Here is a 72,089-nt window from a genome sequence, read left to right as displayed (position 1 = left end):
ATTCCTGGATGCTTTTGTTGATCTATAAAATTCATTAGATATCTCTGGAATGGAAAAGCTGACTACTTTGCACGCCTGTCTTACAAATCAATAAAGTAGCATATGCAACAGCAAAGAAGTCTCAATGAACTCAATTCAGGAGCTGGATTAAGTACCAAAATTCAGTTTTCTATGACTGTTATTTTTTAGTCTCTTTAAGTATCTGTTAGTCGGAGTCATGATTATGAACCTGACAGCTGTCAATCACAAGCTAATTGAACTGTGACTGTGCAAAGAAATTGGTTTCCATTCTATGTTGAAGAGAATGTGTTAGAACTAACCTTGACTTCTGGAATCTTAAAGTCAAAATTGGGAAGTGTTTAATGATTTTGATTGGGTTCTGATTTGTGGTTGGGGTTTTTTTTGTTTGTTTTTTGTGTTTTTTTGGAGGGGGGTTTGTTGGTTTGGGTTTTTTTTATCTTCTAGAAAAGTAGAAATAGAAACTCACTCGAATACAGATTTTCCTTTTATAACTAAATTTTAGGAATAGAAATAACTACTTTAAGGTTTCTTGCTCTATGAGATTGCTGGAGTAGGTGTGGGTTAACAAAATTTTCCAGGCCGTTTATGATAATCGCTTTGTGATAGCAAGATAATCTGGCAGCGTGAAGCAACAAGTGAGCTTAGATCACTTAAATCTATTTATGACAAGGGCTATAGCACTTTCATTATTATGGGGATTCAGGAGAGACTTATGTTGTATTTCAGAATGGCAAGGGCCTGCTGGGGAGGGAAATTAATTTTATAGAAAGGTTATATGCAATCCGTGTCAAATATTTGGATGATTGTTCCAGCACAGCTGAAAAGTGAGCCTCCGGTCTGTTGTCTTACCATCTTATAGTGTCTGAAGATCAAGGAAAAGGCAATAATGTGGGTGGGGAAAGAACCTAAGATACACATTTTATATTCTGAGTATGATGGAGATACAGCATTGTATATAGGAGACACTGGGCAAGACTCAGAAGATCTGCTTCTCTTTCTCATCTGCTCTCTTCTTATCTATGTGATTCTCTTTCCAATCTTTCTTTCCTTTGCTTTGCCTAATGGTAGTTTACTGAAGAAATCTCATTTGCATACTGCCTGTTTCAACTAAGTCACAATATTGTCTGGGGCTCCGAACTATCTATTGTGCTGACTGAAATGCCTGTTTTGCCCAATGTGGACCAAATAAGCATTTATATCTAAATAGCACTTACAAATATCTCTTTTAACTGGAATTAACTTTTCATCAATCAAGATGATGCACAATTATGACACCCAGACCAGTCTGCTTGTATGCTTCTCAGCAGTCTGCAGACTGAACAAGAATTAGCCCTTTGGGGTTTTACACTTTCATGCAGCAGGTTTTAGCGATGAAGCAGATAAATTTCCTCCACTTTGGATTAGAAATGTGGCTTTTCTGACGAACAGTAATTCTATTTTTTTGAAAATGTCCCAATAGGCAAATTAACTTAAATTTGCTGCATAATATTAATTGGTCTTGTTGGCTTGCCTGATTAGTGCTTTAGAATGAAACAGGTAATATATCACTTTGTGTTTAGCTGTCTAAACTGCTGCACAGTGTGACTTGTTCTTGCCACACATTTTAATCTTTTCTAATAGAGATGTTCTTTTATATTTTATCTTACAATATTTAAAAACTAATTCTGATGAGTATTAAATAATGTGATTTACATTTACTTACACTACTCAGTCACTGCTGGTAACCTCTTCTCATCTGTTGTCTCAATTTTCTCGTTCAGAGATGAACAGGATTTCTGTATTTACATCCTAGGGCTGTAGGTGAGAACAAAATAAACCCTACCACCAGTTCTTTCTTATTTATATTCCACTTCTGTCTCTTTGGAGCTTTGATTCTGATTTTCATTTTCCTCCTTCATGACAGCAGTGCATTGGAGTGAAGTTTGCAAATTTTCAGCAGTAGCTCCCAAATCCCTACCCTGGTCAGTATGCAACAGTATAAGCCCAGGTCTCACGTCAGTAATTTTCTTGCTCACTTTTCTGTTTTATTTTTCCAGTTTGTGCTTGTAGATTTTCCTTTTATTGCTAAATAAAAGGGTCTTACCTGTAGCAGCATTCATCTGCTATTTCTATCATCTAAACCCAGGAAGTAAAATGATACTATAATCCACTTCAAATCATATTATAACAATCCTCATTAACTGAGGCTTTGTCTTTAATAATCTAAGATTATGAATATAGTTTTTTGCCTAAAAGCTGGCAGCCAAGTTATGAATAGGGCCACTGAATATCTCTGAAATCCTCTATTTCTCTTCAGTTGAAAATGTTACTTCACTAAAAACCTTTCACTTGTATCCAAGCCTGATTCCAACATGCACTTTTTTCACACATGACTCAGGATAAAACTCACAACCTGCAAATTATCGAATTATTCAAATCTCTGCTCACTGCTGAGGTGCAGAAAGCTCACAGCTATGAGCCACATAATTTCCAACTGTGAATGCAGGACGTTGGATGGTTCAAAATTATTTTCTTAATTACAGTTGCAGTTTCTTCTCAGATCTTTTGGTCAGGTAGCAGATGAGAGGAGCATTTACCTTGATTAAGGTGCAGGAATGTTTTCCTTCTTTCCAGATGTCTTTCCTCCAAATAAATCAGCAATTAAATCTAATTTGAATTATATGTATTTTGGCTCACTTACTAAAATAACAAAAGTTTTGTCATGAGCTGGAGAGGGGCCTGACTTAGGTGAAATCACAATTAGATCTTGGTCACAAAACATGAATCAAAAAGGAAGACGTACAAATACAGCTACGTAGTGAAGTCCTGGATTGTACATGAACATCCTCAAATTTCTTTATTGGGGGATGAGAGTTTTGTCCCTCTTTCTTTCTGCTGCAGCCTTTTTGAGTCTTGCTTTTCTTGCACATAGGGCTTTCTTCATTGCTTCATACTTCCCTTTGCAGCCAAATCTCTGAAATCCAATACTGTGCTGCCTTTTTTTTTTTTTTTTTTAACCCACTGGCAGACCTCACTTGCTCATCTTTTTGTCTTCTGTACATAATATACTTCTTATACTGTTCAGTATAAAGCGCAAGACAGGCTGCAGATGTGAGAAATTGTTCTATATAGCAGAGTATGCCTGACATTTATAAGAAATTTTATTATCTCATGGAAGTTGAGCAGAGTTATTTTTTTCAGTCAGCTACTTATTTCCTATGAATTGCTTGGTACCACATTAATAATATTACTACGTTATCAACCTTTCATTTTAGCCATCATATTTAAATTTCCACACTTCCTTTTTGTGGCATCTTATATCCTCTATTCACTTTGAAATAAAATTACTGCAATTTCTCAGCACAGTTCTTTTAGAGCAAGAATGTATTACTTAAATAAAGTACATCTGTATCTTTTAAAATCTACAAGAAAAAAAAACCCTTATGAGCAAAACCAGTGAAATTATGTCTCAGTATTTAACAAGCTATTTTAGTACCAATAGCTCAAGAGTCTTGCATATCATACAGTGCAATTATACTTGGTTTAGACTAGAGCAATGGTAGAGGGTTATTTCTAATTCAGGTTTCTCAAACTGTACATTATTGACTCATAAAGATTTGGACTCCAAGAACCTTGATGTTCAAAGTACCTGTTCATTAAGTATGATCTAATAAATGTAAATTCTAGTCTTTGTTCAACATTCATTAGGGGCAGACTCATTTCATGCACTAGGAAGAAAGCAGTCTAAAAGATCTAGTTAGAAATATCTGTTATCCTTTGTTATAATACTAAATAGCTTACCATTTCAAGACCTTGAACAGCACCAACAATTACTAACCATAAGCAGTGAGAGGTATACAATTACTGCTTTCTTTACTGTAAGGGATGTTAGCATTGCTAGATCTCAAATGACACACAAATAAACGTTGGTTCTTCTGAAAGATTTCAGTCAGTGAAACTGAAAGTACACTTATCTCCCTCACCATTTCTTCTCTTTGCAAATTACTGCTTCCCTTTCTGGATGCTTGTAGAGGGAATGGTAACACAGGGGTGATTATAAATTGTTAAACCAGGGGTAATTTCCCAGTTTAGTCAAAGCAGAAGCCATGATCTTCCTCTACCTTATCTTCCCTTTCTTGAGTCCAGGTAACATCCACTGTATAGAGAAAAACTGTATGAAAAAAAGAGGTGTGTGTGTGGAAATCAGTGGGAGGATGCTCATGGTACTCATGCCAAAGATCCAGTTCAGGATAAAGGTGCTCAGAATGGGCAGGAGGGCAGCAGACACTTAGTTATTCCTTTATGTTTTACTGTCTCCTTTGACTAGATCAGAGATGACTAAATGGTTGGAGGGGGCTGGGGGGGTTGTCATTTAGACCATATACAGTTGTTACAAGTCACAGCTCTGAGGCACTGCTGTCCCAGGACTATTGCTCTCGATCCTGACGTAGGTTGCCTGCAGCTACTAAATCTTTCTCCAAGCTTTTTGTATTTTGTTTTTCTTTAATCCCACGATCCCTTGTGGCACAAAACAATGTCATCTCAGTTTTGTCCTTAGTCTATTCCTTATATCAAGCCCTAACAAGTCTTGGCAAAAACAAGAGTGAAACAAAAGCAGGTAGTTGAAAGTTTAGCAAAATAGAGGGAATCTGCAAGGAAATTCTATTTCAAATATTTTGTTAATGTTGCAGAGAAATGTACTTACATAACTTATTATTTTTAACAAGATATGTCAAGAGTGAAAAATCAATACATTTCAGCCTACATGGTCTAAGACCTGAACTCATTTAGAGGCTCACATTCCAGGGGTTACTCACAGTTAAGGAAGAGACAACTGGCCATCACGTGCCCTGTCATCATATTTGGCCACCTTAATTTTCCTAGTTCACATGATGACTCTGTCTAGGTAAGTACAGCTTGAAACCTTGTCTTGTAGAAAAGTCCAACAAATACGTTAACCCAAATATGCACATATAATAATACAGTTACTTTGTGGAGGAAGGAGGAAGAAAAAATGGCAAATCAGTGTAATGAAGCAGAATAAAGACCTCTGCACATATCACAAGTCAAAATATCCATTTAGAATCAGGCTTCCAGGTTAGGTATGTAATTGCCATTCACACATTTGAATAGTTCGTCATTTATCTCCATAGGAAATTGGAACAAAGTTTTGGGGGTTACTGAAATGTGTATCACTCATGGAGTGCTCACTCTGGCTTGTTTAAAATTGTGATTATATCTCCAGCCACAGATACAGAGATTGATTCATCCCAACTGTGCTGAAGCTCACAGCTTGCTATCAGCTAAAGGCATTCACAGCAAATCAGAGGTGTACTCCAGCTGGGTAGATGAAATAGGGTTGGCAGGTACACTGATGACAGCAGTTGTCATGCCTAGGTCTCAGTGGCACTGAGCAGCAATACTCAAGCATGCTGTTTTCAGGGACTGAAGATGTTAAAACATGCTAGTCAAGTTTAAACATTGCATCAGAAAAAGAACTTTCAAAGGGTCTTGTACTTTGTTATCAAAATGCTAATCATCACAGGGAGGAAAATAAGGGAATTTTTCAGATGATGAGTCTACGAAAGTCTACAAAAAGAAATTCATAAACTTAAACTAAATTTAGAAAATGAAAACTCATCATCTTAGCAGATGGTGCAGCCATTGAGTAGTGGGATGTTGTACCTGAGCTTCTAACACATTTCACCCTTTTAGAAAAAAGTAAAATTTGAAGTGGGTGTCAAACCCCAACCTTTGCATTGATTTCCACAAAGTTTAGGAGGAATTGTGGCAATGTTCACACTTCTCAGGAAATTATGTAATATGGCATTCTCTACATGAATCCTGTTATTATTTGACTAGACAGCAAGGTTTAAGTACAAATAAACAATGAAGCTATGGCAGAAAGAGCCACCATGTGAAGTTGGAAAGAAAAGTCATAATATATGTGTATATAAATTTATCTACATTAAAAAATACCTATTAACAGAATTCTAATAATTTGATTACAGATTTAGAACTGTTTCATTAGGGCTGAGAGATCTTCTTTAATTATCCCACAATTTAAGCTCTAAATATATCTATTTAATACATAACTATTTTTCCCCAAGGACATTCTGCCCTTGGCAGAATCACCGGAGCTGATGCAAATTTGTCTAAGGGTCAACAGGTTTTGCACCCTTTCTGTAATGTTAGCCAAGGCAATATTTTAACGTATTTTTTTCAGACATATACTCTCCTATTTCCCCCCAAGCAAATAGTAATTAGAAGCAATGGAAAAAAAAAAAATCTCATTCATTCTGACTTGCCATAGGACCTGATTTTATGTTTACTGAAGATCAGTCTCACAGTGTCCTCCTTGGAAGATTCAAAGTGCCACAAGGCAACTGGTTGTATTTAGCAATCTTCCACATCAGTACTTTTGCCTTTTGGGCTCCAGAATTGATTCTTCTCTTCTTGGCATATCTTTACGACTATGCCACTTGACCTAGTGCACTGCACTGGCCAGCAGTGGCATGAGTGGCAGAAGAAATGTTAGTCAGACTGGTGATTTCTGGGACATCAGAAGTGACAGCTTCATGAGTAAAGGGAGTTGGGACAGGTATTTTAAAATATATTACAGCTGGGAGTCAGTCACCACAGAGGTTATTCAGACTTATTAAACTTTCTTCTTTATGAAGAAATTGCCTGCAAGACAGGAAGTATGTCTACCTTGTAAGTACACAACCCAGAGTTGTTTTTAACACATTGTAGACTTCTGCTAAGATTTTCTTACACTGTGTGAGAACTGTTTATCTCAAAATTCTTAGATTTATTTTAAATTTAGGAACATGCTGGATGAAAAAAGCTTCCATAAAATGTGTTCTTGCTTTATTTAAAATTCTCTTTTAAAACTGCCTTAGATATTCTTGTAAATATCTTAGATAAAACTGCCACAGTATTCTTGTACATTGTTGTCTAGGATGGGCTAGACTTTTGGCTATCAATAGCACATTCCACTGCTGAGACTTCTAATGTACATGAATGTAACCATTACTGTGGTGAGATTTACACATTTTCCCTCTTTTTTTCTAATTATCTGCCTGTTACCTCTTTGTACAACAGTCACTGCTGAGAAGTCCCAGTCACTGACTGAGGATTCTAGTTGCAGTTATAGCTGATAGCAACAATACCTAGCTGATAGATGTAATTTTTTTTTTCTCAGCAGAACCTAATGGTAGTACAAGAAGTCTTTGAGAGCACAGTGGATCCTTGCATGATTTCTTTAAATCTAGTGAACTGCAAGATAATTCTTCCTCTTAACCTTCATTTGTTCAAAGAGGGAAGTAAGAATTCCAAGTGTTATCTGCATTCACTCAGGAAAACACTCAGTAGTTTAGGTCTTCGGAGAGTTAAACCATACCTAAACCACTGGATTATATCGCCTGAGTTGTGGTGGTGTGACTACGGTAAATATTTTTCTTTTAATAGTATGGAAGTGGACAGAAAGTTCTGTTTAGATGAGCAGTTTCTTAAATCCCAGACATCAATGGGATGCAGTTACTGTTAGCAGCAGGTTGTGGTCTGGTCTGCCCTTTTTCTCAAATGTGGAAGTCTGTTGAGTTTCTTGGACAGAGAAGTGATCTCTGCATACATCCAATGTTAATGGTTTCTTGGCCTTTCTGAAGCACATTAGTTTAACTGTGGAAATTATCAAATTAATACAGCGCACTTTTAATAAGAATTTTTCACTCAGAGAGAATAATGATTTTGGTGAGGACCGCTGGTCCTCCTTTGCAGCAGAGTGGATGAGGACAACCTTCTGCAGCCCTTTTCAGCCTTATTGCTCAATGGTGCCACGATGTCCACTCTAGGGGGACCACAAAGACAACCCCACACTAAGGCTTTGGATTTTCCCCAGAAACCTGTTCAGGTTCCTTCTCAGTGTCAGGTCACTCAAGCAGGGAGATCTGTTTGAGCTGTGACCAGGCCTGGTCAAGGGAAGCCAGGCAGTTCAGTGTGAAGGGGAATGCAACCCAGGATGCTGGAACACAGAGACACTGGCTCGTGCCAAAGCCTGGCCTGACCAGGAGTGGCAGCTGTGGCATTACCTTCTCCCCCATGATACAAATGCACATATTCACTGCTTGCTATCCTCCCCTAGCCTTCTCTTAAGCTGCTTCACCTCTGACTTCACAGCCTTCTTGCCTTCAATTCCTTCTATTGTGCCATAGGCAAAGTTTCTTTGTGTCTGTACTTTTCCTCCATGTGTGCTGATGAGAACAGCGCATCCATTCTAACTAAGCCACGTGCTGGCGCTCTTCGCGTAATGCCCCAAGTAGTAGAACTGAAATCTTCAGCAGTTCTCTGCTACTATACAGAAACTAAAAATAGTAGATATGTTTTTAATCTGGGATTGGGGTTGTGCTGTGTTACAACTCAGTTTCCACTGTGTTGATTTCTGTTCAAGGCCCTTCATTGCGCTGACCTTAAAGCAAGTTTTCTTCAATGATGCACACTATCCAGCCACAGTTATGATGACAAGAGAAATGGGTGATTACTTGCAATTTGCACTGACCATAGCTTCCGATATCATCAGTCTTTTTATCTTTGAAACGTGCATTCACAGCCATTAAGTACTAGATATAATAAAACAAAATAATAGCTAATAATCTGTATAGCTTGCTTGCAATACAGAGGTGTAATAGCTTGTCTGAGATGTTTTAGAGCTAATATTTACCTTTATCAGTGGTAAGTGCCTCCTGAGACTCATTATTCATGTAATTCCCATTAAGAGGCAGTAGTAAAACAGCCTGTTGTCTTACAACTCTTGTTGTTAAGTACACTAGTAATAAATACGTCAGCTTGTGCTACACCAGAGAATTATTATTTATCTCTAGACATTTATAAAGAAATGAATCATGTTTATTTATAGACTTCTTTCCATTTAATTCTTGCAGTAGCCAGATAAAACTGCTTTTCTTTACATGTATGGACATATTTTTTGAATCTTGATGTTCCCTTTGAACCTAAGGCTGTATCAAAATTAATATTCTTGCTTTTTATATCTTTGCAATTAACCAAGAATGATACTTAGGAGTAAAAGTTTTATCGAAAGATAAATTAGTCCATTCTAGAATAATGTGATAGAAATACTTCACAGAATTGAGTTACTTGAACTTCTATTATTTCCCCTGCTATTACTAAGGCCTGGTATGGGAAGGTAATAATTAACTTGCTTGATCAATGGCTCCATACAGATCTATGACAAACCTCAATATAAATTTCAAGCTCTGTTATATAATTTAGAAAATCTTTTATGATTATAACTGGGAATGCTTTTTCTCTTTTAAATACTTAAAAGTAATTCTAAACATGGCTAGAAATTTTGGGTGAGCTTTTCAAACGCATCAAGGACTCGTTTAATTCTGCTCAAAGGTTTTTTTGTTGTTTTATTAACTCATTTGCTAGGAAAAGGCCATACTGTCTGGGGTGGGGGACTGGATGATGGATGGTTAATCATCAGAACTAAAGCGATGAACCAGTTCTCTATGTTATCCATAATGTTTTTTTCTCTTCTGTCTGTGTACCTAAAATTCATCTTCTCGATTGTTATACTTTTTGGAGTAGCAAGCAAAAAATCTTTCATTCAAAACCTATTAAATGGAAACAGACATTTTCATCCCTGCCACATTTTTTGGAGAAGACGACTTAGGTTAGAGTCATTTACAAATGATCATAACCATTGAGATCCAGTAACCCAATGACCAGAACACAACTCCTATACATTCTTAGACAGCTCCTACTGAAGTAATGGCTGGGATCCTACTTAACTGCAGAAAGGTTTGCCTTCTCTGGAAATCTGGCTGTCTTTTAGGGGAGGAGAGTACATATGAAAGTAAGAGAAGTACATTCAGGTGTGAAAATTTTGGCTTTGCAGCCAGTTAAACATTCTATCATACATATATTACTCTCATAATACACACTGTGTGTCCTTTTAAGCTGTTGAAGTGGGATATTGTGCTATTGCTTTGTTTCTTTGTCTTCACATAGATAAATAAGGAGAGAATAGTCATTAATAAGGTGGGAAAGGCCCTAATGAGCCCAAGGCTCCATTTTTCTTGGTCTAAATTAGCCCAGTTCCTTATAAATCAAGTGCTAGTAAGAAAATCAGCAGGCTGATTGACAGTAAGGATTGTCTTTTGAATAGCTGTAAGCAGCAGTTGTCTTTTGAAAAAGAAATTTGATTTAGCTGTCTCACATAAATGAAGAAATGAAATCCTATCAGGCCCACAAAGTTTTACGTTAATCTGCATATTATTTTGTTGTGTCTTTGAGACTTAGCTGATCATTACGTGTCATTATGAAAATATTTCACATTGTCATATTAAAACTCATGTTTGATCTGAGACTCCCACACTGTTATTTCCTGTGATATGCACCATTACCTTTGAGAACTATCCCCCTCGCCTCTTCATGTCTGCTGTAGCCACTCAGGCAAGAAAAAGATGAAAACTTACACTGGATTTCATGGGGTTTTTTTGTAGAAAAACAAAATCAGAGCAAAAAACCCCGCATCTAAAACACCTCCTGAAGGTATTAAAATTAACAATTTTCTCCAAAAGGCAGATGGCCTCTTAGTTTATTATGGTTAACTGAAAAATGTTATTCTTCTTTCTTAAAATCATGTCTCTATAACAGGTCTTAACAACATTTTCAGAGATTTTTACTGTGGCCTCTGTTGGCTTTTCTCTTATTCCCAAGTATATTAATTTAAAAGATTCTTGGCTGAAATCCACTTTTCTGTTTTTTTGTACAGTATTTCATTAAAAAGAAAAAAAATCTTTCTTTTGTAGCTTTGTCAGGTTTTTTGTTGGTTTTTTTTGTATTTTAAATGATCATAAAAGATTTTCTTTCGGTTTTTTTCTGGAATTTTTCATACTCTTGTAGTAAATTTGTTGCTACACTACAATGCAGAGCAAACCTAGAAGCTTACAAACCACTTGTTTAGAAGTGTGGTTCTGCTGCTACAGACAGCAGTGGAATAGGACCTCTAAGTGTGGAGTTTTTAAAGAAATTTGCATGAATCCTATAGCAGCTAAATTATTCTTTTTCCCAGGAGGCACTCAAGTCACCCAGTATTAAGCAGATGATTCATATATGTAGAATTACAGCATAGCAAAGATTGTGCATTCTGGGCAGCCATTAAAAAACCACTTCTAAAGAAATTTAGTATCCATGCCTGGGTCAGATCCTTAGACTTATACAACTTAAGGTTAATTAAATACTTCATATGTAAGAACACTTGCAAACACAAATGATGAATTTCTTTGCATTTAATTGTCCTTGATTGTAGAGAGTTCAGCAAACGCATCTTTCCTCCCTTGACAGCACAGTCAGAAAAGCAGTGCCCTTTGTTGGTCGGTCTGTCTGTCTGCAGGTTTTTGAAGGGAAATGTCTCTAGTCTTCGGGTGAAATCCATGTAACAGCTGTGCTGGAAGTGCAAAATCCACTCAAAGCATCTTCAAATGCCCTGAAGCAGTTTAATCAAAGTTTATCAGCAGCTGTGAAGTCATCCTGCCTGTTTGGATGGGCCTATAGCCTGAGTGGAGGAGCCTATGGAAACTTATCGTTTCAAGGCTTTTAACTCTGTTGTTGTATCTGACGTAGTTTGTAATCAGATGTAACATGACAGCAACAGCTTGACAAGCTGATAATACACTTCACTTGCAAAATTCATGTGCTAAGACTACAAACACATTTTTATTTAGGCTATGCCATGTTTATGTATAGTAGGAGGATTTATTTTTTCTTCTGTGCATCTGCTATGGAAAGTCTGAGGAGATCTTGAGGTTTTTATCTCTTAAAATATGACTGATATTTTTACAGCCCCTAAGAAAAAGTTTGACTTTCCCCAGTCACACTAATTTATTCGGACAGTCATTCAGATACAAAGCATGTATCTACAAAGCTGAAAGATGTTCTCTTATTATTTGCTTCCTGAAGCATGTGTGCCCCATTTTCTAACCATTAGGGTGTTTCATAAGCTTTTATTATTTACCATATTGGTGAAAAATAGGAGATAGAAAAGAAAATCAGAGAATTCTTTTTTTTTTTTTTTTTCTTCCCACATGGTCAGTCCGAGAGAAATAATATAATCCAGAAAGTCATTGGTGGGCTTAAACCTCGACAGTGGTGTATAAGAAGTTCTTGGTCATGAAGAAAGTCCTGCAGTAGCTTCTAGGGGTGATCCAAGTGAAACTGAAGGAGTTTCTCCTACTGATGTAGTATCAGAGAAAACACAGCAGTGCCATGTTAGGGTGTCATGCTGGACTGCCTGGTATCTGTGAATGTGTCATCTGACAAGGCTGTTCTTCAACTCTGTGAAGCTGAATAGTGCTGTATGTTTTTTTCCGAGTCAAATCCTGTTGCATTTGGCCTATTTTACTTGAGTGAAATTCTGCCTAAAACCATCTGAGCAGTGACAAGGGTGATTTGAGAATCCCCATGTATGCGCTGTATCTGGCATGTGAACATAGGATGTGGGTGTTCAGATGGTGTCACTCACCAGTTTCTTTACCATACTCCTCCAGAAAATCCTGTGTGGGTTTCCATAGGGACTCATCTATGTGTATTTAGTAGTAGGAGGCAAGGAACAGGGATTCAAACTGCATTATTTTCACCCAAAATAGAGGAAAGCATAATAAGTTAATAGAATCTGAGTTTGTATTAAGACATTCTTTCCTTCTGTTTTGAAGAATATGTCTGTAGGAGTCATGCTTGAGAACACTATGAATATTGTTATATACTTATATACACTTAAACCAGATTTTCCTGCTTTGGAAGCAGGAACTGTGCCTGCAGTCAGTTGTCTCCCACTACATAAAAGCACAATACTTGCTTTTCAAGAAGTTTTCCAAGAAAATTTGAGGGCTGAATGCACTGGAGTGACTTCTCCTATCTCTATATTTTTCTGTGTGGGAAAGAAGGAAGAGCTGAGATTTCAACATACATGTGTGCTTGTTTGAATGCTACCCCAAAACTCTATAAATAAGTGAAATAATATTACTTTACGTAGCCTGAGGTACTCTTCTAACAGTCTTTCTTAGATATATGCATTTATTTAAACAGTGAAATCTGTAAAATAAATAGCCACATTTTTACTCTTGCTCTCTACCATTTTACCTCGGAGACAAAACATTTCTATTCTGACCCTATATTGTATTCACTGTTGTGGTACTAGACCTTAACAGTTATTCATCTGATTCAGTTGTTTTATGGGATACACATTGTGCAGACTGAATTATCTTTTTTGAATGTCAAATCAGATTTTGGAAACATTCCTGTTATATTTGTTCCTGGAAAACACTGGAAAAAAATTTGGATTTATTAAAACTGCATTCATTACCAAATCCACAGAAACTAAGGTATTGGATGAATAGCAGTTTATCTAGCAGCGTGTCATAAAAGGCAGTAACTAAACAAAACCAAAGTAAAACATTCACTTTCATTATTGAACATTTTTAGCTTTATTATTATAATAGAATTACAATCTGACATAAAATAAAGAGCTTTTGCTAAACTCTGTAAAGCAATACATGCTTCTGCCATAAACAACCTCTGTTAGATTTAGGTTTTATTGCCACATCACTGCACTGAGGTGCAATAAACATTCAATGTCATCTTTTTAAAATTATCCCAGGAGTAAACAGAAACTGTCCTCTATAAGAGTGTATCATTATTTTCAAGGAAGACTTACTATTATTACATGGTTTAGCAAAGCACTGTAAAAAAGCTACATAGAGAATACCTTGTCTTTGATAAACTGTGCAATCAAGTTTATACAGTATAATACTATTGGCATAGACTAACTAAGAGGTGATATAATGCAATCATTGCATAGCAAAAAGCAGACTAGGTAAGTAATATTCACATCTAATGTGCAAAATGCAGACCAAAAGGTAGCTATGAATTGCTGGAAAGTTAAAATGCCCTAAATGAACACACTAGTTTAACGCCAAAAATAACAAGATAAACAAATACACAGAAGTTAAAGAGCCATCGTTTATTTTTTTCTATACATGTATCTACACATGATACCAGAAGATGAAACATCCCCTTTAAATAAGGTCCAATCAGATAACTTATCAAGTTTAGACAGGACTAAATGTTAGACAATGAAGCATTATTAAAGAAAAAAAAAATCTTCCCTAAATAAAACATTAACTATTTCCTTTTGTAGGTAGAGAATGTCAACTTTTTATTGATAGAGTTTAGAAAACATTGCCTATGAAATTTGACTCACAGTAGCTGTTTCTCTGGTGGCTCATGTAGCATTGTTTTAAAATTCATTCAATACCATATATTACTTTTTTTTTAATTGATGTTTGCAATTATCTACAATTCTTCCCATCTCTTTGAACAATCTTTATCTGCAATTTTATTTCCAAGAATCAGCAGTAAAGATACTGACTAGAATTTTTTTAAAGGGGGCACGATACCTGCAAAATGGACATCTTGTATTTAAAGCCCTTACATATTGTTCCTACAAATATATTGCTACAGTAAAAATGAAATGTAGTAAGTTTACTCAATAAAATCTATTTTCCTGTACATTCTTTTATGTATGACTTCTTTGTATTTAATGCTACATATATTACATCACTTATTGTAACAGTTATGTATCAGCAAATATAGCAGTAATATACAGATGAACTTCTGTCTTAACAAATATTTCACCATTTTTACCTACCAAATATAATCCCATACTTTAGTATTTATGCATGACCTGAGCAGACCAATCCTTAATCTAATAGTATACATTGGATGACATTGTCAAATTGCAAGCTACTGTACACTTAACTACTTTACAAATGGAATTAATTCCAAGCACTTTCTGCGTATTTATTTTTTAGGCTTTCCAGGACTGCTGATTTATTTATTTATAATTTATTTTTCTTCAGGCTCTAAATATGTTTTATTGAGCATTTAGCAACATATTAAGAGCTAAGAGGTGAATCCTACATGATGTTTTAAGAACACAACTTTAAAAAAGTAAAAAAATGTACAATCTCATGCTGCGTATTTACATATATTATTTAAATATTATATTTTCTTTCTGCTATCCATAAATCTCAGTCTAAAGCTTCTTTTTAATGTATTGTTTTATAAAAGAATACATTCAACATATCTAGAGCTTGCAAAAATTTTGTTTTAACTTTCTAAAATATAGTGATGAGTAAAAGCTATCTGTAAAAGCATCCAGGAGTTGTTTGGATTACACAGGTGATAGAGGGAACTTGGGATCTGCACTTGGTTGTGCAACTGACTTGAAATCTAGTCTAGTGACAACTTAATGCTTAGAACAAGGCTGCAATAAGACAGCAGATTAAAGCATTTGTTACCATTAGATCTTACGTGTTATACAGTGATAAACTGTACCTACAGTGAGTAGATTTCCTTTTTCTTTAAAGACCATTTAATGTTATAATTCAGGTGTTTTGAATATAGAAGGGAAAAGGGATTAGGAAAATAACATCTCTTATTTGATTCAGCGAATGGAAAGCTTTGCATCCTTGAAAAGATTATAAACAGTGGTTGAAGAAATGGTACAATATAGAATGTGCATCGGGAATATCATATTTTCCCACTCCCTACTATCCTTTGAATAAAAATATCCTTTTCACGTACATATACAATACCTCTTGGGGATGTTCAGTACTAAGCTACCTACAAATAGTTCCTTTCTTTTTTTTTTTTACCTTTTTTTTCATTACTCTACAACTCTCTCCCACTTTCAGAATCACTTTTCCAAAGTATATAGCTTATATTGTTCTCTCCCTCACCCACAGGTTTTTAAAATATACCGCTATATTTTACCTTTTGTTAAATAAAGAAACCTTTATTTTCTTTAAGACAGAGGCAATGAAGCAGATGGGAATTACTGTACGTGAAAACGGAAAGCAATTCCCAGAGCAAATGACAAAACAGAACTGTACAAATAAGTGAGGTTATTGGTGTGGAGTTGGAGCTTTTAACTGCGGCTCCCGGTTTAAATAGGTAGCCCAATAGACTAAGTTGAAGATTCCAAAAAGCAATGGGAAGGCTATTCTTGATAGTCGATCAATTTTACTGACACTGTTAAAAGTTTTCTTGGGTTCTGCAGGTTTTGTTTCTGGCTTAACTTCTTTGGGCTCAATCGTTGCACTTTTAGCTATGGTTGCCAGCCCAGGGTCCCTTGCAATATTAGGGGTGTAGCTTGTAGCTGCAGCTGTGTATGTGTTATTTTTCTTAATGAGAGGATCCTTCACTTTCTTTGGCTGAAGAAGAAAGAAAATGTTTTATTCTCGCTGTCTTCTCAACAGATACGATTATGAAAAAGTATACTAAAATTTTCCAATTAAATTCATACCAAATATTGTAATAATCTGTAAGAAAGAAGTTAGGGTCTGGATACATGACTTACACAAAATATTTAGGTGAAGACAAAATAAAAATCATTAGTCTGCATTATTTGCATTAGTTAAACCAAATTAGATGATGGATAAACTGTAATGAGGGCTTTTACTGATAGCTAGGCTCACTGATCGACAAAATTACCGTTAATATTAATCAGCAGTGACTCATAATTCAATATTCCTTTAATCAACAGGACTGACACTTTAAAAGACACTGAATTTCTTATTGTAGCTTTTCAATATTAAGACAAATAATGTGTTACGAAGCATTCTAACATAGTTTTTATACATTAAAATACAAAATTATGTGACCATGCACTAAAAGAATGAATCATTTAATAAACTGCAACGCTACCAGTAGTCTATTCATGAACAGCTTTCACCAAGCACACATGCGTTATGGAATAGAAACTTAATTTTCTTGTTTGAATGTTACAATTGGATCATAGTGGCTGAAATGTCATTCCATATACAAGGACTTAAATAGCTGTATCATTTGTTGCATCCACCTAACTATCCTGCTAAAGTAAGAGTGTATTGAAAGTCTTTTAGTGAAGAACTTATTGATCAGAAAGAAAATCTAGATTTTTCCCCCATGTCGTTATGTTTTCTAGTCTTCTAGGATCTACTTGTACAAAAAAAAAAGTAATAATAGCTGTTGTATTACTTTTTCATAAGTTGAAACTGACATGATCCTCATCTGACAGGAACACTAGCTGGAATTCAACTGTCCTTGTTGCAGACAGTCCAAACCCTTCCTCTAGCACTGCACCATGATAAACATGAGAGATGTACTAGATCTCTAAGGTGATGTAAAGGAAAGCATCACTTTGCTCCTAGTGCCTTTGTTTATGAGGAGAAAAACAAAAAAAAAACAACCCCAAAAATAACCAAAAAGTCCCAAGAGCTTAGAAAATCTTTAGGCAGTTCTTGGCACAAAAAGAGCAGCCACGTGTCATCCATTCTATCGTCTTCTAAGGAGAAAAGGATTTAAAAAAAAAAAAAAAGATACGTATAAATAGAAAATATCAGCAGAATATACTCCATTATATTGTTTCCCAACATAGTAAATATAGTTCTCTCTTTTCAAGAAGCAGATGAATAACAGAGGCAACATTTTTTTACAGTCACAGTACTTTTTATGATAGATCAACTACAGACTAATAGTTACATAAACCACCCAGTGGGGGGAGTTGACAAAGAGTTCTTGTTCAAGAGATGAAAGTTTCAGGGAGCAGAAATACTATATTATTTAGAATACTTCCTAGTACAAGCAACTGCCTCAGCATTAGGACTCTTCTCAAGTATAACCAGTCTCCTGCAGAGCACTTGGGAAATTGAAGGGAAGCTGCAAAAGATCAAGTGGGCAGAGGCTTTTCAAAGCATGGCTTGGAGCCCCTTGGGGCTGAAATGTTAACTTTCTGCTACTTAGGAAGAAAAGAGATTCACATGATGACTGACGTAGATGCTCTTTATTTCATGACAATGACATTTGGCTTAGCTTGAGGCTCAGATAAGGCTATAAACTGTCTTAGAATATTTCTGCTGAACAGGAGGAACAAACAGGTTGAAATAAAAAATAGAAAAGAAAAAGGGCAATGTCAGGAAGAAGATTTAGTTATATGTCCATTCCTCTCCTCCTGAGCAGGAAGGCTGTTAACACACTTGCTTAATATGAAGCTGGTCCTGTTTCCTTAGCTAGATACTCTAGTGAGCAGCAATACATTGAGCAGCCAAAGTTTCACTGATGTTTCAGGAGGATCTTTCCATAGATTTAAATGTCATGAGAAACCTGATCTGCAGACAGCCCTGACACCAGTCAGGGTCTTAATATTTCATGTCAGATTCAACTTATGAAAAGGTAATACAACAGCTAATTACAGCTCTAAATTTCATTAAGGTGCAATGCTCTGTTCATTGTTAGTTTGCCTTCCTTGCCTTTCCTTACATCTGCAGATAATGCATGTTTTTGACTTATATCAAATGACACATAAAGACCCTTACCTGCTGAGGAATGCAAAGCCATAAATCTGCCAATGTTTTAAACAGTGTTTGAATATTGTGTGTATATGGTGGGGTGGTTTGTTTGGTTTTTTTTTTTCTGAAAATGTAATTTTCTTTGAAACAAATGAAATGGCTGATAGTAGTAATATGTTACAAGGTAGGTTATATTAGCAAGGCAATATTTAACATATAAGGATTTTTTTTTCTTTTAATGCAGCCTGGTTTTTACAATGGATATGATGAAGATAGGAGACAACAAAGAATCAAACAAATTATTAAAAAAAAAAATAATTCTCTTTCATCCCCTTCAAGTTGGTTTACAGACCATGTCTGATCCCAGACAAAAGGGAGTCAGTGTGATGTCTCTCTGCTGCATTCATGCATTCAGCATTGCATAGTCCCAGCAAAACTGTCAATGCTTTCCCCAAAACAAATCAGTTTTTCTGATAGAGTAAGATGTAAAAATACTATTTCTAGTTATAAAAAATAAGGAAACAATAGGAGGCAAAAGAAAGAAAAGTCCTACAGTGATTTATTTGATCTGATCACACAGCAGTCCTCCTGATGGTCATGTTGGGGAGCAATGTACTTAGGAAACTGTCAAATATAGTAGCCACAGGATTTTTTTTCCTATGTTTATACTTGAGGCATCCACTTTTTCTCTTACTTGCACACTAATTTAAAAAAAGATACTCAATTATCTTTTCTGCTTAGTAGCACAAGTCAAAATCTTAATAAAATTTTAAATTACTAATAGCATTAAATATCATCCAGTATGTCAAAAGCAGTATTTAAGTACTCAATGTCTAAATAATTATTGTTTAGGTGTAGAAATGCGCTGTGAGAATACATGAGGAAACTCTCTGGAATAATTACTTCCTATTCTAAATAATAAGAATTTCTAACAGAGTAAAAAACCCCATGTAATGACCAAAGATGAGGCAGGATGACCTGTTGTAATAGATATTAAGTGGTGTTACCTTTTCAGGAACGACGCTTTTGCCATCCCATGCATAGCCTCTCTTTGTGAAGTAATTCACAGTTGCAAACTCAATGAGTGCAGAAAACACAAAGGCATAGCACACGGCTATAAACCAATCCATGGCAGTGGCATAGGCCACCTTGGGGAGTGAATTCCTTGCACTGATGCTCAGAGTAGTCATTGTCAGGACAGTTGTCACTCCTGCAAAGCAAAACAGTTTAGTGTGTTTAGATCAGTGTCTATGTTAACTGCCACAACAGATAGGAAAGCCTTATCTTCACCCCTAACTCTTATAAACTTCCCCACTTAAGTCCAGTTGTTAATTGAAGAGATCAGAGTTCAAGTTCTGTGGGAATTGCAGGATCTGCAAAACATCTTTTATACCTTTATTCTTTGACATTGTTGTAGTAGAATAATGTTTTTAAAGTTGTCCTGGAAATTATATTTTGAGATGTGGACTGGATATTACTTTCTGCTTCCTGCTATTCGGAGAATCACTGTCTCTGTACCATATTCGTGCCCTGTGAATCATCCTGCAGATGTAACAATTCAACATTTTTCATTCTTTTTTGGAACAGTTCTAAGGTATTTAGATACAAAACTAAAAAGGTTGTTTGCATTCAGCTTATTTGGTATATACTCCTTCAAATACATACTCAAATGTACTAAACTTGATGTGATACTGCATTTGTTTGTATTGATGGGTTTACAGATTTCTGACCCTTTATTCACTGCTGTCCTGAAAACAGCAAATAATTTATGTAAGAACAATAATAATATAATTTACATTTCCGATACCAGAGCTTATCACTGCTGATGAACCTTTTCCCTTAACTAGCCATGGAGAGCAAGCAGGACTCCATTGAACTGACTGTGCTTGCAGCTGCTTGAAAAAGATTCTGCAAGTGCAGGCTGGGCGTTTACATCAAATCATATGTGCAGGAGTTACCTTGACAACTGCAATGTCATGTATTGGATATGTCTTGTGAGCTTGTCTTTGCTACACTGTTAGTGAAAATATGCAGTGGTCTAAAACAGGCAAAATAATAATGAGCAGTGTATTTTTGTGCTGGTGTAAGAAGCTTGAAAGAGGAAGCAGTTTCTCTTCCCTGACAGATAACCTAATTTTGTCTTTGACCCATTACTGGAGATCTTACGTTTCACTTACATAGTAGCAAACCAGGATTTATAATTTATATAAACTGTTGTACCAAGTAGACTAAGAGGCGTAAGTTGTGTTTCTGTATGCAAAACTGTCTGCAATACTGTTTCACTGCCATTAAGAAATGAACAAGCTATCTTGATACATAACCATGGAGTAAACACAAGACTATTTACTAAGTATTTGTCTTCTAAAAGGAAAGCTTTCAGAAATATGTGGGTTCTTGAGCCTGTGAAAATAGCATCTTGAACACTGTGCTTGGAGTATGTGTGAGGAAGAACGACTGAGGGACTTGGGGGGTTTATTCTGGAGAAGAGAAGGCTCAGGGGAGACCTTATTGCTCCCAACTGCCTGACAGGAGGATGGAGCCAGGAGAAGGCTGGTCTTTGCTCGCAAGGAACAAGTGACAGGACAAGAGGAAACAGCCTCAAGCTGCACCAGGGCAGGTTTAGATGGAGCTGAGGAACAATTCCTTTTCCAAAGGGTGCTCAGGCATTGGAACAGGCTGCCCAGGGCAGTGCTGGAGTCACCGTCCCTGCAAGTGTCCACACACCATAGATGAGGCCCTCAGTGCCATGTGTTAGTGGTGGCCTTGGCAGTGCTGGGGTAAGGGCCGGACTGGGTGATCTTCAAGGTCTTTTCCAACCTGGTTGATTCTATGATTCTGTATTATTTATTGTGAGCTTAGGAAATCTTAGAAATTGTTCTCCATCTAGGACCAATGAAGTACAGCATTTCAAACTAATAATCTGACATTTCTTTTTAAATGGCATAAGCAAAAAGAGGTAAAATAGTTACAATTTCAGTAGCTTTGACTACAGAGGCCCATAAAAATCCCAGGTTAATTATCAGTGAAGTTGATGATAAAGACTCAGGGCTAATTTTAGATGTTAATCTAAACAGTATTATGCAAATCAAATTTAATTTTACTGTGGTCTAAACCATTCTTCTGTAAACACACATCTATATATCAACAGAAAGCCTCTACTTGGTTCATGAGATCTAAAGCTATGCAAGTTGTGATTGATTTCCAGAGGCACTGGGAAACTAAAGCACAGCTGTAAAGACTGCTAGAAAAGGTCAGTAAAAATAGTTCTTGAACAAGAGTTTCAGAGTCTGCATTTTTCAACATCAGTCCTTGTGACTCTCTGACCAATGTAAATGGCAAGTGCTCTTTGGCAAAGCAGAAAGGTGCATGGGTTCCTGTTCCAGCAGTGCCTTGAAGCAGGAAAACCAGTGTAAAAGCCAACTTGGTTGTGTGTTCTTCCACCTCCTCCTGTCAAAGGTGTTTTGGTGTCCCATCTGAACATCACAAAAAAGACTAGGTCACGGCAGAAATCCCAGGTTCTGTTTTCCTTAATTGAAGATTTTTTTACTTTTTTTTAATTATGTACTTGACTTGGATTAATATCTCTGAAGTCTATGCTAGTTGTTTGTTTCTGATTTTAAGATGTTTGCAAGAGGTGGTTAAAGCACTAGGGACCAACTGTGTAAACTTTAAGATTGCCTTTTTACTGCATGTGTCGAGTGCATCTGTTCACTGCTGTAAGCACAATAAGCTGTCACTGATGTCAAGAGCAGACCTTTAGCAGCAGCCTGCAGAAGGGATTGATGGATTAGATATTTTAAGAATTTTCAAAGGGCCTAAGGATGTCAAATGACCAACACCCATTGATTAAAACCTTTCTGACAGTCCCCACTATGAACGTCATTGCTGTTGTCAGAAATGATTTATTAATACATTTCTTGTTTTGGAAAAATCAAACTGTAGTGGGTTGCTCAAGGTATTTTCAGGTCTTTTCACAATCAGTTTAAAAGCTTTGGTCCTTAAATCAGTTTCTGTTACATCTTTGCAATGAGATGTTTTAGCTACTGTGTACTGCACTATGCCCAGGCTCGTGCTGTTCTTCAATATCATGTTATGCATAAGCATAAAATTTCCTAAGCCTATTTGGCTGATGATTGCCAAGCAGGTTATATGTCTTGCTTACCAAATACAGTTCTTGCTGGAACAGATTCTCTATTAAGCCAGAAGGACACCTGCGAGAGTATCACTGTCATGATGCATGGCAGATAAGTTTGGATGACAAAATAACCAATCTTCCTCTTCAAATGAAAATGTGTAGTCATAACAACATATTCCCCTACAACCAAGAAAAACAGGAACATTAAAGCTTTTATAAATATCCAAATTAGAAGGCTTTATAGGAAATACTTTTTTCATTATATCCATCCCTATTATAAAAAAAGAAAAAATGTACTCACATCAAATTGGGTCAGCTTTGAAGAAAACATTTAATAAAGAAGGTTCTGAAGTTCCACTAATAATACAAAACTAGACAGTTCTAAGAAATGCTAATTAAACTTACATATTTTAATCTCTTTGAGTAGTGAATGGAAGTCTGCATTAGAGGCTGTTTAGGCCTCTTGTGAAAGGTCTTATTCCATTAGAAGATAGAAAACCACCATAATATACACATGTAGACATCAAATAAAGACTAAATCAAGACAGGTTCTCAGAAGTGTTTCAGGGCCAGGCTTAAGATGTGCTTGTTGATGTGATTGGGTCTGCATTCTCACTGTCTGTGCTTTATGTATTCTGAAAATTTTGTCCCTGTTCTGCTAACTCAGTACTTTACTAAATGAGTATTCTCTCCTAAAGTAAACGGGCAATGAAAGACTATTTTTATTGCCACTAACTTCTTGGGTGCTATGAAAACATACGAGCTGAGTATTCTAACTGCAACTGAAAGAAATCATAAGTATTTATATAACTCTATAAATCTTTTGTGCCAGAGTACAGCAAATAATGCTGGATTTTTACAAACAGTATATTCTCAAAAGATTGGGAAACCTATTGTTGTGGCCTTTTTTTTTAGTTGATTGTTTCTTCTTATTATGCAATAAATATTACCTTAGGAAAGGAAAAAGTGGACATGTAACTGAATGGAAACCGCTGTCTAGATTAGAGATGACATGTGAAATTACTGTTACTCTATTTTAAAATGTAGGCAGCTGGAAAAAGAAAGTTGCTCTCATACAGGAAAAACTTAAATTGGATTGAAAAACTGTGTCTAGACAGTGACTGCTTATGCACCAAGCATGTCAAATGCCCTTTTCTTTAATCCAGAGTCTAGAAGAACATTCATTTGAACAATCTTGCTCAATGTATAACCCTCAGGAAAGTTTATAAATAAGATGTGACAATACTCCTGATACGATTCAATATAAAAGACAGTAGCAAAGGGGGAAAAGAGAATCAATTATAAATTGAAAGATATATGCAAGAAAAATTTTCTTTTAAAAATAGGACTGGCAGAAGTAGCATAGCAGGCATTATTACTTGAATTTTGCCCACCTTTCTTTAACTTTCAGTGTAACAACCTTCTTTTCTACTGTACCAGAGATTATGATCTCATGAAAAGTGCCAGTCTTGGCTAGAAGAGTTAATAATTTAATTTTATCTACAAAAATATGACGTGGGAAGCTATTTTAATGCAGTCAGATATAGAATGCTCACAACGATATGTCAGCATTAATTCAGTGATTGTAGATGGCAAGTTAAGAATACAGAGTGAACACACCACTGTACTCTGAAGCTTTATTTAGCTACTTAAATTATCAAAGTATTTTTAACCTCTGGAAAATGGGAATAAGATTCAAAGCATAAAGGCAGTTAAAAAGACGAATTACTTTAATCTGTTAAGTATTGCAGCAGATCTGAGCTAGAAGTCAGATAAAGGTAGTGCCACAAGGAATGCAGGCAAAGCACAAGTCTAGAGTAATGCCTACAGTTCAGTTGGGAGGCAAAACCATGTTTTCCAGAATCCAAAATACCAATGGACTGCAGTTATTTATTAGCAAATAATAGATCTTTGAGATTATTTAAATAACTATTTAAATAACTGCAGGACGTGAAAGTACTCAGTTTTTTACTGAATCTTTAGCTTCTCACATTTTACGGCTTTCTCTAACAGAAAATCTTTCTGCTGACTACTATCTAACTTCCCAAGAATTCCTCCGTAATTCTCTTCAAAGGCCATAAAATTCCATAAAGCTAAAATTTCAAATAGTTCTTGAGCAAAATATTTCCTGTATTCACATCATCTGATTACTAGGCTTTCATAAGTTGTAGTGCAAGGTGTAGTTTATGCATCTTAGGTTCTCTTATCTCCTGTTGTCAAAGAAGTTAGAACAAAGGTATCTCTTTTTAGGTTTCCTGGAATTCCTGAATTCTTCTATAAATGTGTTGATGAAATAAATTTGGTTTTAATTTTATTTGTTCCTTGAAGTTTAAATTAGTTTCTATGTATTTCAGAATACGAAGCATTTAAAATTATGAAACAACTCCATCTACATTAACTTAATGTTTTGAATGATTCTGTGATTTCCACATTTAAATACTTCCAGTGCTCTGGCTGCAGTTTTTAACTAGCCCTTAATTCTATAGTGTATTCCAGTGCTCAGGTGGTATAAACTAACCTATGTCCTTGGAAGAAAATAGTTGATAATTCAGTAACGTGGCATCAAACCTATTACTCAGTGATCCGTAAACTATTTCTAACAAACCCAGTTTATCAGGTGAACACCTAAAATTGATGTTCATCACATCAGACATAAGGTTTGAGCTGGCGACTGAGTGTTACCTATAATAATACTTTTCCTGTCACTGCAGGTATGACGTAAGGCTTTCCTTGTCACTAATTTAAAACATAGCATTTCTCATTTATTACTTTTGCCATGTAACCGAATAGAGAAACTCTTAACAGCATCCTGTCAGAAGATTTACAGAATAACAGAAAAAAATAAACCATTGTGAACATAAATCCTGATAATTCTCAGAGCAAAGCAATGTTTTCAAGGTTCAAAAATAATTCTATGTAAATAGGAACTTGCACAAGCCCTTTAAACATCTGTTAAGGTGCTTACAAAAAAGATCACTTTAACCTCTTTCTGAGTCAGTGGCTGGAGACGGACAGGTGTTTCACAAACATAATAAATAAATAAATCAGCATTTGTAGTTACCTTGTTCTAGATCCAGAAATAAGAATAGCAGATGGCCTTTAGCAAAGGAAGGAATTAAAGGCGGGGGGAAGGGGACAGGGAAAGGACTTTATGGATTTATCAAGTCACTTAATAGTTTTGAGAATGTTTAGAGTAACCCAGTTACACCCAGTATCTTGGAAAATATGTGTCTGGAATTTCAGGCAATTGCAAATATTATCTTAAAATTGCCCAAGATGATGTAGATTCCTTTAATGATCCACAGAATCAGAGCTTCATTTTCTTGCCTAATAAAGGTGCTGAGATTCTTTAAGTGAAGATTGTTTTCAGTTCCTTTTCTCTGTCAGGTGAGTCATCATCCACAACTCTGAAAGCAGGGAGGGATTTCATAATTTTTATTACATATATCATATCTTAAAGCAGAGATGATCAGAGGACAAATTTTTGCTGGAGGATTTTGTTGAGACTAGCTGCTCACTTACCTGAATGAGTAGAAAAGTAATTATTAACCACTTCCAATCCCCAACACTATTTTGAGGAAAGCAAAGCATTTTCCTTTCCAAAGCAAATCAAGAAGAATTTTTTGTTGAGACACTGAATTTGGAAACAATAAATATGTTTGTTGTATATTTTTATCAGGTAGCAACTAAAGAGGATTGCAAGTTTGGCAATAAAAAATTCTTTAATGATTTTCTGGTATTTTGTTTTGTTTTGGGTTTTTTTTGTGATAACCATTGTAGTTATTTCTTTGTAATGTTATTCTGCACCTAGTCAACAGCATCTTTATTTCAGCAACTATTAATTATAGTGTATTTTACTTTATGGATAGGCATGGTAAAGAGTTTCATGGGTAGAAGAAGGAGGCAGATTTCAAACCTAGGAAATACTGTCAATAAAACTATTTATTTCTTCATAGAAATACAGGAAGAATTTTTACATTTATGTTTGCCTTCAGTTCTGTTTAAAAATTTATCATCTGCCTTTCTTAACAATTTATAAGGTGCTTCTCATGTTACTATCCAATTACCTTGAGCTATACCTGGTACTGCCTATTTAGGTATGTTCCCACGCTTACAAGTCTCTTCTGATCATCCTGCTGCCCTTATAATGGATACAGCCAGCAGAGAATTCTCAAATGAGTGCAGAAGCGCAGGCACACAAGCTGCCAAGGTCTCCCTGAAGGAGTAGCTTCAGAAAAGAAAGAGCAAAGAGCTCGAGATCCTTGCTGTTCCTCACAAATCCCATTGACTTTACAGCAAAGGGCAGCTGGGGTGAATTATTGGCTCCACAAAAGTCAATGGCAACATTTCTAGCTGTGGCCAGGCCAAGAGATGTCCCCTTTTCCTTTTGCTTGTCTGATCCACGCCTCTGTGCTCCGTAGTGGAAGCAGTGAATCTGCAGGAGCAGTTGTGTTGATACTGCCTTTGTACCCCTAGTACTGCTATTCCACTTCTTTTATGATTACATTAACTGAACAGAAGCTTCCAAGTAGTAAGCTGAATATTGGTCCACTAGAAACTTTTGTCTGTGAGAAATTCTGTTGGCTTAATAGAGCATATGAATATACTTTGGCAAACGAAATATAAAATTCAGATGTGAATTAGGATTCAGCTTGAAATTACTCACTTTTCCTTAAATGTTCATTGACTGTATGAATGACACATTAGAAGGTTTTATTTATGCAGGTGTAAGTGTACTTCTCAAAGTTGGGTGCATTCAAAGCAATACAACTACTTCTAATGCAGCGCTTCTTTTGGTCCACTGAACAGTCAGTCTAGTCAACACTTTGAGCTCTTGTTCATGCGTTACGCTCAGTTTCTTACTGTATTTGGGTCTTCATGCCACTTCCAACTTAATAGGAAAACAAACCCCAAACAAAACATCTTAAACACTACAAAGTGAAAAGCAATGTGTTTTAGCCAGTTTTAAGGTTACAGATGTTGGCTATATTTCTGTATCTCATTACTAGTTTTGGGGGTAAAGCTGGTGCTAGCATTAAGACATCTAAATCCTGTTTGAATGTTCCAGATGGTTTTTGTTTGACGACATATTTTTTTCAACTCTCTAAATGCCTCCCTGAGAAACTATATGCTGGCTTTTAGCAACTTCACTGCCTCCAGGAATGTGATCCTTGAGGATTCATATTTTTATACAATTATTTTTCTTTAAGCTTATATAGTAAGCAGACAATATAACAAAGATATGAGGATTGCTTCTTTATAATGTAAATTACTGTTTTTCTGGCTAGATCTGTCACTATGGGAAGCTTTTTAATTGGTCAAATATTTTAACCACTAGTAGAAAAAGGAGAATCCCATGATGTGTTGTCTTTTCAAACTCATGGTTTCCTAATCTGAAGCACATATATTGCAATTTACCTCTCTAATTCTTTGGTCTTTGCATTTTTTCTCCTGCTTTAAATTATGTTTTGGCAGTTAAATAGGACCCTTAAAAAACAAAAACAAAACCAAACCCACAGCATTTTCACAGACCTGTACTGGACTGAACAATTCCAGAGTCCACAGTTTGTCCAAGGAGATCATATTGGTTCAATCGAGAGCCATCTTCAGCCACAACCACTGACCTTGCTGGTTCCCGTGTCCATTCATACACAACCTCTGCTCTTGTATAAGCATCTAATTTAAAAAAAAATACACTGCATTTCAGCTTTGCACCTTCTGTTGCCACATGGCTTTATCAGAACAATGTTTTGAGCAGCTGTTTTGATATTAAATCCTCTTTAATTACCTGTAGAAACCCACAGGTAGCTTACTGGAACTTTTTATCTAAGGGGAAATAAAACTGATTTTACAGGTCATATGATGATTAGCTAAATAACTGCTGTAGGGGTGGATTAAGGTTTGTCCTCAATGGCATCAAAATCTTTCTCTTCCTTACATCATCTCTCCATTTGGTTATCTCTCCCTCACACTGACCCTGCTGAGTAACAGACATAGAGACATTTCTGAGGCTGCCTAGGCTCAAGTGAGGTTAAAGCACATTAATCTAATGTTTTTGCTTTGGTTATTTCTGAGAAATGCTCACACTCAGGTTCACATTTACCTGAGACTAGAACAAAGCAACAGAGAACCACTGTGGATTCTGAAAACCTGAGTAGTCTAGTATGTTACATAGGTGACTCAGTAGCATCCTACATATGCTATCCAGGTTGTTTTGTGCTGTTATTTGTATGTTATTTATTTTATTTCAACAATCAAACTATATATCAATATTTTTAATCTTGGTCCCATTGTAAAATTCTGCTGTCATTTTGCATAATCTGGGGTCTGACTCTTGCTATGAGCAGTTAGGGTGGGAGTTAGTTGTCTGTGTAGAGGCATCTAGTGTCATTCTTCACACCTAAGGGCATCCAAGACCATGTATGGGGTAGACTGTGTGATTACAGCCTGCACAGAGCTTGCACCCACTAAAGTCAGCTGGAAACTGGGTGGGACATCTTAGGGTATCTAAAATGATACTAGACTACTACCTAGAGGGTGAGATTTGTCCCTTTTTTCGGTACTGGCAAGCAGGAAAGGAAAGGGAGGAATCTGATTCACTTGACTTCATTTGTGAGTTAGTAATTTTATCTTATCGATGTAAGAGATAACAGTAATTGAAGAGATGGTGTTGAATGGAGTGTGCTGGTAAATTAATTACATGGCATTTGATCCTGCATTATTGAAATGGAAGGGTGCTTTTACCCTCAGACTTCATATTCCCCAAGCACTGTAACATATACATAGCTTTTTAGAATCAGTGGTAAATGCAAGTCTATGTCTTAAAAATAATGGCCACACCAATACAAGAATTGGTTTGCTAACCTAATCACATAAAGAGCGGCAATAATATTAATTTTGAAGCCTTTCACTTGTTCTGGAGCATGAGAGCAGTTTGGAAAAAAAAGTGACTGATTACCTAAGCTGCTGAGAGCCAGTGGATTGAGAGGGAAGGGGGTACACTCATCAGTGCTGGAAATGAGTTTGCCCTGCCCTGTACTTCCCGATTCAGTGCTCTGTTCAGCTTCCATCGTCGGCTTTCAACTCTGATATTGCATAAGTGGCAGCATAGTCTTTTGCTCCTACAACTGCTGCTTTCCAGAGTGGCCTTAGTTTTAAACTGACAATCAGATTTTTGTGCTAAGTGTTGAGGAGAGCATCTGCCTTTCTGATTTTGTTTTGCCAACATGTGGCTTTTTGTTGTTCCAGAATCTCTTTAGCATTTGTCACATTGAATTTATACTGGAATAACCTCTAGCTTAAGCTGCTATTTTGGCAAATCACTTTAGCCTTGGAGCTGGGTCAAACATTTATCGGCCTCTACAGTATGGGCAGAGACCATAGGAGACGTGCAGTTCCTTCAGTATGAGGCTTTTCTGAATCCAGCTCCAATGTGATGAGTAACAGTGGAGGACATGGAAAACTCATATCCAGTTTAATCCAAAACAAACACAGCTGGGCAAACAGTACCCTGGGGAGCTACTAAGTGTAATATTGCAGTCTGCACTTACAGCATGGCTTTCATGACAATTAAGTGTCTTTTTCAGTACTTTTTTCAGTACATTGAGATGATTATATTGAACTTTAGTTGTTTTACAAAAATGTCCCAAATGTATTTAATATGATTCCCACTGAAAAGTGGCATTTAAATATAGAACTGTTCTTTTTTCTATGTACAACTGCAAGTCCCATTTTCATATCATTCTTGAGTCCAGCCATTTGTCCCATGGAAGATATTTCTATTTAAATCAGTAGCTAATTATTGAAACAACTATTCTATAATCTGATAGTTACAGCATATAACCTGATGAGAAGGAGGGGAAGGTCCAGCTTTAAGGTTCTGTTTTGGACAGTTAATTCCCATGCAGTGTTTTCAGTAAAGCCACGTTACAGAAGGAATTTCTCTCCATGAGGATCCCAGATTAGAAACTCACTTGAATTTAGTAGGGGAATGCAGTTTTGCTGAAAACTCCTTGATTTTGTCTCATGGCCCTTCCCAGCACTTGGAATTACTTGCCTGGCGTAGGCTTGTTTAGGACAGCTGACAACGATAGTCAGCTAGTGATCAAAACAGAAAAATAACGAAGATAGCCTGTAAAATGTGATAGATTATGCCTTCACTCTGACTTTAGAATGCTAGTTTTTACCTTGGACTTTAGTGTAAGAAATGGTCTTTCTGTGAGAAATATCACTGATTTTTTTGTTAATGTTCATTTAAGAAAACTATATATAATATAATAATAAAAAATATTTTGCAGGATAAAGAGGAAGACAATTTGGGTACAAAAGGCATGCAGATATACTTGCAAGTCTCTGCTATCTTGTTTTTATCTTATGGTGTGGTTCTGGAGTTGTATTCAAATCCATATTATCCAGCCCTTTTCATTTATAATTTCTGCATCTCTTAATCATTTAATGGAAGCAAGATCCTAGTAATCTGGAAAACCATGCACTTTGTGAGCCAAGAGTACACTAATCTGAGACACAATGGGCCAGAAAGAAATAAAGGTAGGAAAAACATGGGCACTGTTGTGTGGACTAGGGAGTGTCTGGTGTTTAGGCTGTGGCTCAATGATGCACAGATGTGGTAGGTTTTATATCCAGTCTACAGAACTTCAATCTAATATTTCACATTTGTTCAAAAACTGCTGATGGTTTAACTTTGCATTAGCAGGGTTTATGCAGGATTAGCCATCTTCCCACCTCCCCCATCCAGCATGTGCTCCCCATAAACACTGTCATGGGCATTTCAAAAGAAATTCGATCCTGTGACCGCTCCAGATCTAACTGGGATCTCCCATTATTAAAGAAGAACCCACTGCAGCTATTTGCCCTATTATTAGCCTGAGTAAGGCTTCCCCTCCACCCTCTTCTGTTTCATTTGAGATTTCTAAAGATTTGTTTTAAGTGCTGTAAGAAAGCTTAAGGTTCTGGAGTAAACTATTCTTGTCAGTGATACTCCAAGTGCCTATGAGCTTTTGTTCTCTACATCTTATCTAGGAGGCCAGTAGCTCTTTAAAGACCTAACATCAGTCCTTTCTCATGGTAAGCATAGAGCCGTTCAGCTCATAGTAAATTATCACCCTGTCTAGTACCATGTGAAGACTGAATTGGGTGTTCTGTTTGTTGCCTTCTGAAATTGATCAAGCCACTAAGTACCCATTATGAGTGTTATGACCCATTTCTACTAGAAAAAAATAGCCATTGAGGAAACAATTTGTACACTATCCCATCTTCCACACATTTTGTCTTCCTTGTTTGTGTAGAACCAACTACAGTGAAAGAGCTTTTCACGGGTTTTTTTTTTGTTTTTATTTAGAGTTGGAGAGGGCTATATTTAATTTTTTTAAACATTATGTTTAGCTGAATTTGGCTGCATCAGTGTCAGGTTGGTTGCTGTTCAAATTAAAGTTCTGGGGGAAATTCTCAACTTACAGACAGCTTTGTCAATTATTACAATGATTTCAAATACATTATATTTTGTCCAGTATGTTCTCTGATCATAGGTTACAAATGTAACTAAATGCTGCAAGTGTAGGACTCAGTTTGGAGATTTGTGAAATTTTTCACTTCCAGAAATGTTGCATGATTGTAATATGAGCATTTTATAATCTCAGGCAAAATTTTATTTTCAATACACCAATAAGGCAATTGTTTTCAATTAAACCAAATCAGTTATCCATGGTCTGTATTTAACTTTAACACTGTCTTAACAAAATAAACTAACTATAAGATTACCAATAAGCACCAAACTACTTTTCTAGATGTTTAGATCACTGCCGATTTTCTCTTTTGTGAATGTCCAGGCATGACTTTGGAGGATATTAAAGACATAGAAAAGGTTAATTATATTAACTATAACTATATACAAGAATAAAAATACACAAGATTAAAACCTTGAGGTTTTCTCAGTTGCAAAATACTTTTGTAAACTGGCCTAAAAAGGGAGAAACCTCAATTTAAAATAAACTTACAGCTTCCAAATTTCAAGGGGCAAGCATGTACATCCATAGGAAAGTCTTCTAAATGCATTGGACATTCTGCTCTCACAGTCAATCTATAACGGATTAATGAGCAAAAGGACACATTTATTCTAGTTTCATAGAAATAGCAAATAGACTTCTATTAAGACACATAGAATAAGTATAGCATAATATCTGTTATGTGATTAATTATCAACTAGAACAGGACACAAATTGTCTGGCTGGGGGTGCCAGTAGGCATGTGTGGACACAACAGTGCAGCTGGCTCTGGCCCTCTACCACATTCACTGTACAGCAAAGACATGCTCAGACTTCTAACTTGGCATGAGGATTAGAATCTATTAGCAACTGAACTTGGTTCCTTGCTGTCATCATTAAATTGGCGCACCGTGGATGCTCAGACATTTACTGCAATCATTGCATTGTTATCAGCTTGGGTGCAAATGTGTTTCTCAATAAAAGAGATTAAATAAACTATAAACAGTCACATACCACACATCAGCAAGGAACGAACAATAGTACTTGAATACTGGGCAGAAGATTGCTTCAAGGCACTTGCAAAGGTGAGCAAATAGAAATGGTTATGATCAAAAAAGAGACATATATGAACGGTGTGCTGCTAAGATAGTGTTCCTGTGAATTAAATCCTTATCAGTCAAGCATTTAGGAAGACAAGAAAAATTGACCTGGACTTGTGTAACTACCAGCCAAGCAGATTCTGCCCTATCCTAGGCAGTCTTTAAAGATGTTGTAGAATAAATTGAACATATTTGACAGACTCCCAAAAGCTTGGAGACTTTGTTTTCTCCAAATACTTGTACTGCTTTTAAAAACATCTTTAAAATTGTTAAAAGAAAACTCAGTGTTCACCTATGTACTAAGCTATTTATCTTGACCTTAGTCAACAGAATCACTTTATGCCTTGTTTGATTCCATGGAGACATAAATGAGGGATGTGTAGCTCTGTAGAGACAGCATACCATTTTTTTTCATTGTTTAATTTGCAGTCTTTTAATCCAGAATGCTTCCATGACTGTGTATCATTGTTATTTCAAAAGGATTTAACTTCTCTGCTGAAAACTGAGTGGCTAAAGTTCAGCTATCCATGAAAAGAAACATACATTTCCAGTAAAACTGGTGCCAGCACAGAAATAATTTTGTCTCCTAACCTTCCAAAAGCTTTAGTGAATTGTTTTTCCTGTTATGAACGGAATAAGAAATGTCTATTTTTAGATTATCATGCTCTGTATTCCCCAGCACAAGAAATACGAAGAATGGGCAATGAATTCTCTGTGCATCTGCTAGTTCTTAGAATCCGCTTTCTATAGGATCTAAAGATTAATACCCCTTGCATGCCATCTAGTATTCTAGATTTATATTAAATTTTCAGGCTTCATAATACTTTGCTAATGGAATCCTTGAAAGCAACTCCAAAGTAAGGTTCTTTGCAAACTGATGGATTCGCAATACTATAGGTACCTTTTCAAAATCATGCATTAAGACACATCCAGGCAGTGTAAAGGTAGCACAGCAGGAGGGAAAAAAAGCCATACCAGCCTAAATGCCTCAGTTTGTCCATCATTCCATGGCCTATTGTGAAAATAATTATGAAGCAGGAATCAAATAATGATCAAAAAGGAAACCTGTTACCTGTTTGGAAAATATGATGCTTTAACAAGTTAAATTATGAAACTAAACGAAGGATATAATGTTTTAGGACTCACCTCATTGTATATAGCAATGTCCCATCCTCTGTAATTCGTAATAGTTTATTTGGCATTGTCATGTTATGAGCCACTGACTTCTTTCCATTGTGGAAAAAGGTATCAGGTGTCCATATTTTGCTGGCCATTAAATTATTTAGCCGGAGAACAGTCATAGGTCCTTTGAATTTTAGTCTTTCATCTTTCCAGCTTTGACGGAAAAATACATCTATAGTGTATTCCTACATCAATTCAGAATAAAGGGAAACACTTGTGACGCCATATGTTGCAATATGAGAACTTGAAAAGTATATTTTTCCTGTTCCCTAGAAGCAAGATGACTATTAAGGAAATCAGTAATTATCAGAACATTTCTTCTCTATATTACAATGTACCTGAAGCAGTTATTAAACAGTTACAATATCATTACTGTGTTCAACAGAATAAAGGTTAGGGAGAACAGTATATCAAGTTAGACAAGAATGTGAGATGTAGTGGAAACAAAATAATTCACCCTTTTCTCACTTTTTCTTCACTTTCTAAAAAACTGTAATTTGAAGCTGTAGATATGCAGCCAGTATGCATAGCCCAGGAAGAATATGTCTCTCGGAATAAAACAAGCTTTGTGAGACAGGGTCTTCCTAGAGTCTTTTGTTTTGTTTCATTAGCATAAACATGTAGTCAACATGCAAAGTTCACAGTTCACTTAGAATTATGTGGTCCAATTTATGAGATGTTGAATGGCTCATTGGTCCAAATCACTGGACTACAGCTAGCAGAAGCTGATGACAGCTTTGGACCAAGAATTATAGTTGGTTATGCAAAGACTAGGTCAATGGGGAAGAGATGCAGTGGCTTACTCAGTGTACATAGGGTGAATCAAAATAACCAGCACTCACTATGAAATGAAAGAATTATTTGTTACAAACCAACAGGAACAAAGTTAAGAGAGAGAATGTGAGAAGGAAAAGTATGTTGGAGTATTATACTATAAATACAGAGATACATGGGGTGAAAATGGGGAAAACTCCTATGGATGCAGTGTAGTATAATATTTTCCCTGGGAAAAATTCCATTCAGTCATGAAAGTTCAGTATGGGATTACCCTGACCCTTCCAACATTAATGGTTATGCTATTGTGATAAACATAAAAAGTAGCTATCCAAACACTGTTCAAAATTACCCTGAATTATAATTTTTTGGCTGAGAAACTGAACCTTTGCTGAGATCTCCTGCCAACGGAGATGGCAAATCCTGAAATGAAGGAGATTCACGTATGAAGGCACACACAGCTATAAGGACAAGGAATATGTTAGTAAATAGAAACATTCTGGAACTGGTACGCAAAACCTCTCTGTGGCAGACTCTCTTAGACTTGTAATTTTTCTATTAGTAAATGGTAACACTCCCATACAATATAAGCAAATATGAGCTGTTTATTTCTTGTGTAACTATCAGCAAGTAAGAATGGTGGTTCTTACTGATGGTGTGGTTTAGGGCATGAAATAGCTAAATAAATTTCTTGTGGACTTGGAAATGTTGTGGTTCCATGGGGTGCTCTTAATTTGGGTTTGTTTGAGTTTTGAAGTTGGGGATCTTTTTCGTGTTGTTGTTTTGGGGTTTTTTTATTTACATCCCGTATCTGTGAATCATTTAGGTGTATAGTTAATTGTATTTCCATTTTTTACGTATGTGCTCAGTGAGCTTAGATGTGTTCAGCTCCAATGACAGCAGTTGTGCACTTACAGCCTACTACTTGCTTCAAGAATTTCGCTGGGTCAAGGCTTTAGATTGAACAGTGCGCAAACTCTTGTCCCAGGTGTGCAGCAGAGTAGCAGAGAAGGAGGTTCAAAAGGCAGTAGACGGCATTAAAATATTGGATTTTCTCCATATTTTACTATCTCCAAAGAAAATTTCCTCCTACACACATAGGGAAGGTAAAAGACATGCCCAGAAGGTGACATCATTTCAGCATGCATGTAAACCATTCCCTTTTTATCTCTTTCAACTGCAAAGAAGGAGGTGAGTGGGAGGTGGTACAGGTTGAGAGAAGAGAGTCTGGTTCTTCGCTTTATATGAACACAAGTTTCTTATGCTGGGAAAGAACATGGACTCTGAGAGATCTGACAGCATAAGACAGAACTCAATTAAAAAGTAGCTGACAGGTCAGGTCTGGCACAGGCTGAATCTTTCTCTGTCCCAGGCTGTTGCAGTATAGAGGATGAATTCATTTTGGCTGAGATTTCTCAACTCCTTAGCTTTCACTACCCACTTTAATACATACAATAATTCTCCTCAAATGAATCCTGACAGACAGCTGATATTTAAGGTTAAGTCATTGGATACTTTAATTAAGGCTTTCTTCTACAAGAAGGTGCCACACAGAACAAAGGAACAGAAGGATATTTTCCAAACCATGTTCTATAGCAGTGGTCTATGTACAAATATACGAGTGAGGTGAAATTTAGAATAAATTCTCCACAGTAGAGACTCTTCATTCCTTAGTGTGCTGGTAAAGAAAGAAGATTCTTGTCTGCTCTTTGGCAGTAAGTTGAATGATATTAAATATTTACAACACTTTGACTTAAATAGTCTCTGATTTACTCATCTAATATCACTTCTCAGAAACTGTACAGGAATGTAGTAAGATAAAATTAAATTCCTGAGGAGCTTACAGTACAGAAGCAGTGGGAATGAAGGTTTACTAAGAAAAAGAAATAACGTCTTTATGAAAAAAAGTTAATTTTAAAATGCTTCTTACCCCACGTAATATACACCAAAAATTTCACAGAAGTGTGTCATGTGAGAACAGCCAGATATCTGTTGATTACTCCAATCCACCATCTGAGAGAGCAGGCCTGAAAACCTGCAAAGTTCTTCCAGGAAAAGATATTTTTAAAAGTGCTTTTTTCCTCTTTAACTTTATTCACAAGTTTAAGAACAAGCCAAGACATTCTCTTTATAGATTAACAGGTTATGTCTATGCTGCTCTTAAAAAAGTGTATTGAGAGTGGGTAGGAACACCATGTACTCCCTGATATATCAACCTACTATCTATATAGCTGCCTCATTGGATTCTGCAAAACAGATGGTCTCTAGGTATGCTGATGTCTCACTGTGGCTGTAGTTTCATAACACATGGCATCAGCTGGAAAAGCTCATTGCAAGTTCCCAGCCATCAGTCGCAGGCTCAGACAGCAGTGCATCGTTCCCCCCAGTGTGCCAGTACAGCTGCGTGTGAGGCCTCTCTCTTACCAAATCCCACAGCCCAGGCTACACTTACTGTAAATCTGCTCACTGGAGCAAATTTGGGGTAGCCCTCAAGTGACGGTGTTGACAACCAACCTGTAGTATGCACAGAGGAATTTGCACTACATGTCCACAGGAATTAATATAAACTTTATGTTCCACAAGTTCTTAATTTTATCTTTCTCTCTCTGCCTCTGATTTCACACTTATTTCCTTACGCAAAAGAGTTAGCATGAGTAGGCAGCACACACATTACTTTTTAGGAAAGGTGAGTAGGAGTTTTACACTAAATACTTTTCTGTAATTTCTTAGTCTCCAAAACACATGAACACCTGCCTGTGTGTTTCTTGGTCGCACACTATATTAAGAGAATGATGAATTCTTTCTCCTGTTTAACTGAGAATCAGGAGCCATGTGGTATGGGCTTTTAATTATTTTTGACAAATATTTTTGTAGGTAGTGATGGCTTATGGTACAGTAATTCAGCCACACTGAATTACAGTTGAAGTCAATGTTTTGGGTTTTGTTTTTTATTTTAAATATACCTATTCATATTTCTGCAAGTGGATTATTTTTGGCTTTAGTATTATATTCTTCCTTAAAACTCAAATCCCATACAAATATCAGTTTGTCCTAGGAATGACAAATTAGCTTTACCTTCTACTTAACTAAATCACCTGAAACTACAAAGTAGAAGTAGCTGCTGAGGTCCAAACATTACATAGTCCCAAGTACTTCAGCAGGCCTATCAGTTACTCTAAACTTATGTCTACATGTAACATAGCATCCATGTCCATTTGTTTATTAGATTGCTATTCGTTATTGGAGTTTTCTAGTAAAAATTACTCAGCAGAGCAAACAGTAGCTTAGCCAGCTGACTTACAGAAAACACCACCAATAAATATTAACACAGAGCACACATTCACCCCCATACATTTATTACTCTTTTTTTCATTGATCTCTCATAAACATCTACATCCAGCCCAATACTTCAAATTACATTAATTTTCAGGAAATTAACAAGAGGTCCATCCTGAAAAGGCAGGTTTCTATAAAACTGCAGCAGCCTCAGATCGCTTACAAACTGCAGCTGCTACAGTTTGAATTCAAAGACTATTAAATTAAAGTTAAAAGATAAAAATTAGTCACAAGACTGTTTGAAATTTCCAGTTTGTCCAGTGGTGACTGGTTACCTGTTTTGACACAGAAATGGGAAAGCAAGATGAGGTGTTTTACCAAATACAAATAGTGTATATAGATGTTTCTATCAGTCTTTAATACAAGGAATGTGCCTTCTTTTAATGTAAAATTTAGAGTAATAAGTAGACATGGTAATTTCACAACATTATCATAGAAAAAAAAAGCAGAAATAATTTATTTGTTTGTTTGTTTGTTTGTTTATTCTTCATAGTATATATAGTGCTTGGATAGTATTGTATGTATGTGCTGAGAAGACAAATCACCAATGCAGTTATTTCCCTAGATCACCCTCCTATTGTAAGTAGTCTTAGCAAAATGACTGGTCAGAACTTTTGTGCTGCCACCCAACCTATTCTTTATCATTTAAATATCATGCCATCAGTTACAATTATAAATATGACTGTAGTTTTATAAATGCTATTTTGCAAGCAATCAGGAAAATGGTGTCTTTGCATAAGAGTTCATTCAGGAAAATAAACTATCTTGTAAAAGTTATTCTCTGTTATTCCATCGCTTAACATTGTTTTGAGTAGTCAGACACTTGTAGTAACCTGGTATTTAAGGCCTGTCTACAGATTTTGTTTGAATTAAACAACTGACAGTTTTGTGTTAAGGAACTTGTTTCCTTTCCTGTGATAACGTGTTGGGGTTTTGTTGGAGTTTTTTTGTTTTGTTTTGAGTTTGTGGTTTTTTTGCCCACGTTTTTCTTTTGGTGAATGTATTTGGCTAACTGTAGCCAGCTACAAGGTTGAACTGTTTTCTTTTCTTCATTTAAATTAATGAGGATGCTTTCAGCATTCATCCTAACACAGAATCCAGCAGATACTAGTGAATGCAGACCAAGCTTTCCCTGTCAATAGCAACCTACTTCTGAAGACCTCATTTATATGCAAAATATTAAGTACCTTATGCGTAATTTCACACAATTTTTAATGTCTCTTAAGACCAGAGCTCACAACATCTTCATTCAGTGTTCTGAACTTCTCCATTCCCTGCAGTTATCTAGCAATTTGATTTTAATATTTATTCCATGAAGAAGTGACGCTAATTCTCTCATTAATCTTCTCTCTTTCAGCAGCCAAGATCTAGGAAAGTCACTTCCCATTGATCAGTAGCTTTTAATATAAAACTACAGGTTAGATTGTATGAATGTCACACTGTAGGCATAAGTGTTAATTGCATTTTAAGATGATGATCTTTCTCAGCAAATTGGATCAGTGATGTGCCAGCAAGGACCTGAGCAATCATTCTCAGAAGAATGTGTATCGAAACCCTAATGCATTTCGTAATATATTATGTAGCAAATAGAAGGTCTGTTAAAACACTTATTAAAGTCTCTGAGGCTGCTAATTTCAGGGCACTTAAATGCAGCCACAACTATCAGGAAAGGTTGCATATAAAAGATGACAGCATTTTGGAATCCAGGGTTTAATAAAGGCCCAGCCTTAAAAGGAGCAGATAAGTGACGTATAAATCTTTCATCCTCCAAATTAAAAAGACAAGACAAAATGTATGCTGTAGAAATATAGGCTATCACTTACCATATCATGGTCTGAAACAGGCCCAAAACTGGTGACGAAGATGTCAGTCTTCACTTCAGTTACACGCTCTGATGAAGCAGGAAATTAGGACAGTGAGTGTCTATCAACAGTCTTCATTAGATCTAACCATTACAAATTCTCACAATAAATAGAAAAATTATTGGCTTTCATTAGCCATTCTAAAATTGGTCTACAATACAGTCCTGGTAATTTATTGCTTCTCGATGTAATTTCACAGTCAGTATTGTCAGCAACGGTCTTTTTATTGCAGTGGTTTTGAACACAGAACTTTTTGAGACACGGCTTGTAATGCCAAAGTACAGCAGCCATAGCTCCGCTGTTGTGTAAATTTTTTCACTCTGACTAATAAATCTTCTTGTCTGGTATTTTACACAGTGCTGTGTATTTTACACAGTACTCAAAAGTCTCATTGGGTACTCAGCATTTCTGGGCAAGCTGAATGAAGGTCTCTAGTAATTAACCCTGGGTTTGTGAATTTTGTCATTTTTATTGAGATGCAGGAACATAGAAGAAAAAGATAATGCATCAAGGTGTGTAAAAACATACAGATATTTTATTGGGCATGAGTGAGAAATGGCTGCACTGCCCTTAACTGCAAAAAAAAGAGTTAAAACTTTCCAAATAAATATCAGCTAAACTTATCTACTGCATTTTTTTCACTTATGTATAAACATTATAGTTTGTAAATGTTCAAGATTGTTTTTAAATTGATACAAGCATTAACACTAAATTTCTTGAGCTACCCAATTATTTTACTAGGTGTCAATGAGAGGTTAGTGTAAATGATAATTCAGAAATCTAGAAGACGTACATAACACAGATTATATGTATATACTATGCCATAAAGCTAGACTTCTTTGTGATATCAAAGATGTACATTTGCTCCGTGGCACAATGCCCTTGTCCACTTCAGAAGGATATGATGATTTTAGTCGTCACAGATGCTGAGCCTGAGACACCTAAAATGGTGCTGATCTATTGTTAAAAGTCACTTTGAGAAACACAGGAGTTTAACCTCCCTCTTCCTCTCCTTTCCTCCCCTGCTACACGCACTTTGGAACATCCTGGTATTTTCTAGGCCACACATCACGAAGTATTCACCCAGGATAGCATATATCAAAATCACTCTACTGATTTAAATATAGCCACAGGGAGTAACACCACCTGGAGGCATAAATTCAAACAGCTAACCCCATCAGCTTTCAGAATTTACAGTGATGTAAGTCTGAATACATTTACTATAGTGCTGTACGAGCCAGCGTGGAGTTTTTAGTAGAAATTTCAAATATGCAATATGGAAGGAGTGATACATTCTCAAATAACTTCCAAAAAGAAAAAAAAAAAAAAAGAGAGAAATTTAGAATATTAGGAAGTAATCCTAAAGAAAAAAGGCTTACAGAGAAGTACAGGTATACTAAGCAAAAGTCATGCAGCAAGCAGAAATTTTTGTAAGATTAAGAAATGCATATATGTGACTATCTGTATAATGCTATTTAAATATTTTAAAATAGCTAAATTTAAAACCTAGTATAATACAACCTTCCGATTTCAAAAGGCTTTGGACTGCTTAGATATGATTTTTTCCATCTAACAAGAAACTTCTGACAGAAGTGAAATAAGGAATCAAGATTAAGCAGCCAGTAACAATATACATTTCTGTATCTGATGAAAAAGTTCTAATGAGAATCAGTGTTCTACAGTGCACATGCAAGTTTTTCACTTTCATTCAAAAAGTCTACAAATTCTAAATATATATATGTAAGCAGTTTAATATAAGTGTTTGATATATATACAATAAAATATCTCCTTTTGTGAGACAGCAATAATCAAGATATAATATCGGATCTGATTCTACTGCCATTCTAGTAATGCACCGAATGACAGGTGTTTTCTGTTAGTGAGTTAATGCAAAAATTAGATGGTAGCAAAGTAATCTCCGGGAATCATTATAAAGGTTAAAGGATGAAGTTTCCAATGTGCTACACATAATCACAGAAAGTAAAATACTGTAATGTGACTGAATCGCCTGATAATATTGTCTTTGTGCTTTATATCTGTGAGTGAGATGTGTACAAGCTACAGTGACTATTGACAAAAGCATCGGATAGGTGAAATTTCCTCCTTGGCTGTCCAATGAAATTAATGTGTGACCTTAGCATTGTTTATAAGCTTTAGAGAAATTTAAGTAATCTCTTGACAGCTAATTGGCTCTGATCTTAAAGAAGTTCATAGTGAGAATTTAACCTTCTATTACTGGAAGAAGCATATGGCTGTCCAGAAATTGCTTGGCTTGGAAGAAAAGTATTCTCTCCTTCAGCCTGTCACTTTAACAACAGTTCAAGAGGCTATGATCTTGTTTGAAACAGCTGGCAGAAGAAGAACATAGAGATTTCACAAGGTCCAGTAGAACATTGCTGAATGGATTCTTTTTAAGTTCCAGCTACTGAATCACCTTTTCTTTAGACTGAGAAACTAATAATATCATGAAACCTATTAGCGTTTTACATCTTGAAAACTGAAACTCAAATGACTATTTTTAAAGATCTTTCATCCTGACTGCCTGTCTCTCCATCTCCTTTCAATGGAGGCACTGGTGTGATTAGGAAAGAGAAAGACACTAGATCCTCAGGCACAATCCACCATCCTTCAATGGTGTAAACTTGAGAGTCTCAGCTCTGAGTGAGCCTCTAATATAACATAACTAACTGATTTACCTTGCACAAACAAAGAATATGCTGTTTGAATCGGTGGCATATTATGAATTCTAGCTTTTGGAGACATATGGTCCATCACTCTGAGAGCACAAAATGGAAACCAAAGACTTTGGCAGTAAGACAGAAGATTTCCAAGGGAGTGGAAAAATGAGTGATGCCTTTCATTTCTGTATAACATTGAAGATATTTTAAGTGGCATGTAAGACATAAGTAATAATAGAATATTCAGACTGTGAACTCAGAAGAGATTGTGTTTTCTTCATACTGATTACACTTTTGCAGAACATCTAATCCCAGTTCTCTTCAAATGCAGATAAAGCCACTGTACACATCACCAAATGATTTATTTTTTCTTTGATATGTACCTCTTTATCAAGAGCAATGAAAAATTGTGTATGAACACACAGGAAAAGATTAGCCCCTCCAAAACCATATGGAAGTTTTGAGATTTATGTTTACTGTTTTACTAATTAGATGATTCAACTGTGCTTTGTTAAGGGCTTCAAAAGTTGTGAGTCAACCTTGTACAGGACATGTGTTTACTCATACAGTTGGGATTTATATTTAGAATTAAGGTTAACCATGTTCAGTCTGCACCTTGATTAGCATAGGAAGGCTTAAACTATACTTCAAATGCCCAGGATGCATTTTTCAGGAGCCTCAGATCCTGAGCTATGGTCAAAACCTTCACAATATCCTTAAGAGCTAGAGAAAATTATAAATCATTGAACAAAACAAGCTCAGGTCAGGAGCTGATGTCACTGCTAAAGATAAATCCACTGGTTGTAAAGATATGCTAACCTGTCTCTTGATTACAAAATCTACCTCATGAACCAGGACTAAGTAACACAGAGCTATCTGTAGAAAATGTAACAATTTCAGTAAAAAAAAAAAAACAAGGAAATTAATGACTTGCTAATTTTACTATAAGACAACCATAGGGTTCAGTAAAACAGCAACTGATTACCACACCTAGGCACTCTGGAACACGGCCTCAGGCAATTGATCCACATATAGCTATGAAAACAGCAGTCAATGTCAACTACTGTAATTTTACTGTTTACAAATACTGTGTTTCGCTAATGATGCTAGACTAACTTAAACTCTCAACATTAATAACAATAAATATTTTGATTTAAACTCCCAGGGAGCTCATTAGTGCTGGAATTGTGATTGGATTACAAATTGAGAACAAAAATAAGAAATACAGATTTATTTAAAAGGCAGGAAATGAGCCTATTTGCCATAGGAAACTATATATTAACTGTTTCCCTTTCAGACCTGCTGGTATTTGAGCATAAGGCTGATTTGAATTGCATATTTTGGTGGTTTAAATTAATTCCATCTGATTTGGTAATGCACATGTTCCTGCTGCATGTTTGGTGTGTCTGGTACAGTTATTAAAATGGGAAAGACTTCTATGGCTTTGAAGGAGAGGAATTTGGATGCCTGTATAGCATACTCTATTACTGCTGGAAAAAGTCATGTAGACTAATCACCCTGGCTGCATCCTATGACGTATTTTGATTTAAGAGCCCCAACAAATACACTCATAAGAATTTTGTGCTGCTGCATTTGTAAAAGTAGAAACCAAAAGGGAGAAGTGTCCTGTCCTGTGATTACCTGCTGTAGTCTGTGCTGCAGCCAAGGGTTTACCAAGAGCTGTGCAGTGTCATGGCAGCTCTCCCAATGCCAATTAACAGCTCAGAGCTGTTCATATCCCCCCTACCTCTCTACTGTTGTATTAGATCAATTTTTCTAGGGTCTTCTATGCCTTTTACAGTTGCCTTTACATCAATGTGGTGGCTACAGAGTGGCAAAAAGACCAAAATTGGCCCTTTCATTTTTTACAGAGTTCAGTATAGCATCTTGTCCTTTTTTAACTTGAAGAATTATGTGTAGAAGGTCCAGTATAGGACTCTCTTTTAATTTAGGGTAGAAACATTTAGGTTTAATGGAATTTTTATTATACATGCAGACAAAACCTGTATTTTCCTTAAACTTTTTGTTAGCCCATATATGAGTTGAAATCCAACAATTTCCATTTGGACCTCAATCACCAAGAGATAAGTTTATAATATATTTATAGATAATGGTCTCATAAAACTGAATTCTAAAACCTAATTAACATAATACTGTCAGGGGTTTTTTTCCGTCACTATAAATGTAAGCATTCTTTGGAAGAGATGAATTGCTGAGATGGACTGATGTTCCACTTAAGAATTTTGATAAACTCAATTTTGATAAACATCACACAGGAGAGGTCAACAAATAGCTTTTACTGATAGCATAGAACAAGTATAACTCTGTTTAATACTAAGGTAATGTTGATAATCTACTTGGTGTGATCTAATAGGCGTTCGTCCAAACTGTAAAAGAGAATTTCATTTTAAAAGATTCTCGTTTGCCTTATCAAACTCACTCTTAGTTCTGTATTGAGCAACCTTTCTAGTACAAAATCCCTCTCAAAGGGATAAACCACGTTTACAATTGAAAGGTCACAGACTACGTGATATCCTTTAGTTTTAGAGAGGAGATGTGTGCACTGCAAAGGTGCTGGTCTTAAAAAAAATCTGTAACTGCACCTGATTTCATGTTTATGAATCTCAGCAGCAGTACAACCAACGTGCCCTGTGCAAGCCTGGTGAAGCCACATGAAGACAACCCACAACAAAAGGCAATGGCATAGCAATTTATGTGAAGAACTTATTTTTTCCACCATTTTTTTGTTTCAAGTCTTTTCAACTCCCACTGTAAATATAGTGTCTTACTAGGAGAGGTCACCAAACACTGAGTTGAAATTTCCTACTTATTTAACTCCTTCCAAGCACAATCTCATCCTTTATTTTGTTCAGGATTCAGGATATTTTTTATCACCTCTGGTTCTAGGATCCAGATATTTCCCACAGAAAATTATGCTATTACCTAAATGACTTCACTGTTCATTTTTTCCCTTAATGTCTAACATGATTTCCTCTTTTTTCAGCTTCAATATTTTACTCTCTGCAATTCCTCCTCCTTGCTTTTTGTAAATTATTATCTTCTCATAGAGTTAATAGTTGTCATCTAGTATGATTCAGAACATTTTTACATTCATTTTTATTTTCCAGGCACAAATAACTGTAAATGTAGTTATTTGTCCATGTTTATGGATGGGTATAACAGTTGCTATTTCCTGGCAATGTCTGACTAAGTGACTATGCCCACATATGAAGGAGGCAAACATCTAAATAAGATAATTTATATCAATAATTATTGATAGGAAGTGTAAATGTGCCAATATGTAACATAGTGCTCTGTGGTTCTTTTGAAGAAAAATCAGATTAATTTTAGCTACAATGCCATTTTTAAAATAATTAGCATATTCAATCACTGTAACTTTTCACTGTGGGTCACCTACTCCTTTATTTATTTATTTATTTATTCCTGTTAATAAGAAATAACCTCTGTTTAACAGCAAAATGCTCAGAGCTACTCAGTTAATTTCAGATATGGCCTTATCAGGTTATCTGAACAATAATAATTTTTATTCCCATAACCTTTAATGGAGCATATGTGTGTTTTATTTTTCCTTTTGAAGTAATACCCCAAAAGAAGATCTGAAAAAAGGAAAGGAAGGATTTAATATTAATCTAGCACTGGTTCCATACATACTGAAAGAGTGATTCAAAATTCAGCACCTCTAAACTTTTCATTATCTTAATGCTCCGCCTTTTAACCTGGCTTCCCAATGAATATGTACTATAGCTCCAACTTTGTAATGAGATCTCTTCAGGATCTTGTTCCTGGCTTCATGGTGCCTCCTCTGCCTCACCAGGATATTTATTTCAAACTATGAATCTGTTCACCACACTAATAAGAAGTTTGCAAACTTAAGATAGAGAAATATCATGGCACTTATTTCAAAAGGGAGGAAAGAACTCTTATAGGTAAGGAGAACCATATCAAGATCAAACCCCTTTCACAGTTCAATACAGTTTTTCAGTAAACATACCATTTTGTCACTGAATTCTTTATGCATAAACACAAGGGAAGAGAAACAAATAAACTGACTGAAGAAACTGTCATTTACTTTTTCTTCCATAGGTGGGTAAGAGAGAAATTGGTTCTTTTCTGTTTCAAGCATAGATTTCTGTTTTCTGTAGGCGTATATATTTGAAAAGCTGCACTAAAGAAGGAGAGGTCCTACAGGGATAAACAGTTTGCAATATGCCCCTTTGGGTAGAAGAAAGTGACTGTACCATGCAATGTTGTACCTCATCTATTGTTGATGAAGGCATATGAAGACATAGAACAGGATAGATATTTCTGGATAACTGCAAGAGTGCTGTGGTGTAATCAGTAGTACACAGATTACACGAGTAGGTACACCAGTGGTGCTGGTGCCTAACAGTGTAAAATTCATTAATAGAACATATATGTATGAGGGTCTCTAATCTCTTAAATTCTCTGATAGCCATGTCACAGTTAATATGGAATGAATTAGACCTAATTACATATATCTAAACACGGTACTATATTTGTGTCTTTCTTAACTTTCTCTTTAGAGTAGATAAAAATCATGTTCTGACTGAAATATTTAAGACATCACTGATGTTGGGAAGAAAAAAGAAATCATCACTTTTCCATTTAATTTTAACATTTCCAGCAACAGATCGTGCTATAACTGAAGACTATTGAACTTCCAACTCCAAGAACATTGCTTTATTTGATATATTGATTTAGATTTCTCACTAGATATTTTTCCATATGGAACATTTCAGAATACGTTCCCCATTATACCAAGTGTCTAAATCAAATGTGTCAGAATTGAGTCATCTTGAGGTTCTTAGCTTGTATTTAGACACCTCAGCAAGGAGATTTTGCAGAGGTAAATTTCAAAATTCCTGAGCAAACCTTTAATTATAAATTGGTGCCAGAATTGAAAACATAGGCCTAGATGTTTGTCCCTAGTGTCCGAAATATATAATTTATGTCTTTTGAATAACACATTATTTAACAGTTAAAAGACTAAAGCTACTTCTTACTATATTTTATTTTAAACATTAATTTACTGCCCACAATTTGATCAGATGTTAGATTTTTTATAACAGATAAATTAAATTTACTCTGTTGAACTGACACCATGGAACTATAATGCACTAAGAAACAGGGAAATTGTGATATTCAAGGGGTTTGGCTACAGTCAGGAATGTGCAACACAATTCAAAAAGGGAGGGATGCAAAGATTATTTAAACTTCTATTGCCTTTCCTCAATCCCATATTTCCAATGCTTCACTCATTTTTGCTTTTAACTGATAGTGATACAAATGGCTATTAAAATTTGTGAAGAGACTCAGTTCCTCCTATAGAAGCAGTTACATTAAACAATCTTGCTCTCATAATCAAATTTTAGCGGGACTGGGTGATCCTTTCGTGAAGTATGCAGACCCGTTCTCCCAGTACACCCTTGTAGTCTGGCTTCAGAAATATAGATAGAAACACACATATGTAAGACTCTGTACCGATGTCCTTAGTTCTCTAATCTGCAATCCAGAGAATGAGAGAAAATCCTTTCCCTGCAGCTCCCTTTGTTTGCTTTTCTAGTAACAGTTCAACAAAACATAATAGCTACAAAACTCATAGAAGAAATCATCATATGCTCAAAATTTTCCTGTAAACATGTACCAGACTCTACACAGTTTGCAGAGTTTCATTTATTTATGGCCTTTTCTGCTATGTTTATTTACTATGATAGAGCAGCTGACTGAACTGTACAGTTGCATTAATCAAAGATTAAGGAGCATTTATTTCTAAACTAGTCCAAGTGTATACAAGTAAGTAGGCAAAAGTACTGGTAGATAAAAGTAAAAAGTGATTCTTATTTTGTTGTGTGTTGCCTGAAATTGCACACAAAAACTTAGACCAACAGATTTTAAAATGAATTAATTTTATGAACAGGATTTTATCTTTGGCCATTCCTTGAAGTCAGTGAAGTCAAACCATTGAAGAAGTTGGCTCACAATTCAAGAACTGTTGCAAGGTGATAGCCTCAAACCATAGAATAAGCTTACCTTTAATTATCTTCCATTTCATCCTCAGGATATGGTATAAAAATTCTAATGTAATACCCTGTTCTTCTTATAATGCAATTCCTCTGAGTGCTATTATGTGGTTGAACTATACTTTGTGGGGTGGGTTACTCTGTTTTATTTTAACTGAAGAATCCGAAATGAAAGATAAAAAAAAAATCTGGAAGAAATAAATCCAACTTTTCCATGCACCAGAAAGACAGGTTTGTGCTTGTATGTTCAGAACTTTCACGTCTGTGAACAACAAGCTTTTAAGACCTAGTTTTGGGATTTTGTCAGAGCAGAACAAATCAGAGGGAACATAGGGATGCCGACAGACAATACCTTCATAACAAGGTTTTTAAAAAGATAGAATTGCTATGTGGTTTTATACCTTTTTATGGATTCAGCACCACGAGCAGAAGAAAAAAGACATTTTTATCAAGCTGTGAAGACAAAATGTTAGAGAAACAAATCCTGACATACCTAAGTAGAAAAAAAATCTTATAAACTTCTCTGAGACTTTTATGGCTAAGGCTGATTGATGCTTTCACTTCTAAAACCAAATCTTCTCATGAAGGTAGTCATAGATAGATGTGCTGTTTAAGCCTGATTCATAAATTTGTCATTTGTCAGGTCACAGGTTATATTTTATTATATTTTATTCTTCACACAATTTTAATACATATTCAGAGGTCTTCTTGAATCGTGAACCATTTTCTTCTTTGGGATATAAGTGTGAGAAAATCAAGTATGTGAAAGACAGAGAAGGCATGGCATTTTTGAAAAGACGGATACTGCATGCCAGCATTATTTTAAGTGTATATAGAAACAGAATTGAAACAAGTATATAATGGGAAAATAGCATTGTTTTACCTAACACATAACCTTATATAAAATTATAATACAACACACCTCCCAGTCCTGGTCTCAAGCGGTTATCATAGCCATCCAGCAGACGATCCAATATTCTGGTAAATACTGTGGTATTGTCTTTAAGTTCATCTTGAGATGAGGTTTGTCCGTAGCTGAAATACAGAACCATGAAGACTGAAAAACAGTAATCCACCAATAAGCTTACAAAGCAATTCAAAATTCTGTTTACTCTTGCTTATACAGGGTTTATGTTCACAATATCTCCCCCCTAAAACAATATTGTAGTACTTTATAGGGTTTTTTCACTGAAACATTTTCTTCTTAAATTGTACTTTTTTTGTAAAATCCTTGAAAATCAGTGCCTCTCTATAAACAGTGAGCAAATGGAATGTCAGTTTCTCAGTGTTCATCTCATTATTCATTAATGGTTATAATGTTCTGTGTGTTCCTCAGGAAAAGGCTCATTTGTCAGCAAAAGATAACGTGTTTAATTCATAATAGTTATAAAGGGTTTGCATATGAAGAAGATACAGTAATTTAGAACATTGACACTTAAGTACTGAAAATAAACTCTAGAATAAAGATAAAACAAAAAATACAGAGATGCCTACCTTATGAATATAGAAGTCAGTCAAGTGAGTGTTCATTTTCAATATATAATTTTGCTTTATTTCCTATTTTCCTTTAGCAATTAGATTTGGAGGAATACCTCCAACTTTTCTTTACAAATGTTTAACAAAACTATCTGTTGATACAGAAATCTCTTATGTCTATCAAGCTTCACTTACAGATCCCTAATGTGTATCTCTAACTCAGGCAAGGGTCCTAAAATTTTGCTTGAATAAGGATCAAATTAAGCTCTTTGAGCTCAGCTACCAAAATCTTATTTTCATCAGTAGAAATGGAATGGAATCCTTGGGCTTAGTGGTTTCTGTCTGCTGTAGATGACATCAGAGTCAACCTTTTTCTTAAATCTGAAACCTTTACGTGTCATAGATGATTCTTTTAATCATAGATTACAGTTGTCTTAAAGCCAAACCCAGTCTCGTTTTTTCATTCATTGCTGGGAATACCTCCATTATAAACCTGTGCAGTCATCACGACCAAAAGCAAAACCACTGCTTTCCAAAACATCATTTTGTCTCACACATTGCTACTGAACTGGATAACCAGTAGAGTGCCAAAACCAGTTGTTAAGATCGGGTCTAGTCACAGAAGTGATCCTTCCATTGGGCAGCTCATTATCCATACAGCTACGGTGATCTGCGGCTCTCAGTGCTCTGCTAGTTGTTCCTGCTCTAACCAGCAAAGGCCGTCTTATGAGGAATATACTGTTACACAAAATGATCTCGTTCTGTTGAAATACCTACAAAATTATTTTCTGTTAAGCTTCATCAAACATTGTTTATGTATCACATGTCTGATCCACTTGTATTTAATACAGAGAGAAGGAGAAAAGATAACCTGAATATAGCTGCTCTGGAAATGCTTGCAGGCTATTTTGCAATCCAGGTTTGAATACATAACACTACAAATTTAAGCAAGTTTCAGAACAGACACTCCCAGAAGTTTTACTAACTTTTGTTTTATTTCAGTAGGGTGTGACTTTGTAGAGAACAATATTCAGGGTTTTTAATGCATATAGAACACTGTTTCTAATGAAGAGACAAAATCTTTAACAGTTTTAAAAAATACTATTAATCTCCTCTAGCCATATCATATAGTTTTGCTTTAAAAAGGGTTGTTTTATATTTATTTTTCATACCTACAGTTGAATTTTAAGTCACAGACATTAATATTTCTTCTTCTTTTATGCTTCCTATGTTACCAAATAACAAGTTCTCCTGCTGTCTCCAGTGAGCATTATCTTTCAGAGGATCATTCCTCATACGCCTGATGTAGAACTGCAACACAGGTCTTTTCACTGGATTAAATCTTACATTAACACTCATTGTCAATAAATAAGCTGCTGTACTTACATATCTCAAGGATAGTAGAAGGTCATCAGAATTAAGGTGGCAAAAGGATATAAAAAGACTTCAGAAATTGTAGTGGTAAATAAATGAGCATGTTTGCAGAAAAGGCATCAGAAGGACGGACTGGTGGCAGTGCACTCAGCAAGGATGCAACAAAACGTACCGCTTCCATTCTGGGTGTCACATTTATCAGTACCCTTACCTGTTCTTCCCACCATTTTGTCAGAGGTAAAAAGCACCCTTAGGGCTGGTTTTAACTGACATATGGTCACATCAGGAAGAATCTGAACATTTGTGTACACAAAGTGTACTGCAACTCCAGAGGGATTGTGATTTTTCATTCAAAACACATATATTAAAATAGTCCTAGTGTTGCTTTTTATGACAAGAAGAATGATATGGGAAGGCTGCATCTTTCTGTATCACAGACACTTCTAATTCATCATTCTTTTTTATCTTAAAGGATTAACAGCACTCCAGAAGAATAGGCAAGGGAAGTTACTATGACACAATGGTTTTAAAACCAGATATATTTCATGTAAGGTGTGTACATTTTGAGAGAAAGGTGACTGCAAGCAATTGTGTTTTCATATTAAATCACAGTATAATAAAAAAACTGTGCTCTAACTCCATCTACAGGTCATTATAATAGTGACACGCCATATAATTTTTAAACACTAGTCCAATGCAGTTAAATTCTCACTTTAAAAATGCACATGCATACCTTAAATATATAATAAATACATTTCCACATGTATATGTACACATATCTATATAATAAACGTGTTTCCACAAAATTCTCTAGCTAGGCCAGATGAAGTACTTCATGAATACTTTGAATCTCACTTTTCTTCATATATTATCAAAATAAAGGTATTGCTTCTAAAATGCCATGTTTATTCAATGCAGCAATTGTTACACGAATCACCTGATTTTATTCTTTTATTTTTAGAGGAAATGCTTCTACAGATGAACCTTTGCCCACCCCACTCTATCTAAAATCTCCAAGCTAGCCAGAAGGTAAGTTTATCTAGAGCTGCAAATGCATAAGGAGACACTATGGAGGTCAAGGCACAAATACACCTTTTCGGGATCACTGTTGACAATATGAAATTTCTAGTGCTTTTTGCTTATTAGGTAACATTATTGACTGGAGTTTAATATTTTTAAAATACAGAAATATATCTATGCATCTTCTTAAACATCCTTATTGAATTCTGAATTGCAGAGAGTACTGCAAGTGTACTCTAAACTCCTTGACAATCTTTAGTTAATTTACTAGTTGTTAGATGAGGTGTTGTATGATTACAAGTTGTTCTTAATACTGATGCTGGTTTTAGATTATGATTTCAACATATACTCCATGCACATTCAGTGCAGCATGGTCTTTCAAACACAAACTGTTACGGGGTTTAAGCTTACAGATTCTCCTTCATCCAAGCAGTCCCCCTTCATCAGGATGGTCTACTTCAGATTTGCAAAAACAGCTACTAAGTTAGGACACAATCCTGACCAACAGACAAGTATAAGTTTTGCCTCTTCTTGCAGGGACAATAAAGTTACTAAATAGCATTTAAATAAGGTTAAAAAAAGAACTTGATTACACTTTTCTTTTTCCTCTGAAGAAACTTGTATTTCTGAGCAGTCATTATCAGAGTAAAAAGGATTGCACAGGTGTTTAAGAGGTATTTCAATTTGTTTCAGAAAGGCTTTGCTTTTTTTCTTCACAATATCGAAAAAGAGATGTTATGCAAACAAATTGTAGTTTTCTTTCAGACTTCCTTTAGTTATATTTAGCTGGGATTTGAACAGGGATTAACCTCCCCCAGTACACGTAGTAGTAGTGCAGCCCATGCAGTATTTGTCTCATGCTGCTGTATTAAGTTAAACGTTCCAAAAATATGTTAGTGCATTAAAAAATATCTCCCCACCTTCTTTCAGTCAGTGCATTCAGGAGGATGCTCCAGGCCCAGAGGCAGTCACAAAGCACCAGGAATCTCTTCATGGTGGGCTCTGAAACAAGAAGGAAAATAAGCATCAACATCCCCTGCATTAAAACAGCTACTGTGAAGATAATGTCCAATTTAGGACACTTTTGCAGAATAATTTGATGTCAGGCAATGACCTCACAATACTACAGCTCCTGTCATCCAGAATAAGGCAGCATGGCCTTAGCTGTTCTCATTTACCTTTTACTTTTAGACAGAGGCGTAGGGTGGGATTTATTTTGTGGTAAGGGCATATTCCTGTTTGCATTATTCTTGAATTTTAACAAAACCAGTTATGACTTAAAGCTGCTGTCCCCAAACTCTGTACCAATTCTTAGTCAGTTCCTTCCTATGTTGAAAATGTGACAAGAAGCCTCCATAACATTTCCAGATAACCAAGTGTAACTGGTTTTTGTTTGGCTTGAACCAGCCTGAGTCCTTCCAGACCTCTTGGAAGGTGTCAGTGTGTGGTAGTGTGACTGGGGAGAGAGCGGTGCTTCCCTCACAGCCACTGCTTTGCTTTGATGTGGCGAAAGCAACTTCTTACAGATATTACTGCTCTTCCCTGAAATAGTGGCATCAGAGCAGGAGTAAAATTATCAGATTCTGACTCTGTGGTCTGCTGCTACATATGCACACTAATATTTTTGTTGGGCTAAAGGGCACAATTCATAATTCAACCATGTGCTGACAACCTACACACCATCTCCTACATCTCTACCAGTCTTTGCTGCTAGGAAGTGGGTTTGCATTAGCAGCCTTCTCATCCCTTCCAGTCCTCCCTCCAGACTTCCCTGAGTTACTCTCATTTACCTTTGAGTAAAAAGTAACACAACTCGGGTTTCTTTCGCTTTCTAATAAACCATAAAATAGAAAGTTAACTGGTATTTGTGTAACCGGTGTTCCAGATTCAGCTGATTGCCTGGGAGATGCTGCAGGTCCCTTTACTTATCTGTGTGCTGGAATCCAGATGATTTTTAGTATTCATTACATTAAAAAGGGCAACAAAATAGGCAGCCTGTATTTTCCCCCAGTAGTGAATTGGAGGGTTTTTAAATGCCTGAGAAAGCAAAGCACTGTACGTGCAAATGTTGTTGTACCTTTAAATAAAGCTACCCCAATTCACTGCACACTCTCAGGGACAATTTAAATCAATAAAATATCATTACAAAGCGGCATGTAAGCAATGAGATATAATTAATGCGTTTATAGCCAAATGATCGACAGATAAGCATAGAGTGGGGCTGAGCTAATCTCACTGGGTAGCAAAGAGCTGTCTGTAACTGGGAAGCATGGATAAAGATCTTCAGGGACGAGATTGCATCTTAACTTGCCCTGTAACCAGCCCCCTTACAAAGGGAAAGGCAACATCTGTAGCTTCAAAAATCGCCTTCTCCCGGTCCTGCCAACTTCTGCCTTTGCAAAAGGCTCCTCGGGATAAAGAACGGAAAGTGAATTATTCCCAACTATCTTGATCTGTTGAGCTCCACGCTTGCCCCCCTCCCGGCACCACCCCCTGCTTCAATAAACCCATACAGGCTCTATAAATCCTGGAGAAGGAAAGTTTCTTGCAGCTAGAAAAACCAAATGTTAGCAAAGACTTTAAAGGAGCTTTGGACCCCCGCAGCCCCCCAGCCCCTGGCCTCCCCCTACCCGCACCGCCTGGGGAACCAGCTCGGGTGTTCCCATTCAAAATGGGAGAAAGATCCACGTTTTGGGAGAATGTTAGCAGCGCCCGCTGGAAAAAGGAAAAAAAAAATAAAAATGGAGGGAGGAAAAAAAAATTAAAAACGGGAAAAAATTAAAAATAAAAACCAGCGGCAGAAGGGAACATTTTGATGCAGTTTTGAGTCCCGGTGGGAGATTTGCCCATCTCTGAGGCGCAAATCGAGACTTGTTTTCCTCCCGGCATTTCAACTTTGTATTTCCCCCTCACCCCGAGAAAGCCACCCCTCCCACCGCCTCCCGCGGAGGGGGAAAAAGGGGGGAAAAAAAAGAGCCCCAAACCCAAAAAAGCCTTTCCCAAGCGACCGGTGGAAATCAGTCCACGCAAAAAAAAAAAAAAAAAGTAAGACAAATTACAATGCCCATCGATCGCTGCGGATTTTCAGGCTGGAGGGATAGGGAATAAAAATCCCACCGACCCGGCGGTACCTGCGGAGAGGGGAGAGGAGCCGCCTGCGCGCCTGGACGCGGTGCCCGCAGCCGGGAGCGCCCGGAGGGGTGCGGGTGTGTGTCTGCGTGTCCGTCTGCGTGCCGGGCTGCGTGCGCGGGGTGCGAGCGAGCGGCCGCCCTTACCGGAGCCCCTCGGGCGCGGGTCCGCGGCGCAGCTGCCCGGCTCTGCCCGCCCGCCCGCGCGGAGGCTGCGCGGCTCCCGCTCCGCCGCTCACTCCGCCTCGGCCATCGCCGCTGCTCCGCTGCTCCGGGCGCAGCACCCGAATTTCTCTTCCCAATATTCCGACCGCCGCGGTACAACAAAAGCTTTCTCTTTACCAAGACAGTAGTAATACGTCCCAGGGTAAACCGGATGTGAAATAGGCTGTGACTTCATGCCAGAGAGATTTTATTTTAGAAAGGAAGGTGGTACCAAGCTCTCATCTAGAGACCAATCCGCCCATTTTTTATATGCAGCACAATTTAACTTCCAGTGCTCTCGCCCTAATCCCTTTCTCTCTGACTGCAGACTCAAATCCTTCTACAATCTGCAGCGTTATTATTATTTGGGGGGGAGGCTGCGCGGCTGGGGGAGAGGCAGCACCGGGATTCTTTAGACACTTGCTTTCACAAAACAGTCTATTTTAAGGCTCGTACATTAAAAATATAACAGATCTGCCTTAGCGTTCAACCTTTGATCAAATATTTAATCGCGGCGTACATATGAATGAAGACTAGCTGGGAACGTAGAGGATGCAGTACCATGCGTGTGTGCCCATAGACTGTGCATACCTACGGTGCATGTACCCAGACAAGGAATGCTGTGCAATCCTAATTAAACCCAGGTAACATGCATTTGGAGCGAGACCGGCAGCCGGTCCGCTCCAGGACCTGGTGGCTCTCCTGCACTTCCACTCGCCTTTACCGGTGGGTGCCACCTCTGCCCGCAGCGGCCCCAGCGCTCTGCGAGGGGGCTCCCGGTCCCCGCGGGGCCGCCGGGCAGCCAGCGGCGGCTCTGCCCCTGGCCCCCAGGAGCCGTTACCGGGCTGAGGCCGGGACAGCCCTCCCGTCCCCCGGTGCCCGCGGCAGGAGAGGCGCTCCTGTGTGCCCTCCCTCCCTCCCCCGGGACGTGCGTGGTAGCCCGGCCCTGGCCCACCTGTGGTCGCCGAGGGGCACGGTTCTGCTTGAAGTTAACGTCTGTTTAACCCCCAAGCAGCGACCGTCCTCTCCTCAGGTATGAACAAACTGGGAGAGCTCGGGCGGTGCTGATGCATCTGCGAAAAAACAAGGAGAAAGTTGGATGCATCAGGTAGGAAGAGGTGGCTGTTATGGCAGGAGAGCATCACTCAGCCCCTCACCTGCCCACCTTGCACAGGTCATCATGCCTTTAGCTCAGGGCACTTCTCATCAGCTTCGCGCCTTCTGCAGAAATGTGAGACACTGCTAACTGCCACAAACACAGTGTGGTCAGCTCTCCTGGCTCTGGTTAGTGTAAAGGTAATACGAACTCCTCAGTCAAAGAACTACTGGTGTCCATAGGGTGGAAAAAATCCTTACATCAAATCCTTACAATCCTTACTACTTTCCGTCTTTCCCTCTCAATGCCATCACCAATCCAGTTTCTGCTCCCTTCTCTGAAGCTGCTTCAAGGGAAGTAAAAATCCATATATTTTGTCAGAGATAATCTGAATTTGTATCTTATGTTACAGTTAAACTATCTGTTGCAAGCCTATATCCAGATTTTTAAGTCAAATATTGCATATTCTATGCATCTTCAGGACATACTTGATCTGTTTGTAACAGTATGGGGAGGATTTGATATGACCCAAGAAACCAATGACATTCATAGCAAAGGCTGGCAATAACTTCCAAGGTGGCAGTCATTTTGGATAAGTGCCTGACTTATAACGGTCTAAACGCTGCAATGATTTCCCTAAGCACAAGGAAAATAGGAATTCTGTTTATCAAAGTGCCTTAGTGCACCAAGTTGACACAGTCATTTGTGTTCAGCATGAAATAGCTACAGGTTATCTTAAAGACTCCAATGAACTGTTTGCTTAGTTTCCTGATGTTTCCAATGTAGTTCATCTCAGCTGATTCAAGCTTGTTAATAGTGCACAGAAAAGTAGGAAATAGAAAAACCTACTGACTTCCCAAGGAAACTGGAAGTAGTGATTTTTCAAATCACTAGCTTATAGACACATAGCGGCTAGAGGTATCTTCCAGATATGCAATGTTTTCACCTTCATTTGCTCTTAGCTAGAATAGTTTGCTAAGTTTTTATTTTTACACTGAGGCATGAGAGAGTTTTGCTTAAGCAACAAGTAGGTCCTTGGCTGAGTTTACAAAAACAGCACAAGGGGGTTTTATTAAAATACATGGACATTGTGTGGCTGTAAACCCACTGAGCTTCCTTGCCCTGTCACTACAGCAGTTATTATACTGTCTACAATGACCTTAAACTGTTTTTCTTCTAGATTAATAATATATATTTGCAAAAATAAATGTTCAACATAGCTTCAGTATTTCATTTTCACCTTCATTCCTCATGATGGGGGGAGAAATTGCAAGTACCTTGCTGTATGTGTGTCTGTGACAGGTAGCTAGACGGGAAGATGGGCTGCAAAGTGAATGATTGAATGGCTGCAAGTCCATGTACCTCTGTGCACTGAAATCTGAGCAAGTATCTGGGCAGCTGATGTAGTCCCAGAGCCAATGAGACATAACTGTGCGTCCTACAGTGTTCTTTAAATCCTATAGTTTTCTTCTTATTTTAATTAGTGTATTAAACAATGCAGCTGTTTTTATATTTGTGAAGTGTCGAGTTGCACCAGGATGGTCTTTGCCTCCATGGACACCTCCTCCATGTGCCAAAGGTTAATATGTTTTTCTGAGTTCTCCCTGGGTGAAAATATTGCCCTAAAATTAGAAGTTGCTCATTCTCTCTCTTAATTCTCATCTGCTCAGAAAGTAGGACAAAACTATTTTTCCTCCATGGCTGAGATTGCTGTCCATCAGTGCTCACACGTAACCCAGATTTTCTCTTTTCTTTCAAGGCTGTTATCACAGCTCATGTCATTCCATAGTAAACACTAAAAATATTTGGATGTAATCAAACAAATAGGCTGGTTTATGGTGGATTGTGGTAACAAAATGACTGTTTCTTAAGGGAAGGCAAACTATAAAAGAAAATAATTTATTGTCAGCAACAGAAATGCTCTTTCAAAGAACGAGTGTTAAGTTGGAGATCACTGTCTTGCAATTCCTACTTTCCTCTCCTGTCCAAATTCCACTGACCTAATCCAAAGACCACTACAGGCAATGAATTTATCAAATAAATCTATCTGTGGGCTTCAGGCACCTGACTTAAGAGGATAATTTTTAAAATGTCAGGCTATATAGAGGAATATGCATATTATCAGTGAGTCTTAGGGTGATATGATTTAATTTTTGAATGAATTGTTCAAATGAGACAGGAAAGATGCATTTGAACTTAAGTCTCCAAGTGACTAAGTATTAGGTGATGTGCATATCACTGCATGGTTTTACAGCCACAATAGGAAGATGTCAAGAAGACCTATGCTTTTTTTCAAGCCAGCATTATGACTCCATAAGGTTTTCAGAAAGAGGCTGTGTCATTCACATTACAAGGTAGTGTAGAGCTAAATCCTGTAAAAACAATTTCATTAAATCTAAACTGTCAGCCAAAATGAACTTAGCACAAGCTACTATGTACAACGCGTTGAACCTTGACGTTAGTGCATGTGATTAGTAGCAATGAAGTTAAACCAATTGAATCCTATTTTGGTAAAATATATTCATTAAATGATGGATTAAAATTGACATGGAGAAAGATTTTTTAAGTAGTTGGAACTGGTTTTGCTTTTGAATTTCTAGTAAGCACTTTTTGAATTCTGACCTATTCCTTATGTGCCTGCATCCTCTTTCTGTATATAAACATAACATATATACAAAGAATGTAATTAGGTCACCAAGGAAGAATATTTTTTCAGTGTTGTGTTTTTAATTGTGGTGTTCTTTGTGTGTACAGAATATACATATGTTTGATTTTAGTTTAGGAGCATATATAAAACAACTGAAATTCCACAGCAGAATGCTTTGATACAGTGTGTCCTGAATAGCCAAGGGATTTGAATAAAGCAAATGAAACTTGGAGATTTACTGGCATACAGCAGATCAGATGAAGAATTAAAACAGAAAGACCATCTGCTCCAAAGCTTTGAACTCTGTTATTTACAAGTTTTGTTCATGTGATTAAATGGAAATATTTTGTTAAATGTATGATTTCAGTCTGATTTCTAGTTTGATGTGTTCCAGAAATATACTGAGGAATAGCTGTTGACTCTTTGGTAGACATAATGAAATCCAGTTGCTTACCTTTTTTTTCTTCTTTGATTTACAGCCACAGTCAAAAAACAGGACATATAATTGTCAGCTAGTGTTTTGATAAAAGGTATGTAGATGAGGCCCTCAGTGCCATGGGTTAGTGGTGGCCTTGGCAGTACTGGGGTAAGGGTTGGACTGGATGATCTTAAAGGTCTTTTCCAACCTGGTTGATTCTATGATTCTATGATATAAGAAACAAAGTTCACTTTCATTGTGCCTCTTTCATTTTACAATGATGTTTATTCATTCCGTCTTTCCGCTGAAAAAGTTAGCAGAAAGAGAGGAAGTTTCAGGGAAATACAAATGAGAATCTTCACAAAAACAAGTTGTGCTATTTTCAAAGAGTCAATCTGAGATGCAGTGCCCATTAAAGACACATGAATGTTCTTTCTACATCTGTGTTGAAAATTGAAAGTGGCACTTCTTTGAACCCATTATCTATTAAAAATGGAATAAAGATGTAAAATAGCTGATGCTCAGAAACTTAGAGATGATGATTGTCTCTTGAATTTTAAAGTCTCCAAATACAATATTTCAAACAGAAAACCCAACTACTTACAAGTTTCTCAGACTTTATGATCCACAGAGATAACAATTTATTATGCCTTGGCATGCTGTTGCCAAACATCAGCACGAAATTCAATCTGTAAAGCCAGGAATGGAGGATTCTTTCCTAGATAATAATAGGATTTCTTGTCTGATGTCAGAAAGGAAGAATGGGATAATAATCTGTTTTCTAAAAAAAATCCCACCACTGTGGAATTAATGAAAACCACCAAAAAGAACACAGGTTGCAGTTGGGAGCTTGTGGGGATTACAAAAGTCTGGTAAATCCAGTGGTGATCATTGATGAGATCTTTTTCAGGAGGCTTTTCCTGCAACAGCTGGGTTTATCTACAGTGGATTACAAACACCATATGTGTTTACCTCCTGTGCTCTAACACACTGCTTCTGATGAGGCCTAGTCTTGACTAGAAATCTACAACCCCATGGAGCTTTTATACTACCTTTAGTATAAATTCAGTACACCTTCTACAACTAGGAAGCTCTCCACACAAAAAGGGAGGGAGGTACTCTTGACGTTCTGGTGTGGACGTAATTCAGTTACCTTTCAAAAATGAGGAAGTTATTTCATGGCTCACTGTCATTCCTGTGCTGCATTAGGAAGAAAAAATTGTTATGGACTCAGAATTATGACCAGTAGTTTGATATACTTAATGACAGTTCATATTCCTGCAGACCGATGAGCTAATCTGTAATTTCATATTTTCTTAAGCAACAGTATTGTTCCATAATGATGATTTTCCCTAAACCTGGATAGGATAAAAAGCTGTGTAAGCAGAAGTTCTAGATTACCCAAAGTTCATGAAGTTTGATACTTCTTTCCTTTTAAAAAATGATCCAATGATACAATGTTTAGTGCATTAATAAGCCCTTGTTACTTATTATTTGTGGGTAAATAAAATAAGTAACAATGAAAAGAGTGTGAGCAAAGTAAAATAAATATTTACAGATATAAGAAAAAAATTAAAATACATTTGTAAAAATTAAGGGAAAAAAATCAGTAAGGAAAAAATTCTGTTCACCATTGTCCTACTGTAAATATTTGTCTTTGAACCAAAAGATGTAAAGTCAGACTATCTCAGCCTGAGTTCAGAGAGATGCTTAAAATGTGTTTAAATCCATCCTTATTCAGTCAAACACTTAAGAATCCACTTAATGCAATGGATCATACATATTCGTGAACTTAGTGTGTCACACTCAGCTGAATTTTGCTGCTTTGGAAGCCAAATACCCTGCTGACTTCCTAGGTGACCTTAGACGTATTTAATTTCTCTCCCTGTGTTGGTGGCTTTATCTAGAATGAAAACATTGCAACCTGTGAAGTTCAATTAGCCAAATTCCGGTAGATTCCAATGCATGCAGTGCTAAGCTGAAGCTTTCCTGCAAAAACTGTTTAGAAGCCACAGAAAGTTTGTAACGCAAAGGTAACATGCAGAGTAGTTTGTCAGGTAGGTGCTAGCTCCCGCTGTCATTTAGAAGCACACAGTGTTTGATTCTGCCATTCCTCCTACTCCACTGCCATTCTCACTTCTTAGAGATGGTGACAAGGAGGCTCTTCAGATGATTTCGTCTTCCATTTGGACACACTGTGTTCTTCCAGACTCTGATGTTACTGCATGGAGATATACTTGCTCAGTTGCTGCACATTGTCAAAGCACTTTTGATGAATGCTGTCCTGTTCTAGAGTAGTGCTAGTCTGCAGTAGAAATGTGATATTCAGATTTTAAATTTATTTCTTGCATGACCTGCTTAGTGCTAAAAATCCAAGTGTAGTCACTTGGGACAAATGCAGGTGAGAAATATACTGGGACAGTTGTTAACAAGATGATGTTGTAATGGCATGAGTTTTACGCTTAGCTTTTGCGCAGTTTTGCACTCTTGAAAGAGACACATCTCTTTCAAAGTTTTTATCCAGAAGATACTAACACAACCCTCCTACACTTTTTCCTTCCATTTTAAAATTAGTTTAGTTTAGTTTTCTACATACTGGAAATGACACAGACAAAACACCTGTGTAATTTTCCCAGCACTGCTCTGCTTGGGCAACTGAAGGTCCAGGTGTTAGTGGGAAACTTTTACAGGCATATAAGAACAGGGCAGGTTAGATACAAGTTCTTCCCAGGCCCAGGGCTTTTAGTTTCTATGTATTTGGCATCTAAGGTGGGTTCTTCCTGATTTATTTTGTGTGTTTTATAGCTTGTTTTTACTGTTAGAGATTAAAACCCAATTTATATGCGCTGAATTTCCTTGCAGAGCCCTCAGTGTTAGGTAGAACTGAAATTGTAATGTGAGCTAGAGAGCTGCTTGATGAACTTTTTTTTTTCTTGCTCATTGTAATACCCTGATTCAACTACATTTCTTGTTCCAGCTATTTCATTCATAGAAACATACCTCACAATTGTATTTTTATGCCAAGCTTTGAGACATGAAATCTACATCTATAATAGTTTGCATATGGTGTTCTATTAGGTAATTATTGCCTTCATTCAGAAGCAGCTGAAATAATGGCTAGGCTATAGAGGCAAAATCCTTAACAATTAAAAAGCAATATTTTCTGGTCATTATCAATGCATGTAAATACTAGTTAGAGTTGAAACTGTGTTGTAATCTAAATCTGTGCTTTATTTTAAGGAGAGCTATAATAATATAATTTCTGAAATTCTCTGATAAGCCAAGATGATCCAAAAGATATTTTGGAATGTAGCCAATAGTTTTGGATGTTGACTGGCATAAGCAGTTTTGTAGGTGTCAGGATTGGCTCCCCAACACATGTAAATGGGCTCAGATGTGCTGAGTTCAGCTGGGTTGGTGCATCAGCTTTGGATCTGATCTCTGCCTATCTACCTTGTATAAACAAACTAAGCAATTGATATGAACAGCTGAGGTAGTATATGAAAAGGCAGCCAACAATACAAAGGGTTATGTTTAACCTTGATAGTCTTTACTGTCTGTCTTCATGAAGACGTTAATGTTTACCTCCTCTTTGTAGCATGGATGTTGGTGTGTACTTTTACCTGTTTCGAAATTCTGTGTACCAATATTAATTTGTTTTTGTTTTAGAGCTCAAAATGTTTCTTATGAAAATTGTGAAATGTGTTAATGTAGAAACAGTGTCTTTTTAGTTGGTACTAGCTCTATAGAAGAGAGTATTGAGGCATTTGTCCTTTTTGCTGCTGCCAATCAAGAGCAAACCGATGGACACTGGAACAATATTCAGGGTAACCGTCACTGTGTGACTGGGAGGGAAGCTACTTTTTCACTTGTGTTCTGCTCTGGGAGTAACTCAGTAGCATGGTTGTGGCACTACCTTGATTACCACTGTCTACCCTTAATAAAGGAAATGAGCATGCACGGACTTTGAATAAAGAAATGTTATTAGCAGTATTTCATGGGCACACAAGAAACTTGTCTGACCTTCTCATTCTCTGGTAAGGTAGCAAGCCAAAGAGTCAGCCATTCACTCTGAAAGTAAAGATATGCGCTGCAAGTCATTAAAGGCAGGGTTCATCTAATCTATCTTCAGCTGTGACTAATTAGATCCCTAAATTCCCATGTAGACACCATTTGTATTTAACAGAGTGACAAGATGACTCAGTTTACTTCTTTTTAAGAGGTTTTTGAAATTGAATTAATCATTTTTTCATATTGATATACCTCATTCTACTAGACAATATTAATAAGCAGGTAGCTAAAACTTAGTTATATAAATGTAACAAAGGATTGTAAAGGCAGGCCCCTAGACTATTGCTGCTCTGTTACAGCAGTTCTAGTGTTGGGGTTTTTATTTGTATCTGATCAAGTGAGAGTTCAAGAAAAATTTGCAACACAACAGTATTTTGATACTAATCCAGGTGTGATGCCATGATTATATCCTCAATTTTTTCAGGACAAAAAAACCCCCAACCAAATTTGTGTATAAGATCACTTGTCAAGTGAAAATACTTTACTCATTGCAAACTAAAAGCAGTGTTATTTGCTAAGATATATATAATTCAAGCAAGAACTTGAGAGGCCTGAATGTTGAAATGGCTGCATCATAAAGTCTGTATCATAAAACAATTGGAATGTGACATTTATCTTCTCAGTACTCTGCAGTAAAATATTTAATCACTTCATAGTGGTGTCATGAACTTCCCTCATTTGTTAGGGATGCCAATGGCCTTGTGACTGCAAAACTGCTGGTATTTTCTTTGATTCCACATAATGATTTGCTCTAATAGCTAAAATATATCAAAGTATGCTTTGCCTTGGATGACAAAGAAGGGCCTTTTTCTGAAGACTGATACAAACTGAACAAGTGGGACAGCAAACCAGCATGTGCTTGTAAGTGCAACTGCTTAGTCAGCAAAATTGAGGTTACTGAAACCTCCTAATGCTGGCTGTTTGGCAGACCTCAACTAGAAAGGATCAGCCTTGGACTCCCGCTCTCTCCCCATAAAGAAGCAAAACAGAAGAAAGAAGTAAAGGAAGTCTTCTGAAGGCAATAAGTTCATTAGCACAAAATATCTGCTGCACAAAGTAAGATTGGTTAAATGTGGAAATAATTTCTATTTTTCCATCAGTTTTTCTTTCAAAGAGTAGAATATGCACTCTTCACACTCGTCCCCCTTTTTCATGAACTTTTTCTTGTTCTTGAAATTGAGTAATGTAGAAAAAATTATCAGTCACCTAAGCCACTCAAGCGTTTTTCCCTGATCTTGAAATACAAGTTCATCAAGCATAATTATTTCTAATGTATAGTGCTAAAACTTCTTTTTCATGTATATGTTGCTGTCTACGCACACAGAGTGGTTAACCTGTTGTTGTTCAAATTTTCCCATTAAAGTTTGACGGGTTTTTTAATTTTCTAGGTAGCGTAGCAGGAATGCACAGATTCTAGAAATTCTGTCAGTCTAATTGCTGAACAATAATAAAAATATTCAGAAGCAGTGAAGACTGAATTCTGTGAGAGGTCTACAACCTGTAAGGTAACAAAGATGGGGTATTCCCAGCTGTGCATGGCCTTGTGGCTCACACACATGTGCATTGTCTGTGCCTGCTAGAGAAAGGGAAAGTGCCAGGAATCATCTTAATCCTGAGTTCAGTGGGGCATCTGGGAATTTCTTAGTTTTCTTGGGGATTCATGAATGGGATAATTAAAGCAGCAATTGTACTTGATTGCTTCTTCTGACCTGATGAGTACTCACTGGTCATAACAATGTCCACAGTAGAAAAACACTTGAGTCAAAGATAGCTTTATTTAACAACTCATTATCTAAAAGATGTGCGTATGCTAGTGTTCTTGGTGTTGTGTGGCCTTTTGAAATAGCTGGCTATTCCTGTTGCAGTTTGTCTTACATCAGGGAGGAGCCTTAGAACATGGAAATTCAAATCATTACAAATGAAACAAAATCAGATGTTAGTTTCGAGGAGCATCTGATATGCTCCAGCAGCTAATGGGTATTCAGCCCATGGGGCCTGACGAGAAGTAACCCTTTCAAAATGCATAAAGGTTGTGTGCTGATATATAGCATCAGCTGTTTTGCTCTAGATATCTCCATCTACTGGTTTATGGTACTGAGTAATGCAAAGCCAGCCTATGACAGTATTCTGGGTCAGCAGTAGCAGTCGTTTTTCTCCTTCTTAGTAGCTGGTGCAGTGCTGTGTTTTTGACTCTCAGCCTGGGAACAGCGCTGATAACACCAATGTTTTTAGTTGCTGCTCAGTAATGTTTACTCTGACCAAGGACTTTGTGAGTCTCATGCTCTGCCAGGGAGGAGGGGAAGCCAGGAGGAAGCAGAGACAGGCACCTAACCCAAACTAACCAAAGAGGTATTCCATACCACAGCATGTCATGCCCACTATATAAACTGGGGGCAGTTACCCAGAAGAGTTAGACCACTGCTCGGGTCAGGCTGGGTATCAGTCGGCGGGTGGTGAGCAGTTTTATTCTCTCTGCTTGTTATTTCCGTTATTATTATTGGTGGTAGCAGTAGTGATTTGTGTTATACCTTAGTTACTGGACTGCTCTTATCTCAACCCATGGGAGTTACATTCTTTCGATTCTCCTCCCCATCCCTCCGGGAGTCGGGGGGAGTGAGCAAGCAGCTGCTTGGTACTGAGTTACCAGCTGGGCTTAAACCACAACAGATAGTTGAGTATTCATAATAAAATTTGTATCAATTCACCTTTTGCTGTGTATTTAGGACTGATATTATAGATACTAGGCATGACAATATCCTTGTCCCCAACCCTCAAAATTCTTTCAGGGGTTGGATCTGCATATATGTGTGTATGGTTATGCCAGCTATGTGTTTCTGTGGTTTAGAATGTTGACTCCGTGCTAGCAGCATCCTATAGAGCTCTGTCATCTCTCCACATCCCATCAGCTGTTCTCTCGCCTCCCACACTCCTGGAAGAATAGGCCTTGTCTGTGTAGAATAGTCTGTGTTTTCCTCATTATCAGATCTGCTCATTGCCCTAAATTATATACCTGTATACAATTTTCAAGAGGGTCCTAGTATCAGTTTCTTTTTTTCCCTTCCCTGCTGTATGCTGACATTTTTTTTTCTTTATATTAGAAAAAATGAGTTCAATTGTGCAGATTTATTGAGCAAGTACAGTTGAGTGGTTTGAGCAAGACTAATTTGTTGGGGTCTGATTTTTAACATAACAAAAAGTATATTTTGCCTAACTTGGACTGCCCTGATAACTGTTTAAACCAGCAAAGTCAAATACTGGGAACTGTTGACTCATCTTCTGTAGTAAGTCAAGGAATTTACAGTTACGTAGCCCATCCTGCATCTTACTCCCACTTCCCTTCTGGAGCAGACCTTTCAGTTTACTGTATCCCATTAGGACCAAAAGTCCTTCTGTAGAAGCAGGGTTACGGAGAACATCATGTGAAGTCAGGTAGTATGACTAGAAAGAGCTAGAATCAATATCTTCAATTATAGTTGTGTCAGTAGCTACTGAAAATCAGGACATAGTTTCAACAGCAGAATGAAGTACTTCAAGTACAGCTTGAACAATGCAGACCAGTATTAGGAATAAAATACAAAACCATTTTTGAAAGCTAAAGAATTACTTGTCTTTTTCTTTATTAATATTTGCATAATTCTATAGAACTATTTATGTAACGAATTGATAATTTATTTGCATGACTTAGAATGCCATCCCTTCTGAACTGTTCTGTCATGTTTTTGAAGGCGGGGGGAGGAAGGCTGGATTTCCTTGTCTTCTATTTGGCTCCTTAGAAATATGAAGCAAATACTTCGAGCAAAACAACTCCTCCCAGCAGCTTCAGCACCTGACAATAAGTATCTCCTAAGCACATGTCTACAAATGCTATGCAAATTTCTGTTCTTAAGCATGTTAGGAGTGCCACTGAAATCAAGACTGCCTACTGTCTATTCCTGAGCTGTTTAAAAATAGCTGGTTAGGACTTAAAAAAGGTTTTTCAGATGTCTGTGTTGGATATTGCTGTAAGGGTTCTCCCCCGCCCCCAGAAATCCATTGAGAGAATATATCAATTGTAAGATTTGAATTTCTTTCTGACTGTATAAATAATCACTAAAAAATCAACTACTATAAGAAAAAGAAGCCATTAATTTGTATTTTAATTTATATGTGTAATTTTTTATATAGCAAGTACTAGATATTTAAATGCTAACTGTGATTGAGCTTATTTAAATAATTCCAACTGGGGAAAAAACAGAGCTCACTCCTTAGCAAATTAATTTTCTACATGTACAAGCTATTGTCAGAACAGGACCTATTCTTGAAAATAATCTGTTAATGAATCTGTTTAGAAGCAGAATATTTCATTAAAATGTTTTTTGACCTCAACCAGATTTTATAGAGCTACAATCAAAGTACACCTCTTCAACCGTTGGACTTGAGTAGCTGCGTACATTTGAAATGGTCAAAGCAAATGTATCAATCCAAAACTCTTCCACTAAACAAAACTTAAATAGGCATTTACATATATAATGACGGAAAGAGGTTTTTGTGTGAAATTTCTTCAACTATGACTTCCAGATTATTTAATTATGTGTATATACTTAGAAATTAATTTAGTAGTGCAAAGTCAGTGTGAAATGGCATGTGAGAAAAGCTCAAGATTAGAAGCTTAGTTTTAAGGCATTTTTTAGTCAAGAAACGCAGGATATTCGGTTTAACAACTGCTAGCCTGTTTTATTTCTTTTGTAAATTTTGAATTATTCAAAATCTTACACAAAAATAATAATAAAAAAGGATGTACACTAAATATAATTACTGTTATATAATGAACAACACTACTTCCAACAATGAACAGGAGAAAAGTGGTTGGAAAAAATCATGTGCTAAAATTAGATTTTAACTTAGAGTATCATTCACTGAAACAGATTTTACAGTGTTATAAAGAGAAATGCTTTTTGTAATTAGGGTGAATGAATGCATTTCCAGTATACCAACTTAACACCTTTAGAGCAACTTCTGTGACAGGAAAGCTATTTAAAGGACCACTGCAATGAAGAATGACTTGCAATATGGAGCAGTACAGGAAGGACCTCATTAATTTTTACAGGAAGAAGGAATTGGAAAGCTAAAGCTTTCAGAGGGCAAGAGTCAGCCAATGTAACAAGGAAGTCCTTATAAGAACAGTGCCTGTTCACCTATTACATAGCAACCATTGCAGTTGAAATTCAGGTGACAAGTGGAGAAATGTGAAATATGTTTGTAAAATGTCCCATCCTCATAGAATTATCTGTTACAGAATTTAGGATAAAAATGCAAAGATGCAGAAAAAGCTGTCTTCACAATAAGTAATAAGCAAATGCTCATTTACTAGGAGACCTTTTTTGATGGCAATGATAGCCTCATGGTAAGAATTAAATAACATCAGATGCTTTTATGTCACTCAAACAATAGAAATAACTTGGGAGCTTTTTTCATGCAATACTTTGGAAGCTGTGCTTTATAGTTGGTAGTGAAATTGTTAAGCAGTAGTAAGGATCCAGAAACTGAACAGGTATGTCGGATAACTGTATTTAATCTGCATTAAAAAATAGCAAAAGCCAACAAGAAATTTAAATACATGGTGGGTTTTGTTGGAGCTCTTTACATTTGCTCAAAATTATGCTGGATTCTTCCATTACTATAACCACAGAAGAGACTTCATCCATAGAGCACCAGGGGACAAGTCCTTTCAATTTGTCTTAACACAGGTTTACTGCTGTGAAGGAAGAAATTTTAAGACAATGAAAAGTATATTCTTAAAGAAATTCTGAAGAGTGAATTGTCACCCTTTCTAATTCTGACCTTTAAGTATAGTATCCCCGTGTATTCTCTACACCTTGATAACTCTAGCAGACTTTTTAGTGTAGCGTACAACAGTCCCTATTCTCAGCAGGGGAATGAAGGGCGATTTTATGCTCTCCCATATCTGACAGGATGTTTTATTTTAATTCTTCTTGCCTCACCAGCAGGCAGCATCCATAGGACTTGGTCCCACCATGACCTGTACAGAGGGGTTTGTGCTTCAGCAAAGGAACAGGACTGCACACTCTTGAGCTTGTCATAACAATTGTGAAAATAGCTTGTGACAGCCAAGTGAGTGTATTCATTCACGCTTATGTTGAAAGCATAGAACCATGAGACACAAACTTGCTAATTTAGAGAAATTTTGTAATAAAAGGCGTACCAAGAAAAAGAAAGGCAAGGCTTGCAGAGAACAGAATAAGCAGAGGTATAGCACCACAGCAGGAGAGCCAAGGTGAAACATAGTCTTGGTGTAGCTGTCGCTCCTTTGAAAATATGGGTAGCTGTGAACTAAATCATAACAGGCTGGTCCTTATACAGAGCTGTTAGACCTTTGGATCTAACACGTGCTTCTGAATTAAGCTGAGAATAGATCTAACAAGCAAAACATGTTATGCATATTGCTGTAACAAAACATGGAGCAAAGTCAAGGCTATGCAACACTGTCATATTTGTATTAGAAAAAAATTACAGCACTGTTAACAGGTCTGGTCTTGAAATTTGCATCTATCGTTTTTTGTAAGCCATAATGTTTATTAAATTCCTCTACAGAAATTGCTTTTTTAAAGAGAATTAATATTTTGTGATTTTAATGCATGCATTATGTTCTTAACTCCTAGTCTTAATCTCCCAGCACCATTCTTCAATTATTAATACATTCAGTTAAATAGCTTCTTATAGAGGGCTAAAGAGGTAGTAACTGTATGCCATGGATGAATTAAAGAAGCAATTAAATATTCTAAACTTTTATTTATATGGTGACACTTTTCATCAACTCAGAATTTCCAGTTGTTTGTTTAGAACAGAAACTACAGGAAGTAAATCAGGATTTCTGAAATTAAGTACCATATCATGAAAACTGATGTCTAGCAATTACAAAGGTTCAAGATTTTATCCTTGGTCTGGTTTTGATGGCATAACTGTAATGCATTTATATCTTACATTCTAGCTTCTTGAATCAAAGCTCAGGGATCTCAGTTAAGATTTATTCATCTTGAATGCTCATTAGGCAGAGAATGGGTATGCTATTGCTGTTAATGAAAGCAGTTACAAGTGCCATTCCTGGCTTTTGGCCTTTTATGCATATTTTCAAAGTCTTGTGTCTGAATTCAGAGGAATTAATATATAGATTAGCTCAGGATATTGCCACTTGTCTTGCTTTCACTTCAAAGAGCCTTTCAAGACTCTTCAGAAGACTAGCACAAGGCATGAGTAGACAGATAACTAAACCTTCCCAGGAAAAGTGTGTATGTCTTTTAGGAGTGGCTTTGCAGGCTTTAATTTTTTTGTAGCACTACTAAGAGAGCTACAAAAACTCACATAAAATACTCCAGTTTTTTTTCTGTATCTCCAGAATTTCAGATAGTACCTCCTAGCCCTAAACAAGACAAGCAACAGCATTGAACTAATCCTTACTTTTTCCAGCAAAATCATTATACTGTTTCTACACTTTGGTAACACAGCTTCTGACCAAATAAGTAAGCTGCAGTAAAAAAGTAAACAAATGAGTTTATAAAGCAGATTCTTTGTAATTGCTATGTATTCTTTATAAGAAAAGGAAAAAAATTAATTAA

General features: G+C 36.7%; 1 protein-coding gene across 1 annotated transcript; it reads right to left on the bottom strand.

Annotated features, from left to right (window-relative positions):
- Positions 1-15,495: 15,495 nt before the first annotated feature.
- On the bottom strand, positions 15,496-53,914 carry GABRA1 (gamma-aminobutyric acid type A receptor subunit alpha1). The gene is made up of 9 exons (XM_080627180.1): positions 53,833-53,914; positions 49,965-50,077; positions 40,264-40,331; positions 34,295-34,515; positions 32,562-32,644; positions 28,081-28,224; positions 22,576-22,728; positions 19,421-19,623; positions 15,496-16,298 (listed from the first exon to the last, which is right to left on the bottom strand). Exons 1-9 carry the CDS (start codon positions 53,904-53,906, stop codon positions 15,990-15,992), a joined length of 1,368 nt encoding a protein of 455 aa, XP_080483306.1. The 5' UTR covers positions 53,907-53,914; the 3' UTR covers positions 15,496-15,989.
- Between the last annotated feature and the right edge of the window lie 18,175 nt (positions 53,915-72,089).

Source organism: Psittacula echo, assembly GCF_963264785.1.
Source record: "Psittacula echo genome assembly, chromosome: 11".
In the NCBI taxonomy this organism is placed as follows: Eukaryota; Metazoa; Chordata; class Aves; order Psittaciformes; family Psittacidae; genus Psittacula; species Psittacula echo.
Note: the sequence above shows the minus strand (reverse complement) of the source record. Positions and strands in the feature narration are given on the sequence as shown.

What these genes read in the sequence shown, in the direction of transcription:
- GABRA1 (XM_080627180.1), bottom strand. Translation starts at nt 53,906, where the DNA reads ATGAAGAGATTCCTGGTGCTTTGTGACTGCCTCTGGGCCTGGAGCATC. An exon ending in AATTGTTCAGTCCAGTACAG is followed by an intron (nt 22,729 to 28,080) that starts GTCTGTGAAAAT and finishes TCTTGGTTGTAG; the next exon opens with GGGAATATGTTGTTATGACT. An exon ending in TCCAGCAAGAACTGTATTTG is followed by an intron (nt 19,624 to 22,575) that starts GTAAGCAAGACA and finishes TTTGCTTTGCAG; the next exon opens with GAGTGACAACTGTCCTGACA.